The 71,404-nt window shown below is 40.9% G+C and overlaps 2 protein-coding genes across 3 annotated transcripts; both read left to right on the top strand.

Moving 5' to 3' along the window:
* Positions 1 to 10,680: 10,680 nt before the first annotated feature.
* Positions 10,681 to 43,771, top strand: arnt2 (aryl-hydrocarbon receptor nuclear translocator 2). Of its 2 annotated transcripts, XM_034680649.1 has the most exons (20): positions 10,790 to 11,120; positions 16,938 to 17,049; positions 20,443 to 20,490; positions 22,708 to 22,755; positions 24,519 to 24,732; positions 25,798 to 26,011; positions 27,207 to 27,309; positions 28,202 to 28,267; positions 28,396 to 28,481; positions 30,830 to 30,906; positions 32,990 to 33,124; positions 33,672 to 33,746; positions 34,308 to 34,459; positions 34,786 to 34,861; positions 35,026 to 35,149; positions 35,316 to 35,418; positions 35,559 to 35,697; positions 38,532 to 38,682; positions 40,202 to 40,347; positions 40,467 to 43,771. In XM_034680649.1, exons 1-20 carry the CDS (start codon positions 11,090 to 11,092, stop codon positions 40,563 to 40,565), a joined length of 2,199 nt encoding a protein of 732 aa, XP_034536540.1. In that variant the 5' UTR covers positions 10,790 to 11,089; the 3' UTR covers positions 40,566 to 43,771. The 2 variants fall into 2 exon arrangements, with proteins under 2 accessions (XP_034536541.1, XP_034536540.1); XM_034680650.1 differs by lacking the exon at positions 22,708 to 22,755 and having other exon boundaries at positions 10,681 to 11,120; positions 40,467 to 43,765.
* Positions 43,772 to 51,173: 7,402 nt separating this feature from the next.
* Positions 51,174 to 70,265, top strand: abhd17c (abhydrolase domain containing 17C, depalmitoylase). The gene is made up of 3 exons (XM_034679693.1): positions 51,174 to 52,107; positions 60,925 to 61,104; positions 67,351 to 70,265. The coding sequence occupies exons 1-3, from the start codon at positions 51,623 to 51,625 to the stop codon at positions 67,568 to 67,570; spliced, it is 885 nt and encodes a 294-aa protein (XP_034535584.1). The 5' UTR covers positions 51,174 to 51,622; the 3' UTR covers positions 67,571 to 70,265.
* The last annotated feature ends 1,139 nt before the right edge of the window (positions 70,266 to 71,404 follow it).

Below are 71,404 nucleotides of genomic sequence, written 5' to 3'. Positions count from 1 at the left end.
TTTTTCTTTGCTGGTAGAGTCAGCTAAAGTTTGTCGTGATATTTTTTATTTATTGCAGCTGATATCTCCGTGCGTGCTGTATGAATAACCTCAAGTGGCATAAGGAAGCAGGTCAGAGGAGCCATTCCAAAGAGTCTTAAAAAATGGAAAATATTCTATTAAGTTGCATTTAGAGGGCCAAAAATGTGTGTAAAATTTGATATTAATCAAGAGTTAATTATGGACAATCATGCACTTAATCACACTTAAAAGATTAATAGTTTGACAACCCTAATTCATTTATAATCAATCAATCAATCAATCAATCAATCAATCAATCAATCAATCTTTATTTGTAAAGCACAAATTCCCAACACTAATAAAATAATATCTACCAGGTAAATATTACTACAATTACTTTTGTGTAATCCTCATCTCTTCTTATTATATCAACTCCATTGAGGCAGAGAGCCAGTGATCATCTCTTTTTGTGCAGAAGAGTCAAATGGTGCGATAAATGCATGATGGAAGAGCTTACCCTCCAGGAGCCAGAATATTGGTATCCTCTGCAAGTTCTGCATTGTCTCTTGTTTACATCCTGCAAATCTGGTAGCTGCATACCACCTGAGCTCTCTGTGCCCTCAAGAGGTATCCTTCAGTAAGATGTGTAGTGCATAGTCAAGTATGTGTACAGTTATATCCATGCTCCTGCTGTTTGTATTCACCAGTGCAAGGTAAAACATCAAGTATACCTCTAGCCTTAGGCCCTGCACTAACAGGCCTATTTTTACAGCAGAAGTAAACATGTTATCATTATTGTGGCTCAATTTTCTATTCATGACAGCTGTACACTGGGGTGAAGTTTAACCCGTGTAACAGCCACATCTCCTCTGTATATGTGTGAGTAACCACTGATTGTTTTTTGTATGAGTGTGTGTGGCAGTGAGAGATGTGTCTCCAAGGCTGGATGCATGGACCACCTCTACTGCCGAATGAAAGAGCCTAATTGGTTTACGACACAGGGGGTCATCATCTGGATGAGCTACACTTGTGCAAGGTGCACTCTGACTACAGGAGCTCTCCTGATGCCCTCATGCTCTCTCTGACTCTACAGTCATGGCCAAAAGTTTTGAGAATGACACTATTATTAATTTTCACAAAGTCTGCTGTTTCAGTTTTTGTAATGGCAATTTGCATATACTCCAGAATGTTATGAGGAGTGATCAGCTCAACTGCAATTAATTGCAAAGTCCCTCTTTGCCTTGAAAATGAACTTTATCACCAAAAACACATTTCCACTGCATTTCAGCCCTGCCACAAAAGGACCAGCTAACATCATTTCAATGACACACAGGTGTCACACACAGTAACACAGGTGTGGGTGTTGATGAGGACAAGGCTGGCGATCAATCTGTCATGATTGAGTGACTGGACACTTTAAAAGGAAGATGGTGCATGACACCATTGTTCCTCATCTGTTAGCCATGGTTACCTGCAAGGAAACACGTGCAGCCATCATTGCATTGCACAAAAAGGGCCTAACAGGGAAGTTTATAGCAGCGAGTAAGATTGCACCTCAGTCAACCGTCTATCGAATTATCAAGAACTTCAAGGAGAGAGGTTCAATTGTTGCCAAACAGGCTCCAGGGCGCCCAAGAAAGTCCAGCAAGCGCCAGGACCGTCTCCTGAAGGTGTTACAGCTGCGGGATCGGGCCACCACCAGTGCAGAGCTTGCTCAGGAATGGCAGCAGGCAGGTGTGAGTGCATCTGCACGCACAGTGAGGCGAAGACTTTTGGAGGAAGGCCTGGTGTCAAGGAGGGCAGCAAAGAAGCCACTTCTCTCCAGTAAAAACATCAGGGACAGACTGATATTCTGCAGAAGGTACAGGGACTGGACTGCTGAGGACTGGGGTAAAGTCATTTTCTCTGATGAATCCCCTTTCTGATTGTTTGGGGCATCTGGAGGAAGGCTTGTTCGGAGAAGATGAGGTGAGCGCTACCATCAGTCCTGTCTCTTGCCAACAGTGAAGCATCCTGAGACCGTTCATGTGTGGGGTTGCTTTTCGGTCAAGGGAGTGGGCTCTCTCACAATCTTGCCTAAAAACACAGCCATGAATAAAGAATGGTACCAGAACGTCCTCCGAGAGCAACTTCTCCCAACCATCCAAGGGCAGTTTGGTGATGAAGAATGCCTTTTCCAGCATGATGGAGCACCTTGCCATAAAGCAAAAGTCATAAGGGTCGGGGAACAAAACATTAAGATTTTGGGCCCTTGGCCAGGAAACTCCCCAGATCTTAATCCCATTGAGAACTTGTGGTCAATCCTCAAGAGGCGGGTGGACAATCAAAAACCCACAAATTCTGACAAACTCCAAGCATTGATTATGCAAGAATGGACTGCCATCAGTCAGGATTTGGTCCAGAAGTTGATTGACAGCATGCCAGGGAGAATTACAGAGGTCTTGAAAAAGAAGGGTCAACACTGCAAATATTGACTTATTGCATGAATTCTGTGTAATTCTCAATAAAAGCTTTTGATACTTATGAAATGCTTCTAATTGTATTTCATTATACCATAGAAACATCTGACAAAAACACCTAAAAACCCTGAAGCAGCAGACTTTGTGAAAATGTAATATTTGTGTCATTCTCAAAACGTTTGGCCATGACTGTACAGCAGGCTGTGATTCTGGTTCTGGCTCTTCATGGCATGACATGCACATCCTGACGACTGATTTCTTCTGTTCCATTCAGCACAGAAAAAAATGTGTTGAATGAATAAACTGATTTTACCAAATGGCAGGTGATTAATACCTCCTGTTCATTTCTAACTCTACAGCACTCAAACTTTATCAGAGATATACATCATTTCAGTCATAAAGGCAAGAACTACAGTTATTAACTTTCACTTCATAAAAAATGCAGAAATAACTTCAGTATTTGCTCAAAATAGGGTCCAATAAATTAAGGCTATTTATTTGATTAAATCTGTAATAAGTGCTTATAAAGTAATCCATTTGATCATCTGTGTTTATAATGCTGTGTCCTTATCATTGGACAGCTATATGGATGATCTGCTGAAATTTGATTAAATCTGAAGCAAATATGGAAAAAACGTAAGGAGAGAGGCTGTGCGGTGGGGATTAAATTAATCTCTCATGGAGTTAGATTAAATTGAATTAAATGCATGTAGGCTCCTGTGATGTGATGCTAACTCTAACCCAGCTCCTGACTCATGATATTATCCAGGATATTACAACACTGAGGTTCATTTGAAGTTGTGTTTAAAGCAGAGACCTGTAGAGGGTCTTAGCCTTCACAAAGATTGTGTAAGTTCCCTAAAGTATTCAATCTTTAGCTAAAGCACTCATTTCAGTGAACAAGAAAGATTTACCTACATGAGATTTTCACTAACAAAAATAATACTAAGTAACATGGTAAGAAAACAAGCTGTTTTTGCAGAAGTAAGTTTCACTTTTGCAAACCACAACTTAAGTAGAAATACAATTTAAACGTCCAAAGCAATGAAATAATACTGACAATCTATTGAAAAGAAAGAACTATCAGACACTGAGCTATTGCTGACAATCACAATCACACAAACATTCTGTGTTAGTCTAATTATAAATGCAGCCATGTCATGAATACATTGCACAGGGTTTTAGGGAGAACTCATGTTTAATGATGAGGAAGTTTTGTTTGTTTTGTTTTGTTCCTTTTAAAGTATCAAGCAGGCCTTTCAAGAGAAAATAGAAGATCGGCCCTGACTTTCACAAAGTAAGCAGTAAGTCCTCCATAGATTGATTATAAAGCAGTTCCCCCTTCACTCTGCTTTTAAACAGGTAATGCATTTCCATTTCTTTCACTTTGATAATTGATTTAGCTTTGAACTTAGTACTTATGCCTGAATATTCTTACTTCCTTTTAAATGTGGCTGTGGGGAAACAAGAGCCTGTAAGTGAACCTTGCTTAACAGAGTCACAGATAGACTGATGATGAAAGTGTGTGCGAGTCCTCCATGGTTAGTGTATTTTCATGATTTTCAAATCAGCACACCTTTAAGTGTTTGTGTAATATAGAAAGTAAGTAAACTTGATCTATATGTTTGGCTGTAACTAAAGTTGAACTAGTTCCAAAAAGTATATTAAAACATAATTTAAGTCACCATCGTCATCATTTACAGTTTTTCTCAGTCGCTTTGGTACATTTCTTGAATCATCCTCGACATTTGTAAAACAGTAAGTGCATTTCTCAAAACAATTCATACAAATAGTAAAACACCATGGATTACCTGCAAAAGCCAGTATCCTGGTCAAAATCCTTAGTTCATCTCTCAAAAGTAAATACCTGTGTCAATGAACATGTCAGTGCCATCAGCATGACAAGTCCTTGAGTCATTGTGTACGGATAAGACCGTCAAACTGCTGAGTCATGTTGTCAATATAACAGTGTACTCTGGAGGGATGTTCTGATGTAAACTAAAGTTTTGATGACAGTTATTGTGAATTGTAAGTTACACATTAGTGTGTTGTGGCTCTTATCTCATCAGGAACGCGCATATGTCCTCTGCCTCTTCCTCTGTTTTGCTCCTCCACCACGCAGCCTCACTCCTCTTCTTCTTCTTCTCTCTGGCTGTTGACCCAGTCTAATTCCTTGTCCTTCCATTGTCAGACATTGTAACATTGTGTTGTGCTCCAACTATATATACACTTGCCAGTTGATTGTTCATGAGATGCACCTTTGAGCTATGTCAGAAAACTGGTTGATCATTGGTTGATCTAATGCTTCACACATTTCCCTTCATTAGAGAAAGTCAAGATTCACCTGGGAGCAATTTAACAATTCAGGACAGATTTAGAAAAGCAGTCTAATGGAGATGTACAGAAACATGACTGACATAGTCTGACAACATGTTCAATCATTTTGCATGTGAAGACGTATGCTATGAACTAATGCCTAAATGTTGTGGAGGGTGAGACTATTCAACAGAGACCCATTATAATACATTTTGATCAACATGACATAAGCACTTGATAAAGTAGGAAACAGCAGAGAATTGTTCAGAATCATTTGCATGGATGTACCAGAGCATTTACAACTTGTTCAAAGAAATGAGAAACTGCTTTTTGATGTGCACAAGTGACACAATGATGTGAAGATTGAACAAGTAGTTTTGAGAATTTAAAATTCTGATCTGAGAAATGTACCAAAGCCACTGAGAAAAACTGTCCACCCCCCATACAGTGTGTGCTGATCGACACATGAGCGATCCAGACTAAACCCATTTTTTGAACCAGGCTGTAAACATGTTTATTTCTGCTGTAAAGATCGGCTTCTTTGAATTGGTGTGTATGTGGTTTCTGGTACCTCTGGAGCCAGCCTCAAGCGGATCCTCAATGAACTGCAGTTTTTAGCACTTCCGCATTGGACTCATATTTTTAGTCCGGAGTTTGCCGCTTGGTTCAAGCGTAAAAATAGTGCCCTCTGGAGCCCTTTAAATGTTAAAAAATAAATAAAAAAAAACAAAACAAAAAAAGCACTCTTGTTCCCTCCCAAATGTATAAACAGTTTTTCTAAAGGGCCCTCTACAGACACTTTTATTGAACTTAATGTTGAAAAATACTCCTGGATGCATACAGTCAGTAGTTTGTTAAAAGTGCCCTCTCGGTTCCCTCCTCATCAGATTGAATACACAAAAATGCCCTCTGGATGCCCATGTAGTTTATCATGATATTTGATGTTCATTTTTAATGTAATTAATAATATCAAAATATTTCAGTAGAGTTGTGTTTTCCTTTTTCATAACCACAATTGGTCTCAAAAACACTCATCACAATGCAGGGAATTAAGTTTTAGACGCTCAAAATTTTCTTTAGGAGGACCCCGACATACTCTCGTTACCACTGCATCCAGGGGCGTCGTAGTGAGGGGAAATTTGGGACTGACTACCTTGGGCCCAAATGGGGAGGGGGGTCCTGAAATACAATGTGTTTTCTACTACGTTTTTCTTTTGTTTTGTTATAACTGCAATAAGATAACTGAAATTGTCTGAATAAATAAACAAACATTCAGAATTCCTTTCTGGAGTTTCTTTCCAGCTGCGTGAGATGTGCGTCTCATGCGTAAAATTCAGCACAAAGTGGAGAATTGTCATATTTCCACAGCATCAAGTGTGGCTGAACCTGAGTGAAAGTAAACTGTAGGTTGTAAGAGTTATATTTTACTTCATGAGGTTAGATTATACCAAATAATGCCCCCTGGTTTTTATTCAACAAGTCACTTGTCTTCAAATAGTCTTGTTTACAGAGGTGGACAGTCTGAAGGTCAATATTGTGCAGTTACATTTGGAGAAATGGTAAAATAATATTATTGATATGTAGCTTAGATTTGAGTCAGTGAACCAGGATAGCTTTAAGCATCTATTTGTGTTTAATGTAAATAAACCAGTATTATAGCAGCAATGTTATATTTTGTAGGGTTGGCTGTGGTGATGGGGACCACTGAGATGTTAAATTGCAGAACGATGCCAGTATACATTTAAAAGGTTGTGATTCACTTTTGGTTTATAAAAAAATGGTTTCCAAATCAGTTTTTGAAGTCTTTAAGTGTTCAGGATTTACTTGGTTTTGTTTTGTTTGTTGTTTTCCTTACACTTTAGAAGCTGTTAGATTAATTAGATAGAAAATGTAGACTAGGCTTCAATAAGCATTTTGCTTCTTGAGATAACGTTTGTTGTGATTTGGCGCTATACAAATAAAGATTGTTTGATTTATTGATTGATTTTCAGTAAATACATGACTGTTGCTTTGTTGAAAGTGTCTACACTGTGAAAATGACTGTGTTATATAATGACTGAATAAATTCTGCTACTATTACATTATGTATTTTGAAATTATATATTTTTTTCCCTGCTAAATATCACTGTTGTTACCATTTCATTAATGTTCTTTCAGAGGTCATTTTGATTTTAAAATTAAGTAAATCTGTAAAACATGAAGCTGGATGTCAGCTGTCTTATAGTGCATGTGTGATGTGATTGTTGGAGTTAGTTACAGTACAAGGGGCACCAGTTGAAATCTTGCCTAAGGCACCAAGTCGGTTAGGGCCGGTTCTGATCAATACATTTAAATAACCGTAAACTAGGGCTTTGAAATGAGCTGCCCTTTTTTATTTACGCCCCTGCCCCTCAAACAGCCTGAGTACGCCACTGCATAAGACAGCAAAAATACCTACAAAGAATCTTCACCAACAAGCAGGGTCCCTAGCGGCCCTGCATTTGCCTATACTGCCCCCTCTAGGCGGTATAGGCAAATGCTAGGGGACCGGCCGTCCATAGGGGGCGCCGCTTGCACCCTAAATGAGTGAGGAAGAAAATTTGAAGATAATTGGAAAAAGAACATTATTTTATCCAATAAAATTTGGTGTTAAATTGCAGAACGATGCCAGTATACATTTAAAAACTTGTGATTCACTTTTGGTTTATAAAAAAATGGTTTCCAAATCAGTTTTTGAAGTCTTTAAGTGTTCAGGATTTACTTGGTTTTGTTTTGTTTGTTGTTTTCCTTACACTTTAGAAGCTGTTAGCTTAATTAGAGAGAAAATGTAGACTAGGCTTCAATAAGCATTTTGCTTCTGCCTTTTCAGTACATACATGACTGTTGCTTTGTTGAACGTGTCTACACTGTGAAAATGACTGTGTTATATAATGACTGAATCAACTCTGCTACTATTACATTATGTATTTTGAAAATGTATATTTTTTCCCTGCTAAATATCAGTGTTGTTACCATTTCATTAATGTTCTTTTAGAGGTCATTTTTATTTTAAAATAAAGGTAATCTGTAAAACATGAAGCTGGATGTCAGCTGTCTTTAAGTGCATGTGTGATGTGATTGTTGGAGTTAGTTACAATACAAGGGGCACCAGTTTAAGTCTTGCCTAAGGCACCAAGTTGGTTAGGGCCGGTTCTGATCAATACATTTAAATAACCATAAACTAGGGCTTTGAAATGAGCTGCCCCTTTTTTTATTTACGCCCCTGCCCCTCAAACAGCCTGAGTACGCCACTGCATAAGATAGCAAAAATACCTACAAAGAATCTTCACCAACAAGCAGGGTCCCTAGCGGCCCTGCATTTGCCTATACTGCCCCCTCTAGGCAGTATAGGCAAATGCTAGGGGCGCGGGCCGTCCATAGGGGGCGCCGCTTGCACCCTAAATGAGTGAGGAAGAAAATTTGAAGATAATTGGAAAAAGGAAAATTATTTTATCCAATAAAATTTGGTGTTAAATTGCAGAACGATGCCAGTATACATTTAAAAGCTTGTGATTCACTTTTGGTTTTTAAAAAAATGGTTTCCAAATCAGTTTTTGAAGTCTTTAAGTGTTCAGGATTTACTTGGTTTTGTTTTGTTTGTTGTTTTCCTTACACTTTAGAAGCTGTTAGCTTAATTAGAGAGAAAATGTAGACTAGGCTTCAATAAGCATTTTGCTTCTGCCTTTTCAGTTAATACATGACTGTTGCTTTGTTGAACGTGTCTACACTGTGAAAATGACTGTGTTATATAATGACTGAATCAACTCTGCTACTATTACATTATGTATTTTGAAAATGTATATTTTTTTCCTGCTAAATATCAGTGTTGTTACCATTTCATTAATGTTCATTTAGAGGTCATTTTTATTTTAAAATAAAGTAAATCTGTAAAACATGAAGCTGGATGTCAGCTGTCTTATAGTGCATGTGTGATGTGATTGTTGGAGTTAGTTACAGTACAAGGGGCACCAGTTTAAGTCTTGCCTAAGGCACCAAGTTGGTTAGGGCCGGTTCTGATCAATACATTAAAATAACCATAAACTAGGGCTTTGAAATGAGCTGCCCCTTTTTTATTTACGCCCCTGCCCCTCAAACAGCCTGAGTACACCACTGCATAAGACAGCAAAAATACCTACAAAGAATCTTCACCAACAAGCAGGGTTCCCTAACGGCCCTGCATTTGCCTATACTGCCCCCTCTAGGCGGTATAGGCAAATGCTAGGGGCGCGGGCCGTCCATAGGGGGCGCCGCTTGCACCCTAAATGGGTGAGGAAGAAAAATTGAAGATAATTGGAAAAAGAACATTATTTTATCCAATAAAATTTGGTGTTAAATTGCAGAACGATGCCAGTATACATTTAAAAGCTTGTGATTCACTTTTGGTTTTTAAAAAAATGGTTTCCAAATCAGTTTTTGAAGTCTTTAAGTGTTCATGATTTACTTGGTTTTGTTTTGTTTGTTGTTTTCCTTACACTTTAGAAGTTGTTAGCTTAATTAGAGAGAAAATGTAGACTAGGCTTCAATAAGCATTTTGCTTCTGCCTTTTCAGTAAATACATGACTGTTGCTTTGTTGAACGTGTCTACACTGTGAAAATGACTGTGTTATATAATGACTGGATCAACTCTGCTACTATTACATTATGTATTTTGAAAATGTATATTTTTTTCCTGCTAAATATCAGTGTTGTTACCATTTCATTAATGTTCTTTTAGAGGTCATTTTTATTTTAAAATAAAGTAAATCTGTAAAACATGAAGCTGGATGTCAGCTGTCTTATAGTGCATGTGTGATGTGATTGTTGGAGTTAGTTACAATACAAGGGGCACCAGTTTAAGTCTTGCCTAAGTTGGTTAGGGCCGGTTCTGATCAATACATTAAAATAACCATAAACTAGGGCTTTGAAATGAGCTGCCCCTTTTTTTATTTACGCCCCTGCCCCTCAAACAGCCTGAGTACGCCACTGCATAAGACAGCGAAAATATCTACAAAGAATCTTCACCAACAAGCAGGGTCCCTAGCGGCCCTGCATTTGCCTATACTGCCCCCTCTAGGCGGTATAGGCAAATGCTAGGGGCGCGGGCCGTCCATAGGGGGCGCCGCTTGCACCCTAAATGAGTGAGGAAGAAAATTTGAAGATAATTGGAAAAAGGAAAATTATTTTATCCAATAAAATTTGGTGTTAAATTGCAGAACGATGCCAGTATACATTTAAAAGCTTGTGATTCACTTTTGGTTTTTAAAAAAATGGTTTCCAAATCAGTTTTTGAAGTCTTTAAGTGTTCATGATTTACTTGGTTTTGTTTTGTTTGTTGTTTTCCTTACACTTTAGAAGCTGTTAGCTTAATTAGAGAGAAAATGTAGACTAGGCTTCAATAAGCATTTTGCTTCTGCCTTTTCAGTACATACATTACTGTTGCTTTGTTGAACGTGTCTACACTGTGAAAATGACTGTGTTATATAATGACTGAATCAACTCTGCTACTATTACATTATGTATTTTGAAAATGTTTATTTTTTTCCTGCTAAATATCAGTGTTGTTACCATTTCATTAATGTTCTTTTAGAGGTCATTTTTATTTTAAAATAAAGTAAATCTGTAAAACATTAAGCTGGATGTCAGCTGTCTTTAAGTGCATGTGTGATGTGATTGTTGGAGTTGGTTACAGTACAAGGGGCACCAGTTGAAATCTTGCCTAAGGCACCAAGTCGGTTAGGGCCGGTTCTGATCAATACATTAAAATAACCATAAACTAGGGCTTTAAAATGAGCTGCCCCTTTTTTTATTTACGCCCCTGCCCCTCAAACAGCCTGAGTACGCCACTGCATAAGACAGCGTACCTACAAAGAATCTTCACCAACAAGCCAGTCAAACTTCAGTCAGCACCAAGCACTGGACCCACACGTTAACAGCAGGTTAACAGTCATGTGTTTCCATCACTGCAGCAGTCACAGTCTATGGTCACACCATGTAACATTAATCTATTCAGACCCCAGATCTCGCGGTGCTTCCATTCAGACATCTTGCATGTCATTAAGTCTGGTCTTGACGGTTTTTTTTTATACATACATCACACATACACATCACCGTGCTCTATCCCCGGTAGAATAACACTCGTGAAGTCGTTGGTATTAGATCCTTTATTCCGCGGTGCCGGATGTGAGACGGTGTGACCGTGCCTCGCGTGCCAATCCCGCGGAGTCAGACCGTCTGTAACGGGGCTCTGAAGCTCTCAGCTCTCAGCCTGTTCTACTTAATCTCCATCGCTGCTGTTTTTATTTCACATCCGAGGAAACATGGCAACTCCCGCCGCGGTCAACCCGTCCGGTAAGTCCTCCTCATATGAGTGTGTGTTGATACAATGAATCTGAATGTATGAAATAAGAACCACGCAGAGCTTTAATGTGGACTGAAGAGGGCTGAGACTGAGGCAGGCCGCTGAAGCCTGGCTCCAGCATCATCCCCTTCCCCCACCGAGCCGCCGCTCAGAACACAACAAGTCCTCGCTTGTTTCGGGTCAATGTGTCTTTCTGGGTGTTAAAACGACAAAACGATGAGAAAGCAGATGTTTGAAGAGACATTTTGTTTCATATTCATGTTCTGACGTTTCCTGGTGAAGCTAAGAGTCGCTAACGCGTTCATCACGGCGACCCTCTGCTTTCTTTCTCTCATACAAAGGTTCTTAGTTACCCACTGATTCATGCTGTCATGTTCTCTCGGAGGGTATTTACACACACCAGGAGAACAGATCTCACACATCTCTCTGTATATTCACTGTTTTTATACTTGTATGATAAAAAAACAGACTCCATATGTATGAAGTCGTGTTGAACAGCACCGCCTCCACACACAGAGGTAAATACTGAAGCTGTATTAGTCTCTCCGTGTTGACGTTATTTATCTGTGATAGGGAACACGGTGGCTTTGGTTGTTGATGTATCATCAGTGTGTGTCATGCCAGAATTACTCATCTGTTATAGGAAGTAAACTTGTTTCTCAGTCAGCTCTGTGCATGGTGGGCATGCAGGAGGCCTATTTAAAGTTTGAGTTGAAAAACGTGGCCCCCTGTAGTCACATGTTAGCCCATCTACTGGGAATTATTGTTAATAAATAACAAGTGTAATGTGCCAGGTTAAGAATAAAGTTTAAATTGTTAATGTTTAGTGAGTTTGAGAAACACAGATTGAGTACAAGCTCCTTAAATGAAGCACTCAAAGAAGGATCAGCACTCCAAATAATGTAATCCAGTGTAACTAAGTTGTAATAGTATAGGCTACTGTATTCTCATCACTGTGCATCTAATGAAAGTGTTTATAAAGCATTCGGTCACCTGCAGTAAATTGATCACTGTTGAATTTAGCAGCTGTACAAAATGTGCTTCAGTAATCACTTGTTACTGAATGGGAATGTGCCTGAAAATAAAAAAGGTGGACAATAATCCCCTGTTGTTTCAGATGTATGTGAGTCCAACACACAGTAAGGAAGGTTTCTGAAGTGCTTATTCTTGTGAAAACTACAAGGTGCAGGGGGGTCTGAGATATGAGAAACAGGTCAGCCATGCTTTGCCTCACAATCCGTGTCTCTTTGTCAGCAATGAAATGCAAATATATGAAAACACGTCTGCTTCATAGTGCCTTAGTTACCGATTGTCAAGTGTTGAGAGTAGCTGCTGTAACATATGAACATATGAGAAGTGACCCTGCTGAAATCTCTTCTGTTAGTGTTCAAAAGAAAAAGCAAGAACTTCATTTCTCTGTACATAACAGACAAACATCAAGCACCACCAAACCCTGCAGGCAGGGGATCAACCTATTGCATCATTATGTGCATAATGTGCAGTGAGAGCTCCATGATGCAGCTCTACCCTACAACAACGACGACGCCAGAGTCAGAATGAAGTCTTTCTAATGCTGTGGTTTCTGTGTTAGCTGGAGGAGGACAGAGTTAGCCGGCTGATCTGTAATCAGCCTCACTGTTTCCCTTGGCATGACAGTACCGTCAGGTGTATTGACCTCAGACTGGATGTGGGAATGCTGTGTCATCCTGGGATTATCTCCAGCTGGCTGTCACCCAGATCCAATTGCTTTAAGAGGATGTGAAACATGACAAGTGAAATGATCTAGCAAGGGTTGCGTGTGGTCAGCGGGCAAAGGTAGCTTCAGAGCATTAAAGAGCGTTTCCACTGTATACAGAAGCATTCAGGGCTGTGCAGAGTTTATTCCATGTTTGCTCCCAGATACTATTATTATTACAGTACCTTCTAATAGTTGTAAATTAACAATAATAATAATGTGTGCATTATTTGTGTTGTACTCCATAATAAATGATGTTGAATTATTCTTTAAAAAACACAGAATAAACCATATAGTAAAGTCACATAGGAGTCCATCCCTCTGGATGTCCAACCATCAATCAATCAATCAATCAATCAATCAATCAATCAATCAATCAATCAATCTTTATTTGTATAGCGCCAAATCACAACAAACGTTATTTCAAGACGCTTTTACAAACAGAGCAGGTCTAGACCACTCTATGTCAAATTATGAACAGAGACCCAACTTCAAGACAGGGTAAGACTCAGTCTGACCCCACCTTAATCCATCATGAACATTGCACATCAATGTATTTAGCTAGTTACAGTGGCGAGGAAAAACTTCCTTTAACAGGCAGAAACCTCGAGCAGAACCAGGCTCATGTTAGAATAGACAGACATCATGCCTCGACCGAGTTGGGTCTGGAAAGAGGGATAGAGGGGAGTAAGAGAGAGAGGATAATTGTCGCTCCCTGCTGACTCTAACTTTGGAACGGTGACTTCTGTCATGTATTTTGGGGTTTTTATGATGTAGCGTGGTTCCAATGTGTTAGGGATGCAATGATTAATGACACGGTTATAGTCTGAGAAATAATCCTGATTATTTTGCATTCATGAATTTCTCATTTTCTGGGAGTCCTCCCTCAGAAAATTGTGAGTGCCAAGCCCATCATTTATATTCTGGGGTATTTTCATGCACTAATTTGACATGAAATGGTCTTTAAATGGGATTTTTTAAAAAAGGTAAATAAGAAATGTTGGATGTTAGTCTGATGTTTATGAAAGATAAAGGGAAGTGTACTTGTTCAGCTAAGCTGTACTCTCATTTTGCAGAACTATCAGATTTAAAAATAATAGTTCACACCAGGTCTGGAATAAAGTGATTCTAAATACACACATAGTGGTAAAAAAACCTTGATTAAAATATCATTTTATTGATTTAAAATGATTTATGTACACAGTTTTTAAAACTAGTCCCAGTGAATCGAAGGCAGTTAGCGCTCCATTCTGATCTGCCTGTTGTGGTGGATTAAACATGAAACTGTCCTCATTCAGCTCTCCTTCTTCTCTTTGTCGACCTCAGTGGTTCACACCTTTAAACATAAACAAAGTAAAAGTGTGTTTGTAGTGATCGGTAAGTCAAAGTTGCTCTCACCTGCTCCCCTTGCTGCTAAGAATGCTGGTCAGGATCAGAGATGTAAATATCCGTGTTGTTCAGTTAGCCGGTCTGTGGTGTCAACAAGCAGAAGCTAAATGTGTCTGAACTCTTTTCTGCTGATTGATTTGACATGATGTGTGATCAGTTCGTCTCTGGTGTTGATCATGTTAGTGAAAGATAATCACCTTCGTCAAGGGGTTTGGACCAATCAGAATCAAGCTTCTAACAAAACCGGAAGATCAGTAAGGAAGCCGGGTAATAACAGATTTGAACATAATAGTTCACAGCAGGTGTGGAACACAGTTATTAATATGTCTGTTTACATGATGTTACTGTAGCCTATCAGCCTGTTCTGAGCGCTCACCTCTGTGTCTCTCTGACAGAGCTTTTTAATGGTGTGCTAACATGCTGTGATCAAGACGTGAGGGCAGAACATATTTGTTGAACTGAATGTGAACACGGACGTAAGTGCAGACGGGAAATGAAAATGGGATATAAATTGTAGTTTGATGTTGCTCTGTGTAACTATGAGGTCTATTAATGTACAAACTAAAATGCAGTCTGAAGTCTCTGTTAGCAGTAACACACAGTGACAGCTGTATTGAAAGAACCATCCCTTCACAGGTTGTATGTACATCAGTGTGTTACATTTTAATTTGTTGACACAGTTGTTGGTAGAGACTCCCTCACCTGAATAAACATTGAAACATTAACAAGATGCATGCCTCAGAATTTGTACCTGTTTTACTTCAGTTGCAGTTTTGGCGGTGCCTTCTCCCCAGCATTGGACTGATTTGAACACAGCGCCTTCACTACCTCAATGTTATGCAATTGCATTTAAATAGCAATGAATACAGAATTCTTCTAGAACACACCATCAGACTGTGACAGGGGTAGAGGGTGGATAAACAAGCTGCCTGGTACTTTTAAATGCAGTGAAAAACCCTGCACAGGTGTCCCTTTGGCTTTGTTTACAACATAAAGTACTGGCACCTTTTTTAACCGTGAAAACAGAACACTAGAGGAGCCTTTACCATTCATTAACCCATTAATCCAAGGGGCACTAAGTAGTGAAACCGGTTAATCCCTGTGTACTATCTTCCTTAAGCCCTGGTTTTGATGACACTGAGAGGACGTAGGTCCTCACAGACTCTGTTAGCTTCTGTGCGCACTGAGCTTGATGCAGTTTGCAGACAGACAAGGTGTGAAGTAACGTTTGTATGCTTTCTGCGGGTTTAGCCACGGACCCAAATGGTGATTCAGCCCTAGTATCAGTTAGCTGAACAGTCTGTAATCATTCTTCTCTTTTGGACATGGTTTCTTTGGAATCAGAATAATTGTGGATTTTTTCCTGGTAACTATCCAAGTTATTGTTCTGCAAACTATGACAGGAAATATTAGTGGTTTTGAAAACCAAGAGTTTTTAAACTGTGGTATACCTTCTAACAGTAAATGGCTCATTCATAGTTCTTAATACCCAAACCTACACATGACAAGATGATCCCACGATGAAAGGAATAAAAATGACAGCCATTATTGATGTTTAAAATGCAGGTTCTGTAAAAATAAATCCTATGTGGTCATTTAAAACAACAATTTGAGAAATGCATCACCCTCTAAATTAGAACCTTAATTACAAAATTGTTAAATAGCTGTGTAAAGAATTTGATGTTTTGCAAATGATTAAAACTTTACATTTAATTGAAAATAGAGCAAAGACAACATATCAAGTGTTTAAACCTGAAAAAAAAAGATTGTTTTATGAAGGACATGCTCATTTTAAATTTGATGCCTTCAACATGTTTCAAAACAGTTGGGCCAATGACAACAAAGCGCTGAAAAAGTTTGCATTACATTTTAACGTTACAAAGAGAACATTTTTTCAACTACTTGGGTTAATTATCAACAGGTAGGTAACTTGAGGCTGAGTCTCCAAGAAGGAAAGAAGGGAAGAGGTTCACTGCTCTAAGAGACTGTGAGCCAGTTGTTCAACAGTTTCAGAATAATGTCCCTGAGTTTCAAATTTGCAAAGAATTTGGAGACTCTATCACCCACACATAATAATAATAATAATAATAATAATAATAATAATATTTAATAAAAGAAATAATGGTAATAATAACATATATTTTTTTAATAAATCGTAATAATCATAATCATAATAATAATAATTATTATTGTTATACAAATAATAATAATGACACATAAAAACATTGAGATAATCTGGAGAAATCTCTAGAAAAAATAAAAGCCCATAAACCAGTACTGGATGGTCGTGATCTCCAGGCCCTCATGTGGCCCTGCATTAAAAACAGAAAGGACTCTGTAGTAGAAATCACTGCATTGGCTCAAATAATACAGTTGTTCAAAAGTACAGGACTTCTTGATTTATAAAAAACCCTGGCCTGTGGAATAGACGTGGTTTCTTACTTAATAAAAAAAAAAAGATTTAAAAACAAACAAACAATGGAAACATTTTACAAATCTTTTCAGACTCATTTGATGAATTTAAATTAAGGGTTAAGGTTGGAGACAGCCACCCTCCATCTATAAGAGCCCTATAAATAGTGATTACATGTATGTCAAGCTTGCTGTAATATGACGTTTTCATGAGTGTTGACACATGATCTCAAACTGTCTGCTGAGTTTACTGTGGATGTTTCTATAACAGAGATGGGGAGTGAGTTGCCGGGCACAGTCTCAATGCAGGGAGCAGTCGGGGCCAGCCAAGTGAGGATGGGTGGAGCCATGTCAGGCCGCGGGGGCAAGAGGAGATCAGGAGGGTAAGTATATTCACAGCTCCATATTTATTTGATTCAGCAAGGAGTTCTTACTGTGAAGATGATTTCATCATGTGATCTCAAATCCAACAGGCTCCATAACAGGGTAGAGTGCACTTCCCAGCCACCATACACTGACCTTTGATTTAAAGAGCATCTCTCATTATGAACGATTAACAGCATTACACCTAGTCAGTTGGCCAGGGGCCAACCTCAAAGCCCGCCTCTTTACGTCACAATCACTCCACAGCAGCAATATGGCTGCCGCCGATGATTGGCCTCAAAACAGCTCTTCAGAAACAGATGGGTGACGTCACGGATACTACGTCCATATTTTATACAGCCTATGGCATCAGTGCTTACTTTGTGTTGGTCCAACGTCTCACTCTCACTCCACATGTAGAGGTTTCAGACAGCACTCAATGTGGCGGACTCTATGTTGGGTGAAGGGGGCACTTTTGGAAAGGCCTTTCATCTCTGGTTCAGGACTGTCTTGATATCAGGAATGTGACAGTTCAATCAGGAGAGACACAGTTTGAAGATTAAAGGTTATTTGTTACAGCTGAATGAATAATGAAACTTGACAGAGATCTTTGGTGTAAGGACTCTATGGGGATAATGTTGTGAGCATAGGATGTGGGAATTTAGCAGCACAAGAAATCCGCCTAGAGTCCAGACTCTGGTGGTGGTGGTGGTTGATGAATTCTAGGAATTGAAGACTTGCAGAGACCAGGTGGAGAAGGGGAGGTGGAGGGGTGCGCACCATCAATGCAAGAAGGAACTAGCTGGAGAGAGAGACACATTTAAAAAGACAGCAGAAAGTTGATAGGCTGACGAAAAGGGCGTGCCACTGGGCTATTGGATGACAGCCGCCGCTGATTAACCAATGACAGCTCCGGAGCATGCAGCTGGAAGCTGGTGAGCTATTGAACGAGGGAGAGGAGAGTTAAACAACTGCTGTGATTGCTTTATAGTCTTCCTGTCTGAACTTTGGCTAGCACTAAATTTGTGGTCTCTTTCCTGAAGACGTCTTTGTGTGGTGGATCTCTGAGCACACACTTTGGTGAAGCCGCTCAGCAGTAGCAGTTTCTCTTTTCGTACCCACATGCTGCTAATCACACCTTCTCCTCCCTGGGAACAGCTCTGCAGAAAGAGAAACAGACTTACACGTCATCTGAGCTAACCGGGCCTAAAGCTAGTGAGCTAATATTAGCAAGCTAACTATGGCTAAGAGCTAGCTTTAATCCATGGTGATCAAACTGTTAACAGCACATTCAATAACCTGAAACAAATGCACACATGTCACTGGATCCATACACCACACTCCACTCTTTATATTCCCTCATTACTACTTTATCTCAGTTATAATTAAACCCAGTGACTCCAAAACAGTTGCATGAATATTCTTTGGATTCAACTTAATGACCAACACATTTCAAAATAATTATAATATTTCAAACAGTCTCATGCAGACTGTTGTGTAAAACTGTCACGTTTTAGATGAGGCTGTTTTTATGTCTTCCATAAAACACGCGACACTTCAGACTGAGCTGAACCTTTGGCCGTGTACATGTAAACACTCACTGGCTAGATGCGGAGTATGCTGTGCTCATCTGTTTACTTCAGCAGCTGTACTGTATTGTGGATTATAGAGGTACAGCCACTCATGTCAGTTCCTTTGAATTCTGTCACAAAGGACTAACACATTGTTTCACACAGATGCATAAAGCTCCGTCAGAGCAAGACAGTTTAGGTACGGCAGCCTCACTCTCTTTTTGAGCACAGTTTTTCGGCTTTGGCTTGCTAAAAATTCTGCAGGTAACAGTTGGTCTGTTAAATTTTCATGTTGTGTCTTCATGCAAGGTTGGCAGAAAAAGAAATCCACACAAGTTATCACAGGACCTGGAGTCATAAGGGGATTGGATGAACAAATTTGCATTTCCCAACAAGCCTTTTGACTGTAACTTTGGAGAAGAGAGCGGCCAGAGTGAAGTAGAGTACAAAAAGTGTTGTTCAGTATCACTTCAATAAGCAGATAAATATGATTTCAGACTGATTCAAAACCGTCAGTGTACCAGTTGGAGGGGTGGTATAAATAACTCTCACATGCTTGCTTGGAAAGTTCAGGACAGCTCATCCCAACAGCCTGTTACTGTATCACATCAGCAGACGGCCTCTCAGCAGATGACATGAGTGGCCGTTTGTGTGGGCAGCAGTTGCATTGCCATTACTCAGGCCAGTGGGTAATATGTCATAATGAGCTCTTTAAGATGGGATGAAAAAGGAGGATTTCTGTATCTGTTGTAGATTTTGTAGGTGGTTAAAGGTGAATGAACTGTGTTTATTTTTTATGTTTCAATCAATCAATCAATCAATCAATCAATCAATCAATCAATCAATCAATCAAACAATCAAACAAGCAATCTTTATTTGTATAGCGCCAAATCACAACAAACATTATCTCAAGACTCTTTTACAAACAGAGCAGGTCTAGACCACTCTATGTTAAATTATGAACAGAGACCCAACACCAAGACAGGACACAATCCAGTCCCCTCTTACTGACAAGATTGGATCTTATCTCATCTTAATGAGCATCACACCTCGCAGTATTTAGCTAGTTAGAGCGGTGAGGACAAACTTCCTTTAACAGGCAGAAACCTTGAGCAGGACCAGACTCATGTTAGACAGCCATCTGCCTCAACCGAAGCAGATGTTTAAGTGCTTTCACGTCACATGTCACACTCACCAATTCAGAGCCCATCAGTATTAACTAATCCCATTGACTCACACTGAATGCAGAGCCACAGGGGGCAGTTTGAGGGTGAAGTGTCTTGTCTGAGGACATTTTGGGCATGTGGACAGCAGGACCTGGGATGAAACGCCTTTTGAGCCACAGCCTTTTGTTAGTGAAGAGAAGTTAACGAGGAGAGGTTCCAAATCTCTTGTTGAATCCCAACTGCTGCATTTTAGAATATCTGGGGAGTCTGAAGACTTTTATTAGGGCAGCCTGATAAAAGGCTCACAATAACCCAACCTAGAACTGACAAATCATGGACTCCGTTTTTCTGTAAGGGGGAAATTTGTTGAAATATGTGTTTCTTTTCAAAAGCTTCATCCCCACAAAAAACAAAGTAGAGTTGGTGTCACAGGGATTGAAGCTCTGAAAGTGTGGTTGGATAAAGATGGTAATCTGTGAGTTTATTTGAAAGCACAGTTCTGTCTGTGAGCAGCAGCATGAGCTAATGAAGGGTAACCGTGTCACTCACAGCTGCAGACTGCTGCTGTGGTCATATATATGTATATAGATCACATCAGGTGTTTATTTTTAAAAGAACACACACAGACTTCAGACTAACAGACATAGTAATGATGTTTCCCGTGGTTATTCTTCAGGATGGACTTTGATGATGAAGACGGAGAAGGACCGAGCAAATTTTCAAGGTAAGACCACTGAAAGCAGAAAACATCGACCCAGTCAGAGTTTGTTAAAGTCACATAATCTCATTTATGGGTATCAGCAGGCAATAAACATTACATTTAACATAAGTTGGATCTAATTTCTCTGCCCTCTGAACCCACTTAACCAAACTGTGTTGAACACTTCATGACTGATCTTCTATTTTCCACCATCTAAGCAGTCTTTCTCTCTAACTGCATCTCAACCATCCTCTCACAGTTATTTTATCTCTGCCTGCCCTTTTTTCACTCTTTCTGAGTTGTCTACACAAGCAAATATGTATCTGCTGAGTTGAAACAGAAACAAGTTGGCACAGTAGGCAGGAGGAGCTGCTGTTTGCTGAGGAAGAGGAAATGCATCAGTTACAATGAACAGTAGCATGAAACGACAGATTGATTTGATTAAAGAGTATCGCAACAAAAGGCTTTCCCTCTGTGCATACTCTAGAGGAAATGTTCTCTCCATAGAAGAGCCATGTTACAGCCCTCTCCCTCTGCAGAGAGACTGAACATTAAAAGTATGAAGACTTGATCAGATACAGGGGATTTGGAGGGCTTCTAAGAAAACATTTAAGCTGTACCTCAACAAAGTCTGGGCAAGACTTAATAATGACCATCATCTATAAACAGTACATCATGGTTAATTTACTTTAATAAATAATAATTTTACTGTTGACAAACAGATGATAATTATACATCTTTACAAATAATAAGAAATGCTATGTTATTACTAAAATCTTAGGTTTCTATGTTATATTGTATCATAGGTAGTTATAGAGGATAATAACAACAATATAAATAATAATGATAATAATAGCAATGATAATAATGATAATAATAACAATGTTAATAATAATAATAATAATAATAATACAAATAGTTATGATAATAATAGTAATAATCCTACTAATAATAATAATGATTATAATAATGATGATAATAATAATAACATTATTAATAATAATAACAACAACAATAAAAATAATAACAATAATAATAATAGTAGTAATAATAATACAAATAGTTATAATAATAATAATAATGATTATAATAATAATAACATTATTAAAAATAATAATAACAACAACGATAAAATAATAATAGTAATAATAATAGTAATAATAATAATAATAGTAGTAATAATAATAGTAATAGTAATAATAATAATAATAGTAGTAATAATAATAGTAATAGTAATAATAATAGTAATAATAATAATAATAGTAGTAATAATAATAGTAATAATAATAATAATAATAATAATAGTAATAATACTAATTACATTATTAATAATAATAACAACAACAATGAAAATAATAATAATATATGAATGAAATGTCATTCTGGTTGAATTGGTCAACTATTTAAAAACAGTCCATTAATGTACATGTTGTACTTTTTGTACTGCATTCATTATTTGATAATGATTCACAAATTATTTGAAATATTCAATCAATTCTTTGTACATTACATAAATAGATGAGGCAGATTAAGGCTGTTGCAGCAAAGTTGCAAATGATGATTTCATTGTCAAAGAGTTTGTAAACACTTTGTAAAGCACCTTTAAGAAGATGAAGAGTTGGTCGGTTATGTTAACTGTCAACATTATTTGGATGCTATCATAGAAACAGATAGTCTATCACAAATGCTTCATAAAGCATACATGCTTTGAGTTACTGTTAAACATCTGCTACTGATGTTCACCATAGCTATGGTAACATATAAACACAGTTACAATGCATGCACACCACCCCAAATAGATTAAACACAGACCTCAAGTGTGGATTTTCAAAATAAGATACAAATATTGATAGAACCTTGATAGACAATCCTGAGTTTAACAGGAATGTAACTGTAAAGTATCCAACCTTCACTGAAGAGACGCATGAGTAACAGTGCTCATAATGATTAACTTGTTAAGTTATTTTACGATTACTAATCAATAATTAACTTCTCTAAAGTGAATTTTAATGAGTAATCATTTTGTACCTGCACTATACCAGTGAAGCTGTTGGTAGCCTTTCTTTTAAGTTTTGCTCATGTCATTACCATCAAAACCTTGAAACGATCTATTCTCATACATCGATGCGTGACCACCACTACATGTGTTGAATATAGATAGGGAAGCTGCAACATGGTGTTTGTCACTTGTGTGTGTGTGTGTAAGTTGTTTTACATTGCTGTGCCCTCTCTTCTCTGCAGGTATGACGAGAATCAGATTCCGGATGGGGATAACGAGAGATATGCCAGGTAAGGTTAGCCAGCTGAGGCCGCAGAGGATGTTCCATTGACTCAGGAATCAACAGACAGTCCAACCTGAGCATGTTACAGATGATCCAACCAAAACCAAATACCACCCAATCATGTCAGGCTCAACTCTGGTAGAAGAAATCAAAAGAATGATTCATTAGCCAGATAAAGTTAACCATCATGGGTACACAACCATCGCTTGATTAGACTTAAAGGAAGTGTGTAGAAATGGAAATATTTAGTGACATATAAGGGGCTAGACTGAGAGGCTCCCTGCTCAACCCTTAACCCTCCCAGTAGGTGTCCACCTACTGTATCCAAAAACATGTTTGTCCATCTTTGCTGCTGTAGAAACATGGTGGTGAAAGTTACCAAACAGTGTTTATATTCAGATGATTATACGTTCATTAGAAAATATTCTGAATATTATATCCCATTTCTACCAAGTCTGCTCTGATAAATGTCTTTAAATACTACACACTGTACCTTTAAATACTACACACTGTACCTTTAAATACAACACACTGTACCTTTAAATACAACACACTGTACCTTTAAATACTACACACTGTACCTTTAAATACAACACACTGCACCTTTGAATACCACACACTGCCCCTACAAACACTACACACTTTACCTTCAAACACTACACACTGTACCTTTAAATACTACACACTGCACATTTAAATACTACACACTGTACCTTTAAATACAACACACTGTACCTTTAAACACTACACACTGCACCTTCGAATATTACACACTGTACATTTAAATACTACACACTGCACCTTTAAATACTACACACTGCCCCTATAAACAATACACACTGTACCTTTAAATACTACACACTGTACCTTTAAATACTACTTACTGTACCTTTAAATACTACACACTGTACATTTAAATACTACACACTGTACATTTAAATACTACACACTGCCCCTATAAACAATACACACTGTACCTTTAAATACTACTTACTGTACCTTTAAATACTACACACTGTACATTTAAATACTACACACTGTACCTTTAAATACTACACACTGTACCTTTAAACCTGCTTTTCTTCAGTTTGATGTCAGGTAACAGAAAATGATTTCACAAGTGTAAGTAACAGGTTTGAAGATGTCAGGATTGCCAAGGATAGAAACCCTGATTGGTTCATTTTAGTAACAGCAATTTCAATGGCCACAGTTGAGTCCCTTCCAAAGCAGGTAATGATAGTGCTCATTGAGCAAACATTTCAGATGTAGCATGATTAGTTTAGCTTAACTCTTGAGTATCAGTTGATTTTGTATGGACATCTGTCAGAAAAGGAATAAACAGACGGGCTGTCCTTTGAAACCAATTTTTGACTCAAAATGATGGAGATGATACCTACAGGAAAAAAGGTGTGTGATGTTAATGATTAAAAATCTGTGCATGAAACCCTGCTTTACCATCACCTAACAAGTAAATTCATAAACAGTAAACACAAGTGTTATTTGCATTTTGACAACTCAATGTAAAAAAGATCAAATGTTTGGGTGAAGCCTTTATTCAGACAGTTGTCTGTTTGTAAGGTCAGAGCAATTTCAATTCCATTGAGAGTAAAACAAACAATTATTGCAGTTAAACATTGACAAACTTGAGTTGAAAGAAGTGAAATGTATGGGAAAGAATCATCCTCACATGCATGTTTGACCATTTGTTCAAGCAAGGCTAGCTGATGGTTCCTAGGCTGCACCCTCTAAGTGCCCTTTTCCCTGTTCTAGGGAGAACCACAGTGAGATTGAGCGACGCCGGCGCAACAAAATGACCCAGTATATCACTGAGCTGTCAGACATGGTCCCTACCTGCAGCGCCCTGGCACGGAAACCTGACAAGCTGACCATTCTGCGTATGGCTGTCTCCCATATGAAATCCATGAGGGGCACAGGAAACACCTCCACTGATGGGGCCTACAAGCCCTCCTTCCTCACTGAACAGGTACTGTACCGTCAGAGATCCAGACCTTAGTCACAGAGGACATGAAACATACTCACAGCTACCTGAGCCTCGAATGGAGTCCAGTTTATTCCCTCTAAAATTAACCACCTCTGATCCAATACACCATATTTGGTGAAGCACAAGAAGAAAACGTAAAGAAAAAAGTTCATCAGCTGGTGTACAAACCTCAAGAGTGTAGCTTGATTATTTATCTGAAGACCTGACTCTTTTTTTTTTTTACCAATTCCTGCACTCCCACTTGGATTTATTCAGCCTACAGGGTAAACCCAATACACCCCAATTTTCTTTACAATTTTTTCTACTGCAAGAAGACACGTTGAAAATAATTATTCTCTAGACTGTGTACCAAATTTAAAGGGCATGGGTTTTGCAGCTTGTTATAGTTTGAGTTCATAACATACAACAGGAAGTGACTCTAACTCAAACACACAGGCTCCATACCCCCTCAAACTTTCCTGTAATGTTTAAATCCCTTTCTAAAAACACATCATTATGCCATTCATGCATTTTTGTCATACTGCCACCTACTGGTGAGAGGCAGGACACTCGACACACAAACTTCTATAAGGTTGCCTGGTCTCGGTGTATGTGGATCCGGATTTTGCTTTCCATGGAACAGATTAAGTGACTAAATCTGCTCAGTTACTTTTGTGGTATGACCTGGGAATTTCTTATGAAACCATGATACTTGTGTCATAGGAAACATGGAAAAATGACTCACTGGGCAGATTGGTTAGTACTAATTTGGAGAATGCATAAACTTGAAGTTAAATTGTTATGACAAACGATGGACGGCCTGAGCCAGTGCGTATGTAATTCCAAAGCCTGTTTCTACTTTCCTCAACAATCTCTGTTTGTCTGAGGTATTGAGGATTCAGGTTAAAGCTAAAGAAGATACACTGGTAGCTCAGCATGACCGGACTCTTACACTTGTTTGTTTGGTAAATGTAAATGGTATGTAAGGAGCTTATTATAGTTTAAGCTACCTCTTCAATTGTAACTCTTTTTTGGTTTGTCTCCTTCCCACCTTTGTACACCCTGTAGGAGCTGAAGCATCTGATCCTGGAGGCAGCAGACGGCTTCTTGTTTGTGGTTGCTGCAGAAACAGGCCGGGTGATCTATGTGTCAGACTCAGTGACACCTGTGCTCAACCATTCTCATGGCGAGTGGTTTGGCAGCACTCTGTATGAGCAAGTTCACCCTGATGATGTGGACAAACTGAGGGAACAGCTCAGCACTTCAGAAAACTCCATGACAGGTACAGGAAAGACTTTCACAACACTGCCACTGAGTTAATATCGGTTTTCTTACTTGTTCGTTATTTGTTTGTGTAACACTTTACTGAAGCTGATGGGATTTCTTCTATCAGTCTGTCAGATGTCACATACAAAGGAAACTTCAGCTATCACTGAGTTCACCCATTATTTACATTATTTGACTGAGCTTTGTCACTCTGGTGTTATCAAATACTCTCTGTAAATATACATGTAGATACACAATGCAACAATTCTCAAGCAGAATTCCATATTTCTATTTTTTGTATTATTTAACTACTATTTTATAATGTAAAACTACCTCTGCAACTCACCACTGCATCATATCATATTATTTTAGCCTGTACATATTAGTCAAGCCTATTTGTTGTTTCTTTGTATTTATAGCTAAGGTTATTGTTATTATATTTTTATTTTATTTTTTATTGTAGTTCTTATTCTTATTCCTATTCTTATGCCTTGTACAAAGAGAGCACAGTTTACTGAAGTCAAATTCCTTGTGTGTTCAAGCCTACTTGGCGAATGAAGCTGATTCTGATAAAGCTGATTCTGATTCATGCAAAATGTTGATAGAATCAAGTTTTAATGGTTTGCAAATCCTTAGACCTTAAAAACAATTTAAAAAAATGCCTAGACAACATTATAAGTTGATACTGAACAGTTTTAGTATTATATGAAAAATACACGCTCATTTGAAATCTGATGCTAACACGTTTCTAAGACGTTGGGACAGGAACAAACAAAACAGTGAAAAAGTTGTGTAATCCTTCAAATGCTTTGGGTCTGGTGTTTTTCATCTTCCTGTTGACAAATATCCAACAGATTCTCTTTGGGGTTCAGGTCAGATGAGACCAATACTGGATGGCTGTGATATTAAAAACAGACATGACTCTGTAGTGGAAATCACTGCATGGGCTCAAAATGACTTCATAAGCCATTTTCTCTGAGCACAGTTTGTTGCTGCATCCATACATGCAGGTTCAAAATGTCAGGATTAATGTTATTCTCCAGACGCGTGTTATGCTGACCAGTATTACCTGTTGGTAATACACTGACTTTGGTTAAGTACCTAGTAATGCAAACAATGGGAATAATCCCTTTAAGATATCACTGGCCGTGTGTTGTCTTGCTATTATTTTGGCTGATATCATATTTTATTTGCTGTGTGTTTTTCAACAGGACGAATTCTGGACCTGAAGACAGGAACAGTGAAGAAGGAGGGACAGCAGTCGTCCATGAGGATGTGCATGGGCTCCAGACGGTCCTTTATCTGCCGCATGAGGTGTGTGTCAGTGTGCGTCTGAGTGTTACTTCAGTAAAAATGTTTTATGGCGCCCATTTTTGAGTTGTCTAATACTTATTACTTAATATTCTGCAGTCATGACAAATGTTTCACTATCTTGAGTTATTGAATCTAAATTATTTCTTTAGAAAAAAAACTCTAAAACATGAAACTTTTCAACAAGTATGATGGCAGCTTACTTTGAAAAATGTAAATATATTTGAAATACACTTCCTGCATATTATTTTTTAAAGGGATGTTTGAGATCCTGTTTATCAGAACCACATCTACTTCTATCTGTATGTCTTTATCATTCAATCAATCTTTATTTGTATAGCCCCAAATCACACAAACATTATCTTAAGACGCTCTTACAAACAGAGCAGGTCTAGACCCCTCTATGTTAAATTATGAACAGAGACCCAACACCAAGACAGGATAAGATCCAGTCCCCTCTTACTGACAGGACTTGATCTTATCTCATTTTAATCCACCATGAGCATTGCACCTCACAGTATTTAGCTAGAGCGGCAAGGACAAACTTCCTCTAACAGGCAGAAACCTTGTGCAGAACCAGACTCATGTTAGACAGCCAACTGCCTCGACCCAGTTAGGGTTAGAAAGAGGGATAGAGGAGACTAAGAGAGAGAGCTGTCTTATATATTACCAACACAGTTGTTTGAAATGCACAGAAATAGTTCTGTGAGATAAGTGACCTCTGAAGGACATTTGCCATCTGCACATTAACAGTGCACCGTAAGCATACTTGCAGTTACACACTACAGAACACGTGTGCCAATACAGATTACTCTGTGTGAAGTAACATCATGTGATACCAGCAGAATGTTAAATGTTCTCATGTCTGTATTTTGTATGTATTGTCTCTGTGCAGGTGTGGCAGTGCTCCCCTGGATCACATCTCTCTGAACCGTCTGTCTAACATGAGGAAAAGATACAGGTACTGATACCTTTCTTATTATGGTTGTGATCTGTTGTAACACCTGATGTATGCAAGTGGACTGTTTAAGTCAGAAGCTTTACACAGGATCTAACACACTGCTGGGTTTCTGTGTGTCCGATGAACAGGAATGGACTTGGACCATCAAAAGAAGGAGAGGCTCAGTACTCAGTGGTGCACTGCACAGGTTATATCAAAGCCTGGCCCCCTGCAGGTAAACAGAACACACACACCATCATATACAATCTCAAACCACCCTTGTCTCTTGTTCTGCTTTACTCAGACTTAAGCTCACTAGAGCAACCCTTGACAAGGGCAGATGTGGCCAGCTGTGGGCTCTAGGAAACCTGGGCATTAGTCCTGAATACATCCACAGAATAAGAATAGCCTGTGTAGTTCAGAACCCATTCAGGGGTTTGCAGCTTTTCTGAAGTACTTGCCATCTTCTGGTGTAACAATTTGATTCCCAGCACAAGCCTGGTTTCAGATAAAGTACAAAGCGAGCATTTCATGTCTTTGTGTCTGAACGGCTGCTGTGTTTCTCCAGTCTGACTTTGGGCTGATGAACAAAGCAGATGATAACACAAGTGCTTGCTGCAACAAAAAGCCTGTGTGTCAGGTGTGTCTTTCTTAAACTAACGCCTGAGAGCTTTACTTATCTGGGTTCTTCTGTACTTCCTACAATGTGTTGGAAACTTGCAGCAGAAGCAGCATTATCACCACTAGGCCCCATATGAAAATGCCTGAGGCCCTCTGAGGGAAGAACATAGTATTTGAACATCGCCACCTACGCTTCTGATGTTGTGTCTGGGTCAGGAGTCTATTTATATTAAGAATGTGACAGTTGAAGTCTATTTCCTGAAGACGTCTGTGCCTGGTGGCTCTTGAAGCCTAAGTCCACTCCTTGTGAAGCTCTCTCTAGTCCTTGAATCATCTTTTCTTGGCCATCCTCTCCAGGCTGTGGTCATCACTGTTGCTTTGTGCACCTTTTCCAACCACAAGTTTCCCCTACACTCAACTTTCCATAAATATGCTTCAACACAGCACTTAGAAAAAAGCCAGTCTCTTCAGAAATGACCTTTAATGGCTTAACCTTCTTGTGGAGGGCGAAGAGTTATTTAGCATACATCCTCATTTCCTGCTAATGGGCATTTTATAAGGAAACCAAAAGCAGCCTGAATGTTCGTTAAACTAAGTTTAATGTGAGAGAGAAAAGTTGCACAGGGTGTTTTATAGTGATGGACTTTCACTGAATTTGAAGTAGCTTGCTCCGGTCTGTCGTACTTTGATGCATTCAAAACTCAGAGGAATCTGCAGAGCCCCTAAAGTAACGTGGGCAGAGATACTTGATAATTAGATATGTTCCCATGTGCACCAGAAACTAACCAGTGCTCATGATAACATATCTTGTGATCACAAGATACTAGTGAATGCTCATGAGAAAGTTTTCCATGCTCACGAGAAGTTTCCCATGCATACAAGATACCAGGTGTACACCAGAGATAAACCAGCGCATCACTGTCTTCCTGTTTTGATCTAAAAATGACAGGACGGGAGTTAGTTGAGCTTTATTTCAACCTTGGGCTTCATTATTAGGATATTATGACTTTGTTTGCACATGTCACAGCTTTATTGTCTGAGAACAGCACCTAAAACAGATTGCGTGTTCATAAGAAACTTTCTCGTGTGCATGGGAATCTTTCTTGTGAGTACGGGTTGGTTTCTATCTTTTTGTTTTTTTCTGTCCATGTCACCTTAGGGGCTCCATAGTAATCAACAGGATCAGATAAAAAGAATACTGTACTGTCTGAAAATGGGGAACACAAAGAAATGGTGTTTGTTATTGGCAAACATCGTAGCCACTTTGAAACTGAGAAGGATATTTGAACACATTTGAACTCAACATATCAATATTTAAATGCCAAAGTATGTGAGAGACCATCAGAAATGTGATATGCCAGTCATCCAAATTGAGCCACTGACTGCTTTGATAACTACACTGAAGTTAACTCATCTATCTGGGGTTCAATCTGTTGACCAGTCAAAGTCATTTAAAGGTGCTACTTTAGCACTCTTTACTGGTAACTGCACTATGTAGCTGCCAGCAGAATTCCATAGCACTGAGTCCAATTCCAGCTGATGGGTACTGACAATGTCTGAAAGAGAGCAGAAGATGTCATCACAGCATTATCTTTGTCAGACGTACTGTCTTTTATACATGTTGCTAATTCAAGTGAAGCAAATCCTTAAATACATTAATAACTGTGTACATATTCTAGTCAGTTCCAGGGAACATGATCTTAATCAATGTTATGTGTACTTCTTCTTTTGAAACAAAATTCTTTTAAGATGAGCTGATCATCTCGTTTTGTTTTGAAATGAAGAATATTTGTGAAGAGTGAAAATTGATTCCACATGTAAACATAATACTGACAGAAAGATGAATATGTTGTACTATTTAACATTATAATCATTTTCAGTTCAGTTCTGTCTTACAGGCTTGTTAACATTAAATGTGAAATGTGTTTCTTTCTTTCTTTCTTTCTTTCTTTCTTTCTTCAGGCATGACCATACCAGAGGAAGACACAGAGGCAGGACAGACTGGAAAATACTGCCTAGTGGCCATTGGAAGACTTCAGGTTTGTGTGGCTCCACAACTGATCAAACCATTTAGATTAAAACTATTCAACACAATAAAATGTAATAGGGGTGAGTCCGACGACTAAGGATTTGCTTAGTGGAATCTGATTCATCAGATTTTGCCCATAGTCGACGAATAGTGGAATGTTTGTTGTTTTTCCTTATTGACCCAAAGTCTGCATGATGGTGACCGCATGACAATATTACACATAACCCTTTACAATTAAGAGACTCATAGCTTAAAGTAAAAGGGACAACAGAATATTATAAGTATAAAATTGATTTTTTAAATCTATATTTCAAAAACAACGAGGTGATGAAGGAGAGAAAACTCAAATAAGGCCACCATCCGTTAAACATGGAACAACGCTCCACTATAGAATAAGGAATCAGGAGATATTTAAACAGTGTTCACACAGAGGAGAGCAGCACTGTGGAGGGTAGTCTGTCCAACTTAAGGCTAAACATTAGTTTAATGTTCAAAATCAAACCTGAACCAGCTAAAGGGTTTTTAAATCTCTTAACAGAACCTTTTAAAACAGTCTTTCATCTCGTCTTTGTCCGCTTGAGTCTTTTCAAACTGTACGTGATGAAAACCATCGTGTGTACGGGCAGAAGTGCGCTCCTTGCTTTGTTGACTGTAAATCCTGTCTTTGAGAATATCCTCTCTGATGGTGTGGAGGTGGATGGGATGCTGTGGATTGTTTTTGAGGCTTCGGACAGCTTTGGGTATCCCTCCTAGTTCTTTTGGGCCCGTACAGTTTTTGTGTGGTCCGGTAATCCTTGATTTCACAGTCCTCTTCATGAAGCTGCTCCTCATCTTCATCACTAGTTTTTAGGATCAACTGAAGTTTTATCTCCTGACATTTTGAGCTACCATGAACGTAGAAAGATTTAAAGACCAGCTGAGGTACGTCTGCTCCACAGGTCCCGCTAAATGGGAGAGTCCACCTTTAATTACCAGGGGAGATTTAATTACCACTTTAAGGAGATTTAACACTTCAAGAGCTGTTCTCAGAATTACATTAAGTACGTTTATATTTATATAAAAAAAAAGGATATATGAGACACTATTTTTAAGGGAAACAGGAAAATAATGTAAAATGAGACATTGAGCACCCCCATGGTTTGAATGGAATGATCCACGTTTCATATGCAAATATTCCACTATGAGATTGGCAGTCGACTAAGGCTCGTTAGAACGAATCGTCCAATATTCAACTATTTGGGGTCACCCCTAAAATGTAATATTACATTTTCAGAGTAACAAAAAGCACAAGGAGCCTTCTTACACAACATAGGCTCAACACTTGCGTATATTACAACACCAAATGCATAGGATTTAGGATGCTTTGTAAAATGTTGATAAGAAAATCGTTGATCATTCAAAGAGTATATTTAACTGAAAATGGTGCAAAGACAAGATATCAATTATAGATTTCAGCTGCTCAACAGTTCAGGGTCTCCTTTGACGTATTTTTCGATTCATGATGCTCCAAATAAAAAGTTGTGCAGGATGTGGTTTGGTATTGTCTTGCAAATTGTGTTCCATCAGACCAAAGGACATCTTTCCACTTCCCCCAAGTCCATCTGAAATGGGCTAAGGTCCATAGAATTCTCCTGTGGTCTGTGAACACAGAAAAAACATTTTGAAGTGATCTTGAGTCCATGCAGTGAGTTCCACTACATGTCTGTTTTTGATGCAGTGAGGGCCTGAAGATCAAGTTCTTCCAGTCTTGGTTTTGGTCCTTGTCTCTTTTGTACTGAGATGTCTCCAGATTCTGAAACTTTGAATGATGTTATGAACTGTAGATGATGAAATATAATAACTCTTTGTCATTTTACTCTGAGGAACATTATTCTGAAACCGTTGAACTATTTGTACAGCAGTCTCTCACAGAGTGGTGACCCCATCCTATCTTTCCTTCTGAGAGACTCAGGACTGTTAAGAGTGTTAAATACTATAAGTTCAGTCAATTCACCGTTGAAATACTGATTGTTTGTGCTCAAACCCCATGTTTTCTTTATAAGTATCCTCTTCCCTATGTCTGAAATTTGAAATCTGTCTGTGCCTACGCTCAGGTGACCAGCTCTCCAGTTTCTATGGACATGAACGGCCTGTCGGTGCCAACAGAGTTCCTGTCACGTCACAACTCGGATGGTGTCATCACTTTTGTAGACCCACGCTGTATCAATGTGATTGGTTATCAGCCACAGGTAAGAGAAGAGGATATACTTCATGCTGGAGACTGTCGTGCTCATTCAGGAGAAAAACCTGTTGTCCTATAGCTGTATCCTATAGATATGTAGATGAGATATGTAAGTACATTGCATATTACCAGTTGGTTGAGGAAGGACTTGCTTCGGCAGCTTAGTTGGAATCAGGTCTTAGAGGCAGGTTGATGGTTTAGCTGAAGAAATCGTTTAATTCAGTTCAAGAAGGTCAAAAATGAAAACAGTCCAGTTATAAATCAGCATTCAAGGCTGTTTCTTTGATTTCAGAGTTAGAAAGGAGATCAACACCCTTTAAGGTTTTATCATTGTGTTTAGGTGGATCTGCAAATTGCAGAGTACATGCATCCTCTTTCAAATCTGTCCGACAGTGTAGCATTTAAGAATTGTGACATAACATTTGTTCTATTTATGCCATTATAAAATGAGAAAAAGGAATAAACAAAAAAAGCCACTGTCATGTTTTCATCTGTTTATTTGACACTTTTCTTTCTTGACCATGGATTCTTATTAACTTTAAATTGTCTTGTAGGACCTGCTGGGGAAAGATATTCTTGAGTTCTGCCACCCTGAGGACCAGAGTCATCTGAGAGAAAGTTTCCAACAGGTAGGAAAGGTTTGATTCCTGCTTGGGATATATAGAAGAAGAGAAATGGGGGAAAAAATCTAATGTATTTTCTATTTTTTTGAGCAAACAACCCTACATGTAAGTAAAATCAAGTAGCTCTTTTCAGATACATTGGTTAAAAAGACTGGATAGGGTTGTCAAACCAGGCTACAAGATAAATGGGAAGCAATGTGCATTGTTGTTGTTCACAGAGCAGACTTGTCAAAGATGCTCCGGGGTTCCTGCGGATAGAAAGTCTTTGATCTGTTGGAAATTGTCAGAGACCTAGCTTCTATCAAAGAAATGACAATGATAACTAATAACAATAAAATACAAGCAACCAAATCTGTAAAAGCTTATGAGTTTGACATGAATAGAACAGATACTCTCAAGTAAACTACAAATCTAAGACTATAATAGGACTACAACCTTGTACAGCTTTTTTACACCTAGTTTCAATCTCTGCTCATCACTTCCAGACCCATAACTTTCCACTTAAACATATTAGAAACAGAAATCAAATCTGTTTGTTCCTCTCTTCTTTACCTCTCCCCTCTGCAGGTAGTGAAGTTGAAGGGTCAGGTCCTTTCTGTTATGTATCGCTTCCGGATGAAGAACAGGGAATGGATGCTGATCCGGACCAGCAGCTTCACCTTCCAGAACCCATACTCTGATGAGATTGAGTACATCATATGCACCAATACCAACGTCAAGTAGGTTCATGATACTGTGTTATGTTGATTGAAATATGTTAGTAACAATCTCAATGTCAATCTTTATATAGCAACAATTCACAACAAATGTTATCTCAAGACACTTTCCAAACAGAGCAGGTCTAGACCGTACTCTATGTTACAGGATAAGATCCAGTCCCATCTTACAGACAGGACTCAGTCTGATCTCATCTTAATCCACCATGAGCAGAGCACTTTGCAGCATTTAGCAAGTTACAGTGGCAAGGACAAACTTCCTTTAACAGGCAGAAACCTCCAGCAGGACCAGACTCATGCTGCACTCTTGTTGGGTTTTGTCTTTGCAGGCAGCTTCAGCAGCAGCAGCAGGCAGAGCTGGAGGTTCACCAAAGAGATGGACTGACCGCCTATGATCTCTCTCAGGTAACCCTCTCTGACCAGATTCATCTGGTTAGAAGGACGTCTTCTTCAAACTCTGTAGCTTCAATTCCGATCCCAGATGATAAAGTTTGAATTACTTACATTTAGCAACAGTTCATGTGAAGTATTGGACAATAGTTTTTAGATGCTCCCCACCCCGTCCTCAGGTTCCTGTGGCCAGCGTTAACAGCGGAGTGCATGAAGCAGGGAAGAACATCGACAAGACAGAAGCCCTGTTCTCGCAGGAGAGAGATCCACGCTTTACTGAGATGTACACCAGCATCTCTGGCTGTAAGGCACACACACACACACACACACACACACACACCCATGCACCACATATTTACATCCTGACTGTCTATGGGATAGCTTTGCATTTATCTTTAATATTTATCTCTCACTTCTCTCACTCCTCCATGTTAACTTTATATCACTGACTGGGATGTCTGTGGTGCAGCTGGAGATAAGAAGATGATGGTGCCCTCATCTACAGCTGGAGGGCAGCAGCTCTACTCTCAGAGCTCTCCCTTCCAGCAGGGACACTCTGGAAAAAGCTTCAGGTATGTGTCCCCAACAAGTTACATCTGTTACTCATTTGCATAAGTCTCTGATGTGATGATATTGGTGCTCTTTGGAGAAAAGGGAAGTCTGCTCAGAGCTTAGTCATTGACTGTTTTGTTTTTCATGTGTGTGCACAAAGTTCCTCTGTGATCCATGTCCCGGGTGTGAACGATATTCAGCAGTCGGGCTCATCCAGTCAGAACCTGGCACAGATCACCAGACAGCTCAACCCAGGTCAGGTGGCATGGTCCGGCAACCGACCCCCCTTCTCTGGACAGGTAACAGACGTGTGCACACATATAAATGCCATCTACCATACCCAGACTTTCACCTATGTTAATAATCAATACATGGACTTGCCTTCCATGCCATGTTTTATAAGTGTGTGTGGGTATATAAAGTTGTGCTAAGCCTATGTTTGTTGACAGGCTTATTCATCTTTCATAAAATCAATCAATCAATCTTTATTTGTATAGCGCAAAATCACAACAAATGTTATCTCAAGACACTTTTACAAACAGAGCAGCACTAGACCACTCTATGTCAAATTATACCTGGCAGTATTTACCTAGTAGCAGTGGCAAGGGAAAACTTCCTTTAACAGGCAGAAACCTCCAGCAGAACCAGACTCATGTTAAACAGCCATCTGCCTCGACCGTGTTGGGGTTGGCTTGCCATCTACGCCATGTTTTATAACTGTGTTGATATATCACATATGGTGCTAAGCATATGTTTGCTGACAGGCTTATTCATCCTTCACACACACTGCTGCATGACATCGCATGCGACTGAACTTGTTGTTTTTCAGCAATAACATCTAAATATATCACAATAATTGCAGCCAGGTGATATGAGTGGAAGATCCATTTGAGTGTTGTCACTGGCTCCAGTAAGAATGGACCATGTGTCATGCAGAGCATGGGAGAACCCGCTGATCTTGCATTCAGCTCCCTCTTTGACAAAAACAGTTCCTGGTATCAGTGGGTTGTTTTGGAGGAATAGTGGAGGATTGTACCGGAAAGTCATCTTGAAGTCATTTTAAACAAAAACACAACCTTGTGATGTGTTAGGTCTGATATTTTTGACTGCAGGATTGAATCAAAGAAGTGAGGAAATCTCAGTCTAGAAGTAATTGGATTGTTATGTTGTGAATCACTCAGATGCTTTTTTTGATCATTGAAAAATGTACCACAGCCTCCCCCGCAGAATGGTTAAAACTGTTTTTGTTTCCATTTGTTATTTTGCACAAAGTAGAAACAGAGGCTCAACTGGCTGCTACCTTTATCACATGGCTTCTGTCCCAGTTTTAACTGCTACAACGTATTTGTAGAAAATCATGTTTGCACTGTTTTCTTTCTTTTACAGTTTGCTTTGAATGAGACAGTACCTGGCTGTGAGCCTTCTCTGCTTTCCCACATTTGGCCTCAGCCTTAGAATTACAGTTATTAATGTTTCAAAACTGCAAAGTTGAACTTTTCCTTAATAATAGTTATACACATGGAAGAATTTAAACCTCAAAGTAGACTTTCCCATTTTGCTCTGTCACTGATCTAATAAAGCTTAAAAAACTGGGTTAGTTTGCACATAGTTGTGTTGGCACAGAAACCCAGACGAAGTAATCTGATTGGACAAAAGCAGAAACATAGCACATCATCACTGGCACTGTTTGCTTCTATATAACTCCACCACACTCAGGGTTGTTCTGTTCCACTGACTATTAGCACAGCTGTGATTATCTCCAGCACGCAGACCAAATCATAGCAGGGCTTCTTCTCATGCGATGTTGCTCATATAGAGGGTATGCAGCTTTTCATTGCTGGTCATCTCTGTTATGGAAAACCTTGTAAAGCTTCCAGACCATTGGTTAATTGGGATGATTGGACATTTCAGTCCTCACTCACAGTGCTGTTTATTAACCTCTCCTCCCAAAATCAAAGCCACTGCATCAGATATCATCCTACACATTAAAACCACTTAATGCTCATTCTGAAAAAACAAAACACTGCTCTGTTTTTTCAATATTAAGATAAGATAAGATAAGATGATCCTTTATTCGTCCCATAACGGGGAAATTTAAGTGTTACAGCAGCAAAGTAGACAGTGCAAAACAGTATAAAGCAAACAAGAGCTTATCAAATATCAATTATTAAAAAGTTATTAGCAATTAAAGTTAAAGAAGTAGAAATAAACATATCTTACGACGTATAACTAAATAAGAATATTTACAAAACCAATGACGTGGTGAAAATGTGCACAGACTTGTAGCATAGTATAAAACAATGTACAGAACAGAACTGAGAAGATGAGTAGAAAAACGTATTGCACATGTAAGAAAAGAGGGATGGGTAATTATTGCAAGTTAATAAACAGACGGGGGAAATACTGCACTTGAGGTTATTGTCATTGGTTATAAAGTCTGACCACTGCAGGAAGAAAAGACCTATTTCTCATAATCAGAAACCTTTGATGCAGCTCCATCTCTTTACCTCTTACTGCTGCTGTGAAAGATAAAATGACCGTTAGGGATTCTACTGTTCAGAGTTATAAAACTCCTCTCAAAGTTAGAATGAGATGTTGTGGATCTTCTGGTCTCTAACCCTCTATACTTTCCCTTTAAGTATTGTTTTTTTCAAAGCAGGCATGTTTTCACAGTAAGCTTTGAGCTGTAGCTCACCTACACCTAAAAAAAGGCACCATTGGCCACATAAACACATTATTTGTTTTCCTTGAACATCTTTTAAAAACTTTCTCACAGCTGCTTCACACAGGAAGTATATTGGCTGCTAAGACTGTTTACATTTTACATTGCCATGTTTTCTGTTTGTGTGATTCTGTGTCAGTAACTGTCAGGTGAGAAAACACAAGGAAGAGGTCAATTATTTGTACTTTAGCTGACTCATGATCCGTGTGTATGAAATGTATATCACCTCATTTGACTAAATCACGATGATGTTGAAGCCTTCTATGTCTGAGTTGATCATAATTGTTATCATGGTTAGCTAACTGTACTGACCTGTTCATTGTATATCATGTTGGAGTGAAAGTAGAACAGACTGTACAGCCGTGTCCCTCATACGCTCACTTTCTTAATATCTGTGTTTGTGCTCTACAGTCGAGTAAAGCCCAGTCCAGTCCATTTGGGATCGGTTCTGGTCACAGCTACCAGACTGATCCAGCCTCCTACAGTCCACTGTCGTCCCCGACCACTTCTTCTCCAAGCGGAAACGCCTACTCAGGACTGACGAACCGCAGCACAGCTTTTGGTGAGCACGCCTGTTTACATGTTTGTTCCTCAATTATAACTAGATGATCTACTGAGACATTAACCTGCTTGGTACAGGTGTGTATGTGTGTGGGGGGGTAGGGTAGGGTAGGTTGTGTTCATTTAGAATAGTTTGAGACGGAATGAATTCTGCTGCAGAAGCCTCTGAATGTTGGAAACCAGATGATGAAACAGAGGCTGCAGTGCTTCTACTCAGTCATTTCTTCTGATCAGTCATCATTATTTGTGACCGACTCACTGCCCTGTGAGTGTATGCTGGGAAGCAGAGCAGCTGGTCTCCTGCTGTTATCCAACAGCAAATAAAGCTACAGATTACTCCCAAAACCTTCAGACCTATGCTAAATCATACTATGGTTGTGAAGTAACTAAACAGCTGGTTTACACTGTAGGCTCACCAAATTAAAGATTTTTCTCTGTCAGTTTAAAGAAGATGTTTAAAATGTATACATATTTCCTCTGACAGACCACAGGTGATATCAATAACTTAGAATCATAAAAGTTAATTTTTTTGGGGTAAATTAATTCAAAATAATTATATCGGGTGCAGATTTAGCCTAATGGTTAAGTTCTGTGCCCATATATCAGGGGACCCAGGTTCAATTCTAGCCTTTGGCCCCCTTTCTGATGTCAGTATCAATAACATTTGAATTTCAAATGTCCAGAATGCAGTGATGAAATGTGTTAACAGTGGAAGTGATTTTGAGTCCATGCAGTGACTTCTGCTACAGAGTCATGTCTGTAATACTTGCAGGATGTGGTTTGGTATTGTCTTGACAAATTGTGATCCATCAGACCACAGGACAGTTTTCCACTTCCCCCCAGTCCATCTTAAACAGACTTTTGAAGTGATTTTGAGCCCATGCAGTGACTTCCACTACAGAGTCATGTCTGTTTTTAATGCAGGGATGCCTGAGTGCTTAAAGATCAGGTCGATCCAGTCTTGGTTTTGGTCCTTGTCTCTTTTTAGATGTCTTCAGATTCTTTGACTCTTGTAACAATGTGATGAACTGTAGATGATGAAATATAATAACTCTTTGTCCTTTTACTCTGAGGAACACTATTCTGAAACTGTTGAACTATTTGTACAGCAGTCTCTCACAGAGTGATTAACCTCTTACATCGTCCCTGTTATCTTTTAGTGTATCTTTCATATACCCAGTCATGCTACTAACTTGTTGCAAATTGATTCAGTTAGTTGGGAGATATTCATTAGGTGTTTTTTTTTTGTGCATTTCACAACATTTTCAGGGATTTGTTGTCCCTGTCCCAACTTTATTTGAAAGGTAATGCTGGCATCACATTTGATAGGTGCATATATTTTTGGAAATGAAGAGCATCCACTGAAAGATGAAAAGTATCTTTCAAAGATAACAGCCCTGAGGCCATTTCAGTGTTGACAGTGGCAGGGCTATTAAAACAGAGTTGCTTTCATTGCAGACATTAGCTGGCCTTGATCTTTGCAGAGCCGGCCCCATGTTTGATCCTGTTTTTGTTGCCAGATGTGTCTGGTGAGAGCGGTCAGAGTGGAGCCCAGTTCCAGGGTCGTCCTAGTGAGGTCTGGTCCCAGTGGCAGAATCAGCATCACTCTCAGCAGGCTGGAGAACAGCACACACACCCCAACCCCAGTCAGACAGAAGTCTTCCAGGTGACACACACACACACACACACACAGAGAAACATTCATGCCGACATGTGAGCACTCATCTGATGAAAACTGTTTTTCTCCAGCACAATCGTGAGCTCAACCTCTCTTCTCTTTGGCAGGACATGTTACCCATGGCCGGTGATCCCACCCAGGGAACAGCCAACTACAACATTGAAGACTTTGCTGACCTCGGCATGTTCCCGCCCTTCTCTGAGTAACCTCCCCCCGTCCCCCACTTTCATTGATCTCCCGCTCAGAACAGGACTGACGTTCATCTCTCATGTTGTCTCATCTTTGTAAATTGCTAGACAACCCAGACACATCTGATGTGCAGCATGGTCAATGTCTGGGTGCACCTGTCATTTGCACACATACAGAAACACGGTCCATAAACGCTTTGGCTGCAATGCCTTTGGTATGTATCTGTAAACATACACACATCAACACTGCAAGGAGGAACCCTGCTGTCAGAATGAAGGAACATCAGTGTGTGAGCTCTTTAGACTCACGCTCTTTGAACAGAGAGTGTGAGGTTAGACGTTCATGACCAGAGGTGGTCAGTCAGTTGATTATAGATATGTCTACATTCATGTTTGAAGATGACCAAAACTTATGATTGTACCAAGGGCTGGATACACTACACCCCATAATGTACAGAACTGCATGATTGTCCGCTGTTGTCTTTGTCCTTGTCTGTTAGATTATGTTAGGGTCTGTTTTGAGGACGGAGTAATCACATCTGAGCAGAAATATTAAGCTACAAGTAATTACGCTCTCATCAGTTTCTGAACCAATCAGCACTCATCGTCTATCATTTTCTGATGATACAATACGTCTCTGTGGTCGCAGGCCAGCTTTGAGGTAATGCCAGTCTGACACGTCCGCCATGTACACAGTCACTTCTCGGTCAGGGACGTCCACCGGAGTAGTACAGTTCACCTGTTCTCAGGTAGGTCTCAGTTCAGGTCTCAGGTCTCAGTAAGGAGCAACCAGAAGTAGGTTCAGTAACAGTTCATCTGTGGATCTAAAAAGGCTGTATGCAGTGGATTAGGTACGCAGTGGTCCCCTCTAGTGCTTCAGTGTTATGCTGAAGTCTTATACAAATTATACTCACACATACATTACAACCACTGCATATACACTCTTTTCACACACATCACCAAGGCTACTTATGTTAACAATAAGACCACTCCAACAACGATAACACAACCCTACTGCACCTGTAGATACTCTAATCAACCATCATATTCACTCCACCTGTCTCATATCATGTAGGCCCCTCCTCTCAACGTGTAAGGGTAAAACACTGAATGCTGTATATAATCATCAGCAGATTACCACAGGTGAGAGTAGGGATGTCTTCCTCCTGCTTTTGCTCTCCATGCTGACTGTTTTTTCCTGTGGACACAGAAGGCTGCTGATTTGTGATTGGTCGATTCATCTTGGGAGACAAAGTGAAAAGCAGAAAACTTGTCACGTTGACTCGACATTTCGATGTAGAGTCTGTAGATGTTATGCTAACAATCATTGCTTCAGGGCAATGTACATTACCTCTGACATTTGCAGTCCCTCAGCAGGGTTCATGCACAGAGGCATCTTCAGTTAAAGGTCAGGTCGTCTATGACAGCTTCCTGTCTTTTCCTCTTCAACATGTTTTATGCAGACTGTAAGCATACCTCATTTTTCAGACAAACTGGAAATTAAACTGGAATAATTTATAGATACTATAACTATTTTGTTCTTAGTGGAGGTGTTGATATTTAGGTGACAGTGTTGCACTGCACAGTCATCTAAACAATATTAAATGTGAAAAGACATGAAGGTAATTCCAGCTTCTCTTTGAAGACATGAAGGATTCTCATCAGGTGGCAGAAATGGCTTTGTCCCTGAAAGTGACAAAGAAATAAAACGAACATTAACATCATGTATTCTTCATCATTGTAATAGAAGATTATGAAAGTTAGTTTTTTAATTTTAATATTGGTTATTGTTGCATATAGTTATCAGAAAGAAGGTTATTGCTGGCCTTCATGGGCAGCCCAGAAAATATCCCAAAGCTGCAGAATTATTGCCCAAGAAGACACATGCACATGTGTGATGATCCAGGTCAGTTACACTAGGTTTTGGGGGTTTAAGGTTCAAGTTCTCCTTCCTGGTTCAGGAAGAGAGGAACAGAATGACTCTCAGTCTGTGTTGTAGCTGTGCAGGTTCAGAGACTTTAGACACGAGCTGGTCAGTCAGCTGGAAGTGTGACAGAAGTCTCTTGTTAGCGTGCAGGTTTTTGTGAAACGGGTCTTTCTTAGTGCTCCCCTCCACTCTCCAACACTGGCAGAAGGTTAAGAGTGAAAGCTTCTGATGCTGAAAAGTAACTGTCCACAATGAAAATAAAATCTTGTGGCTATTCTTTATTTTTTATGACAAATTCTACATTCTACTGTGTTGGCTTCATAGATGTGTACATATAAGTTTATAAAGACCACGAGTAAACATGGGTCCAAAGTGGATAACCTAGATGTGAGTCAGCTCACTGTATGTATGTGTAGCTTTGAAATCTTCATTCATGCTCAGGCCCTTGGTGTCAGTTCATACAAGATCTAATTTACTCACACTACAGTAAGACCACTATATCGAGCAGTACGAGAGCATCAGCCCACAAACTATTGATGTCCCGGCACTACATGTTCCCACACACACACATGACGATCTGTCTCAGTGTTGTACGTCCTTTCTCGCTGACCCTGACAAACAGCAGCAGGAGAAAAGAAGACGCTGCTGTCCTCACTCTCTCCATCACTCCTGTCATGTAACCTGTACTGTATGTATTGACGTCCAGAGCAAAGTGAGTTCTGAAGTGAGCAACATTTGATGCCAGTAGTGAAGGATTTTCTGTGTAAATGAAGAAAAAGCTCAAAGTGCACTTCATTAAACTAACCGTTCATTTCACCAGCCTGCTTTAAAAGGGAAAAACCGCCATGCCATCCAAGCAAAGCGCAGTATTTACTAGTGTATTTGGTGTTTCTCAGCTCTGGCTGTTTGAGTTATTACCTACTTATCTCTCATTTCTAAAGAGACTGAACAGTACTTTTTAGTGGGGGAGCTTTTACATGATAGATTGTATTATGTCTCTGAAGGATAGATGGGAGAACCTTGAACAGACATTAGAGTCCTTTTGCTAAAGATGTTAAATCAATGTTTTTGTAAATAATGTGATTTTTATGTCACCTTGTATTACTTTCCCACAGTCCATGTTTTGTGTAGGTTTCAATGATATTGTGTGCAATGTGAGAACATATTAAACTATTAGCATTTAGTTAGCCTGTTAATTGTACATTGAGTTTTAGACCTGTATAAATTGTGAAAATGTGACCCATTATTTTTGTGAAATAAGTTGTGCTTGTGACAATAAATTCCAATTGAATACATGTCTTACACTCACAGCTGTGGTTTTTAAATTGTTCAGGCACTTTTTGAAAGCCAACAGAATCATTTTGATCCTCAATGTGTGATGAAAGTAATCAAAACAAGAATCACAGGGTATGGCTCTGGCTTAGGTGAGCATTATCCTACTTTTGCAAGTGAAATTGCTTCTTTTTAATCACTGATCTAATTTAGTTACATAAATACAGTTAGAGTTGAATTTGAATCCAGGGTACTTTGTTCAAGTTTAGTGAGTGAGCAGTTGGAGTCTCTGCAGGGACTACAGAAGCCTTCTCCTTCCTCTGATCAGATCAGAAGAAGAGTCAAATGCATCCAGCGCTCCAGTTTACAAAGGGCAGGAAAAGATGCCACAGGACATTGTACTAAACGCCCCAAACAAAATACGTCCAAGAAGTATTTAAAGCTGCTGTGAGGAACTTTTGATTTATATCAATTTTGGCACCCCATTGTGGACAAAGTGATACCTCTTCTCTCTTGTTCTGTACATGCAAAAGTAGTGTTTTCAACAAAAACCTCACCCTGCTGTCTTTTAACAGGCAGATGTATCACTCAATGTGACTATTTGCCATGAGAACAGCCGAAAAAGGGTGTTTCTAAAGTCAAATGTCAATCATGTGGTCTGACACCTACCCCCACTGAGTGGCATAAGGCATTAAAATGACAACAGAGAAGGTATCGGTGTTGTTGTTTATGGTTTTGTTTGCTTTTGTAGGCCATAAAGAGGCATCAGTGTTGGTTTCAGTCTGTTTCTCAGCTGGTGAAAAACTCCTTATAGTGCCTTTAATAAAACATGCTCTCTGTGGGTGGTATTCTGAAAAGGCCAGGGTGGTCATCTGTATTTCAATCAATCAATCAATCTTTATTTGTATAGCACCAAAAAACAACGAACACTATCTCAAGACTCTTTTACAAACAGAGCAGGTCTAGACCACTCTATGTCAAATTATGAACACAGACCCAACACCAAGACAGGATATGATCCAGTCCCCTCTTACTGACAGGACTCAGTCTGATCTCATATTAATAAATCAGTATTTAGCTAGTCACAGTGGCAAGGACAAACTTCCTTTAACAGGCAGAAACCTCGAGCAGGACCAGACTCATGTTAGACACACATCTGCCTCAACTGAGTTGGGGTTGGAAAGAGGGATAGAGGAGAATAAGAGAGAGAGAGGGAGCGGTGATAGTGATGAGATGGCTCAAGAGGAGAACTAGTACTTCATGACTTTATTAAGCACTTGATTAAAGTCCCTTGTTTGCCTATGTGAAGATGGTTTGGTCAATAATAATGACTCTGGTTGGAGGAGATTTACGGGTTCTCTATAGTTTGATCAAAGTTTTTAGTTTGCATTTAATGTCCTTCCATGCTTGAGGGAGTTTGGAGTCCATGATTTTACATTACTTAATTTTCAGGAGCAGGCAGTTTCAGAAAATGCTGTACTTTCAGACTCCGCCGGGCTTCGGCTACAACAGCTACTACTACTACTACTACTACTACTACTACTACTACTACTACTATTATCCATCACTACTGTTACACCAGCACTGTCCTGAGTATAGGTGTTATGGCTGTAGGTGCTACAGATGGGCGGGCTGCACTTGTCACAGAACCATTTTTTTTCCTCACCGCTTTAACTAGCTAAATACTGCAAGGTGCAATGCTCATGGTGGATTAAGATGAGATAAGACTGATTCCTGTCAGTAAGAGGGGACTGGATCTGATCCCATCTTGGTGTTGGGTCTCTGTTCATAATTTAACATAAAGTGGTCTAGACCTGCTCTGTTTGTAAAAGAGTCTTGAGATAATGTTTGTCTTGATTTTACGCTATACAAATAAAGATTGATTGATTGATTGATTGATTGGTTGATTGATTGATTGATTGATTGATTGATTGATTGATTGATTGATTGAGCTAGTTCTGGAAGATTAGCAGCTATGACTGATAACACACAGTAAACATATAAATAACAATTTGTTATTTTTCACTTCAGTTATATTCTAAAAACAACATAACCCATATACTTCTAAATGTGTTGCTTTATTTCACTCAGCTCCATGACTTCACTAAAGCCTCTTGAGTATGCGTGGAATCCCAGAGCTTAGATCTGATTCTCTGGTAAACATGAACCGGCCGATCCTGGCATTTCTCCTGCTTGGAACTAAAATCACTGCTCTCCAGCCATGGCTCTTGAACAAACTGATAAGTGATTTAAAAAGAAACAGTTTCTCACATTCCTTCCTGACATGACTTGCACTCCAAGTAGCCTCTTGAATTCCCGGCTGACATTTGCTAAGCTCTGCAGCATTTGTGATTGACTGGTAAAGGAGGGAGAAGGACACATTTCTGTCTTGGGATGTCTTCATTTTGCATCAACATGCTGTAGTCGTCTGGATCCACTCCACATGTCCTGCCTGATAACCCTAAGACTGTGTTTATTGGAGAAAAATACACAACCCAAGTGATGTAGATAGCATAGAACATGGAGCACCATCTTGTCTCTGAGATGATCAGCTGTGTGAAGCGTGTGTGCATGTGTGTGTGTGTGTGTGTGTGTGTGTGTGTGTGTGTGTGTTGAATTTGCATTGGCCTGTGAGATGTTGCGCAGTGTGTGAGCTCTGGGGTTATTGGAGCATAGCTGCATATTTGTCAGCAGTCAGCGAGTCTGGATGCTGAGAGGTCTGTCTTAAATCATTCTGATGCAAATCTTTTCCTCACACAGTTACAACAGCTTTCCAACCACAGACAGAAATAAAAACATGTTGAGCCCATCAAGACGGCCGTCTGAAACCTGCAGTTACACACCAGACATTTTATTATTCTGCACCCTGCTCATTCCTGTCTTCATGTTCTCACTGTGATCAGTTACCGCTCATGTTCACATGGGACTTGATATGAAAGCTGAATGTTATCTGTGTAATTACAAGGTGACTGAAGACCAGATGTCCGATCACCCATCTGATCATTGAAACTTCAAACAAACATTGTGCTGGTTGTACTTTGATCACCACCGATCTCCATGAACAACAAAAGCAAAAGCTCCATGTAATCTCTGAGTGAACTCTGTGTAAGGAGGAAGGTGATCTTTGACACAAAGCTGCGTTTGTCAGAGATTTATAATAAATGTGAAAATGTGACACATCAGATGCATTTGAAACAGCACTCACTGTTATTAGAGGATAAGGTGCAATGGTTTCATAGAGTAGTTTTAATACAGAGTAGCAGAAACAAAGAAGTCAGTATCATTAATCAGATAAAATAAAGGATCCTACAATGTCTAGAATAATGCACAGACTTGCCCAGAGGAAAATTTTCTGCTCAAGGCTTTCTCTTCTGAGTCTCCAGAGACAAAATTGAGATTCTGACTTCAGCCTCATTCAAGTTTCAAATTGTTCTCATTTGTTTCTCATTAGTTTCTCCTAAAATTCACTAGGAGAAATAGTTGAGACCATGACATGAGTCTTATGGTGCTATAGGCTTAGACTGCCGGGGGAACTGGCGCACTGACACACTGGGATCCTAGCTCACCCCCTTCCCCCCAACCCCTTCATCACTTACTTTAACTCTCCCTGTCCCATTAAAGTTACTAACCATAGACCTTTCTGGAGTCCCTGAGTTCCACTGTCTCGTAGATTCCTCTGAGCTGCCGTAGACGTCCTCCTGCTGCAGACGTTCTGGACTCCAGCTGATAAGGACGTGCTGGACTCCAGCTGATACGGACCTGCTGGACTCCAGCGGCAACAGCTTCTACTACTCGTCTCATCACTATCACTTCTCTCTCTTACTCCCCTCTATCTGTCTTTCCAGACCCAACTCGGTCGAGGCATGATGGCTGTCTAACATGAGTCTGGTTCTGCTCGAGGTTTCTGCCTGTTAAAGGAAGTTTTTCCTCACCACTGTAACTAGCTAAATACTGCGATGTGCAATGCTCATGGTGGATTAAGGTGGGGTCCGACTGAGTCTTATCCTGTCTTGGTGTTGGGTCTCTGTTCATAATTTGACATAGAGTGGTCAAGACCTGCTCTGTTTGTAAAAGCGTCCTGAAATAACGTTTGTTGTGATTTGGCGTGATACAAATAAAGATTGATTGATTGATTGATTATTTGAGACTTAAATGAGAGATCTCATTATTGGCTAATTTTCTTCTCTTTTTGTAAATTCATTTTTGGCCTTTTTGCCTTTATGTGACAGGACAGCTGAAGAGAGACAGGAAATGTGGGGAGTAGTGAGCGGGGGAAGACATGCAGGAAATGCTCAGCCGGCCGGGAATCGAATCAGCGACCCCTGCGACGAGGACTGTAGCCTCTGTATGTGGGGCTAGGCCACCAGCACCCAAAGGAATCCACCCCTTTAATTGTAATAATCTGGATAAATCTGGTCAGCCCTTTTGCGGTCCATATTTTAAATAAATGGTCGGTCATACCTGGGATGAAATCTCTATCTTTTGCAATTTCTCTCAAATCCACTAAATCTTTGTGAAGTTGTTTTGTTTTCAGACTTGTAAAGGAATGACCAGACTGTGAAGTCAAAGAAGAGATCATTTCACATCTAAATAGCTGATCTTGCAAGTGGTTCAAATGTTTTAATGAGAATTGTAAGTTTGTGGACAATTCCATTGAAATGTTAATTTTGCATGGCACTATAAATGTTGATGAAAAGATGAGCTCAGGCTCTTTCTTTGCTCCATCTGAGCTCAACTTGAGACCCAAAAACTGAGCCTGACAAAAACAAATGGATGAGGTTAGATTGAGACAGTTGAGAGAGCTCCCTGATTTCTCCACCTGAGCTCAAAAGGAGTCACAGCACCTGAGAAATACCTGAGAATCATTTCAGATTTTAACAAGATCTCCCTTTGAACTGAAAGGGAGACTAAGCTGAGACTTTTTGCAACTTTTTTCTTGGGGCAAGAATGAGAATCAGGAGACATAAGCTATAGTCTCATTTTGCTTTCAAACAGATCACATTGTTGTCTAGGAGACAGAAATTAAACACTTCAGATCTCCTCTCTAAATTGATTTTCCTATGGGTGATTAGATCAGTCCGTGTATCTTTTTTTTTTTTTTAAGTGAACAGTGTCCATCACAGCTTTGTCATATTTCCTGTTCTTTTAGACTTTTAAACTTTAGACTTTATTGTCCCCTTGAGGAAATTCTTCCTTCAGTGAGGCCAGGGCCTCTATAGCAGCAGGGATCAGGCTTATCTCCAGGCAAGCACTTCTATACCTCGGTGCCCTGTATCTGCATCCTGGGGGGAGTGTGGTGATGTAGGTGTTTAGTGGATGTGTGATGTCCTGTTCTGTGAGGTTGCAATGCACGTAATGGCCCAAACCTCACAGATTTAAACAGATAACATGCTGTAGAAGTAGGTGGGACAGGACAGGAGGATGGAATGAATCATGCTCTGATACAGCAGCAGGAGACGGGGGTAACCTTGAGAATTCTTCTATAAAACACTGACCCAGAGAGTTGACCTGATCCCTTGTACAGTGGGTGAGTAGTGACAAAGGATGGGGTGCCTGACAGCGAGGTTAAAAGGCAGAAATGTTTTGGGGAGATTCACCATTTCACAAAGTATGCCCCATAACTAAGATTCAATCAGAAGGGATGTTTTTAAAGACAAACTTCAGGCATAGTAAAGGAGTAGTTATAGTCTGAGACACATCATACAGAACTTATCACAATAATTTATCACAGCCAAACTCCAATCATAACATTTTGAGTTCTAACTTCAATATTTTTGGAGCACGTTTGCCTAGCGGTCTAAGTATGCGCCCCATGTACAGAGGCTATAGCCCTAGTGGTAGAAGCCCCAGGTTCAACCATTAACTGCATGTCCTCCCCATCCTCTACTCCCAACTTGTCCTCTCTCTTCAGCTGTCCTATACATTTAAGGCGAAAATGCTCAAAGATATCACTTAATAAAAACAAAACACCAGTATTTTCAGTTTGAAAACACAATACAACTTACATATGATCTCTGTGTTCATTTTAGTTTCAAAAGAAAATTAGGAAATAAACCCCAACTAACTATACTAACAAACCAAACAACAGATCCGCACACCTGAAGCTAGAGTACTCAACAGACAGATCCTCAGGTAAACTGAGTGTGCAGAAAGTCAGATACAAACAGCTTTGAGAGTCCTCAACAGAACAGCAACAAGCAATCAGAGGCACAGTTTCAAGAGGTTTCTGCCAAGCTGTGCTCAGAGCACTGAGCTGGCAGGTGCTCTTTTCTGATTAGCATCATCCTCCAGTAGCACCCCAATCAGGATCCTCCAGCCAGCAGCACAGGTCAAGCCAATACTCAGCCATAACAAAAGGGACAAGGCTGGTAACTGATAGTGGATGGATGTGATCTTCAGGCCCCGAGGCAGCACTGCATTAAAAACAGACATGACTCTGAAGTGGGAATCACTGCATGTGCTCAAAATCACTTCCAAAAACCATGTCAGTGAGCACGGATCCAGAAATGTAGCAATTTCTCTGCTCAGTTAAGAACGACTGAGATGAAGTGGAAAACTTTTGTGTGGCCTGTTGAATCAACATTTGATAATCATGCATCCCTGGTATGGTATGGGGATGCATCAGGGTCAATGGCATGAGTAGTTTACTGTGAAGGCTCCATTAATGCTTAACAATGTAAACGTATGCTGCTGTCCAAACAATGCTCTTTTCAGGAAAGACCTTACATATTTCAGCAAGACAATGTCAAAACACATTCTGCATGTATTACCACATGGTTCCATGATAGTGGAAGAGTCCAGGTGCTAAACTGGCAAGTCAGTCATGTCCTTATTTGGGCAAAAACTTGTAATCTTAATATATTCTGAACCGCTGTGTTAGAAAACAATTCACCCCGTCAATCAATCAATCAATCAATCAATCAATCAATCAATCAATCAATCAATCAGTCAATCAATCTTTATTTGTATAGCGCCAAATCACAACAAACGTTATACCAAGACTCTTTTACAAACAGAGCAGGTCTAGACCACTCTATGTCAAATTATGAACCGAGACCCAACACCAAGACAGGATCAGACTCAGTCTGACCCCACCTTAAACTTCTACCCCGTACAGTGTGTGCTGATAGAGACATTAGCTACGTAGAGCCAAGCTGTTTTTTGAACCAGACTGTAAACATGTTTCTTTCTGCTGTAAAGATGGTCTCTTTGAATGGGTGTGTATGTGGTTTCCTGTGTTTCTGCAGCCAGCCTCAAGTGGACACTTGATGAACTGCAGTTTAAAACACTTCACCATGTGCTTCATGGTTTCAGGGCAGAGGTTTTATACAGTCTATGGTTTGAAGTAATGAGGAGATTGCAGGTTTGCTGAAAACCTGTAGGGCGCGGTCATGTGATATTCTGAATGCAAACCGCCTTTAAAACCACCAGCGAAGAAGAAAAGGAGGAAACACCGGAATTCCAGCTTGTTTCCGGTGCAGTTGTAATGGCCGCTCTCGGTCTCTTTCTGCGCTGACTGCAGGACCTGACATCCAGGAGGAGCTGTGAGACTGACCCAGGATGGTGGTACCGAGTCCAGTCCATGTTCTACTCGGGCTGTAAACTCTTCTGAATGTAGGTCTTTATGTTTCTGCTTGACTTCCATGACCTCTGAGCTAGTTGTCGGCTAACCACCCGGTTAGCGGGTTAGATGCAGAGCCTAGACCCCGAGCCTAGACCCTGAGCCCAGACCCCGAGCCCAGACCCCGATCCACCTGCCGCTAAGACCTAATCAAAGTCTGCACTCGGAAATGAACGGGACCGAACTCCAGAGAGAATCCAGAAGAGTCTCCTTTCTGCTCAGTGTCGATCAGTAACCGGGTAGGCCTGCGCCTCGATGCCTGAAGAAGGACCCAGGATGAATGGCTTTTCTCTCGGTGAGCTGTGCTGGCTGTTCTGTTGCCCCCCATGTCCCAGCCGCATCGCGGCCAAGCTGGCCTTCCTCCCCCCGGAGCCCACGTACTCTCTCCACACCGATGCTAACGGGGCCACTAGCCTCCACCTCACGGAGCGGGCGGACTGGCAGTACTCCCAGAGAGAGCTGGATGCTGTGGAGGTCCTCAGCACCAGGAGCAGCCGGGGTAACCGGGTGGGATGCATGTTTGTCCGCTGCGCCCCAAACAGCCGATACACGCTGCTGTTCTCCCACGGAAACGCCGTGGACCTCGGACAGATGTGCAGCTTCTACATCGGCCTCGGGTCCAGGATCAACTGTAACGTGTTCTCCTACGATTACTCCGGGTACGGAGTCAGCACCGGCAAGCCCTCCGAGAAGAACCTGTATGCGGACATCGAGGCGGCCTGGCAGGTCCTGAGGAACAAGTGAGTGGACCTATTGTTATCACTCATTATAGCTGAGCTGGGACCGGTAGGATTCGATCCCAATCAGATCTGCGGATCAATAAGAAATAATGATCATGGTCTGAATTAAATGTGCTAGTATTGCACCACAGAGGGGCGTCATGCCCAGGGGCGTCACCAGGAGTTCTGGGCCCCCTGAAAAGATATCTCAGTGGTCCCCATCACCACAGCCAACCCTACAAAATATAACATTGCTGCTATAATACTGCTTTATTTACATTAAACACAAATAGATGCTTAAAACTATCCTGGTTCACTGACTCAAATCTAAGCTACATATCAATATTATTGTTTTACCATTTCTCCAAATGTAACTGCACAATATTGACCTTCAGACTGTCCACCTCTGTAAACAAGATTATTTGAAGACAAGTGACTTGTTGAATAACCAGGGGGCATTATTTGGTCTAATCTAACCTCATGAAGTCAAATAAAACTCTTACAACCTACAGTTTACTTTCACTCAGATTCAGCCACACAAGCGTTTTTATGCCTGGACAGCTGTTTAAATCCCACTAATAGCCCATTGTATATGTGTTTTTAACTTATTAATCACACATCCACATTGATTGATCGAGGCTCCCGGTCTGTTCTGCAGCCACTGTCCACTCAGCGCCCCAGGAGCTGTCTGCTGCTGACAGACAGCTGCAGTCCAAATGTTAACAGAGACTAAATGTTTGTTTATTTATTGAGATAATTGTAGTTCTCTTATTTCAGTTATAACAAAAGAAAAGCGTAGCAGAAAACTTTCAGGCCATTAAGGGCCCCCCTCCCCACTTGGGTCCCTTGTAGTCAGTCCCACTTTCCCCCACTACGACGCCCCTGAGTGGACCTATTGTTATTGATGTCACTCTTTATAGCTGAGCTGTGACCGGTATGATTCTCTCCCCCCCGCCCTTTTGATCCCAATGAGATCTGCGGATCAATAAAAAATAATGATCATGGTCTGAAATAAATGTACTACCATTGCACCACCGAGGGGCGTCATGCCAGCCAGACAGGGGGGTGGAGGGGGACAGGGCACAGTGGGAGTGAGGACCCTTCCCTGAATAAAATGATGATGTAATTCTTAGTCATGTAAATAGATATTGAAATCCATGAGGGGTTTCAAGATCTGCTTTTGTCAAGAAAAATCTGAATTAAAATCCTGATATTACTATCACATCAATGTATTTTGTTCCATTTCTACAAAAAGGCTAACATCAGAACTACATCCTATCTGCATCATGTCATGAAATGATCATGAAGACTGGACTGTTTTATTAACCTTCACCTGTGAGACTGTGTTAGTAACACCTGTCAGCAGGCTCACTGTTTATAAAGATATGATATAGTATTGGGTAGGGTTCAAGGTTCATGCTTTACAATTCAAATGTAGATGATAATTGCACTGAAGGCTGGATGTGCCTCGAAACAGAATCTCCTTCATGCTTCTGCTTCATCATGCTAAGTCATGCATGCTGCAAAGAGGCTAAGTCCTGCCTCTGACCAGGCAAACAGCAGGTCAGAGGGTTAGGTTTTTGGGGTGGCACCCGGGTGGTGGGTCAGATTAACAAAGAAATCCGGGGGAAGGGCGATCCTTACCCTCTTGGCTTGACTTCTCTTGATGGTTTTGGTGATTCATCTTTTGTATTTGAATTAGAGCTGTCAAGACTGCTCCAAAATGAGTTAGAATACTCCCTCTAAAAAAAATCATAGGTTCAAACCATTTGAATATCTATATTTGCGCATTATGTAAATAACTTGTAAGACCGTAGACCTCTCGCTCGCTCCCCCCCCCCACCTGCGCAATGTGCTGAGTGAGTGCTGAACAAGACCTGTGCGAGCAATTAAAGGTCCCGACTCTTGTCCCCAATATTGGCAGGCTTCATTCAGTGATTGAAGCAAATGTTATAAACATTAATTGAAGTTAAAGTTAAAAACGAAAAAGTAGTCCACTTACATTCTTGGTGCTAGTATAAAAAAAAGAGGAAAAACTGCATTTTATCCTAGTGTCACTGATTGTCAGGCTCTTTTAGTCCACTGTCAATGTAGGGTCTTAGGCCGGACAGGTTATTTGCCAAAAACACAAGACAGTCCACATGTGAAGAAGACAGTCCACATGTGAAGAAGACAGTCCACATGTGAAGAAGACAGTCCACATGTGAAGAGGCCAGAGCCAATCAGACAGTCCACATGTGAAGAGGCCAGAGCCGATCAGACAGTCCACATGTGAAGAGGCCCGATCTCTTTTTATTCACTATATTCCCAACGAAGGAAAAGATGCGTTCAGAGCACACTGATGATCTGGGGACAGAAAGATTTCTCTCTGCCTTCTGCTTCACGCTGTGCATGTGTGACTCCTGTGACCTGTCCCTGACCCGTCATGCAGGGCGCCCACTCTTAAAGCAGCCGCTGATGTGTTTTTATATTAATTTTCACAATCGAATCTCAGTTTTTTTTAAATATTCGAATATATATTTAAATTTAGAATTTTCGTTAACAGCTCTAATTTGAATGCATGTTTTTTCTACACAGTATCTTTTGGGTCCCCTGATCTCCTTTGTTAGGGTTAGTGCAGCCAGAAAACAGAATCCTCCTCTGTATGATGAACTCACTTGATCATAAAGGACTGTGGTGTTTGCTCATGATAACAATAAGTAGCTTAAAGAGGGGTGTTCTGCTCATTTTCACTCTTTATATCATCCTTCTCATACCTCTGAGAAGCTTCACAGGATTTACAGCTCAAACATCTCTTAATGTTTCTCAGACTGCTGTGTTTCTACACTGAGAAGACAAAACTTTAAGGGACAAGTGAAGTGAGTAACGCTGGTGTTTTGTTACCATGGCACCTGTCGGTGGGTGTGGTGTGTTGGGAAGCAGGTGTTAAAGTAGGAATAATTAACGCGTGTGAGGATGGGGATTTGACAAATGCTAAACTAAGATAGTCAGACAACTGCTGAAGGAAGTGAATGCTTGTCCTCATAGTACAAAGGAGTCAGAACACACATACCCCCTTCAACCGAGGCAGTTTCAGGGCCGGTTCAGAGACAGCGCTCATTTGAGAACTGTTTTTTCGTGTTTCGACTGCGAGTGAACCGGCTCCCGGCCGGGAAAACCAGTTCCAGAGCAGCTCCAACTCTTTGCTGGTCTAGAGCAGCGATCTGCTTACGTCAGGGGCGAGGGGCGGGGTTGCTGTGATCAAAAACACAAACCAAACGTGTTTCCTCCATCGTCCTGCAGTGAAAAAAATAAAGAGACTTATGGATTCCAAGGCAAAGCAGTGGTAGGACGAGGAGACAAGCTGTCATTGTCCACCATCGTTGTTGTTGTGAGGGAAAGTTCACGCTAGGGCTGCTGGGAAAAGCGGTCTTGTAAATCTGACGTCATGACGTGCCTCTTCCACGGGCTCCAGCGGGCAGAAATACAAACGGGTGCCGCGCTGGTTCTCTAGTTCATCCAGCTCCAAACCAGCGTGAGCACCAGCCCCGAAATACAACCTGGTTCACGTTGGTGGAAAAGAGGTCACAGAGTACCCCAGTTTGTTGTGTATGAGACTGCAGCAGAGCCGCAGACCAGTAACAGTGCTCGTGATCTGTCCACCATTGAAAGTTCCCACAGTGAGCACGTGCATCAGAACTGGACCACAGAGCAACGAAAGAAGGTTGTCTTGAGAAACATGAGCGTTGCCTTGGCATCCAAATTCCCCAGATCTAAATTTAATCCAGCATCTGTGGGATGTGCTGGACAAACAAGTACATTCCATGGAGGCCCCTCTTTGCAATGTCCAAGACCTGAAGGATCTGCTGTCAATGTGTGCCACACACTCCAGAGGAGTCCATGTCTCATGAGGTCAGATTGTTTTGGTGCTGACCTGAAGAGAGGAGTGCCTTCACAATAGTAGGCAGGGGGTCTTAGGTTATTGGCTTCATTTTCGATACTGTCTCTTTAAGAACTCCCCACACAGGCTGGCTGTCTTCGGATTGGTCAGCTCGCTGGAGGCCACATTTTTTAGACTCCAAATCTGACTGAAAGTTTGGAAAGGGAACAACAAGGAAATCCCCAGAAACAAACATAGTGAACCTAGAACATGCACTTTTATGGAGATTCACCAATTTGTGATGTCACATTGAGTAACACCTGCGTCCCTCTCGCTTAATTCTTGTGACTTTTTGACCCAGCCAATCAGAGCAACCAGCTGTTGTCCTTCATTGAATTATTCCAGTTGAAGGTTCCCTTCCAGTTTGAAACTTTACCCAATTTGATGTTGTGTTCACGCTAGATGAAAATGGTCACGTTATTCACACGAATACAAACGCAATACTTATTTCGTGTTTACTCTCTTAATTTGACCGCGTCACTCGCTCAATTCGGGTGTCAAAAAGCCGTGTCCATGAGTGCCCGAGACGTGGATTTTTCACACGAGTGGCAGGGGTTCCCACGCCACAGCAGTCTGTTGAGCTCAACACAAAGTTAAGCTTGAGGACATTGAATGGAGAAGCTGGTTATGCAAAAGGGGGCAGTGCTAACTTCCTAGTACAACCGATAGCTTAGCTGGATTCAAGTGACAGACAAGTTTTCACAATTTACCAGATAATCCTCCTCACTCACTTTCCTCAGAGTGAGCTCCTGTTCATTCCTGAGCCCATAAGAAGAAGTAATGGACAGAGATATAATCTATTTATCTTCTATATTCTAGATGAATGAACTGCCACTAGTCCATACATCACACCATACGTCACCAGAGGATCTGCACACTGATTGACTAACGTGGCGCAATACATTCACTGGAGTTCAGATTTTTCCAATTTGGTGAATAATTCATGAACACTTGTCTTCATTTATGAAATCACGTCATTCAAACGATTTGTGACGCCCAATACGCGTCATTCACGCCGCAAGATCAGCACTCACGTCTTTACATTGACTTTACATGTAATTCAATCAGGCAAATGATTTTATTGGTGTTTGGTGTGATTGCCCCATTAGTATCCACATTTCATATTTGTTTTTAGAAAATGAAAAAGCATGATATCACTTTTTTAACCCAACATTATCCCACATTTTCAGAATGTGTAGCTAAAGAGTAAAGAAAGTTAAGGTTAAGTATTCTGTTAAGATGGATTGTGATTCATTGAGAAAAAATGCACACTTACAGCATTGCTAGGTGGGAAGAGGGACGCCTAGGCCTACACTATGATTAAAAAAAGTTTCTGTCATCTGATCCATATTCAAATATTGGATCCACTGCACCTCTAGCAGTGAAAACCAGGGATGCACCGAAATGAAATTTTTTGGCCCAAACCGAAAATGAGGAAACCAAGGCCGAAAACCGAAATAAATTATTGTGCCAATTATTAGTAGGGAGACCGGGGACAGTTGTAGCACTTCACTCCTTGGATTTGAGATTTAGCCATGTATTTTCTGTTTGAGTTACACTAACATTGTCGAGGCTCTTTATCCTCAAATGTGACTTTGAAAAAACATTTTTTGTAAGTCCTTAAAGGTGACATATTACGCTCTTTTTCATCAACATATATTGGTCTAAGAGGTCCCCAAAACATTTCTTTAAAGTTTATGCTCAAAAAAACATTTTGAAATCAGATTCTGGTCTCCCTGTAAACCCCTCTTTTTCAGCCCTGCTGAGAACAGGCTGTTTTCTGTGTCTGTGCCTTTAAATGAGAATGAGCTCTCTGACCACGCCCCCTCAGGAAGTGCATGTGTCCTCGGCTCTCCTGCACGTTGATCTAATGTTTACATGTTGGCTGAATATACACGGCTGCTCACAGACCCGCGTTACTTCAACCCTCTGAATCTGATCCAGAATCTGATCCTGACGGAGAGGCGCCTGCAGCAGGACCTTTCTGAACCATTGGTCACAGATTTAGTGTTTCTTGTTGTTTTATTTGTCAGCATGTCGACGTGTGTCTTGGTACACAGCTACAACATGTAGCTATGTAGCTATGCTAACTAGCGCTAGCACTTATCCATGATAAATAAAAATCATCCACTAGATCTTCAAATCTGCAGACGTGGGGAGTAAAACCGACCTTTGTGTTTATTAAGACAGACTACAACTAGCATGCCTCCCTCCTAAGCTCCTTGTTAGCACACATGTGTGCAGGTAATGAAAAACAGAGGAGGGGTTGAGTTGTATTTTATACAGTCTATGAGCTGATCAAGCTCCGAGCTCTGACTCCGTGACAGACCGGATATTGTTGTTACGTAACAAAAACACTGAAGTCTGAAACGTCTCGTTTCACACACATTTACAGAAAGGTGGAGAAATCAGAACAGGGGCAGAATGGATTCTTTTCATTCTCGGGGGGTTTGAAGACAGGGACACATATTTCAGGTAGAGAACCATTAATAAGTCCATTTTGCATGATATGTCACCTTTAAAGAATTAAACTTAGAAGATGTATGCCACTCTGTCATGTTTTTTTTTTTAAGTCAAAGGGAATATAACATCTGTTCAATACTTTTCTCTTAACTCTTTAATACAGACTCTGAGAGTGTACTTTTCATTGTTTTCACTCTGTGGTCCGTCTCAACCTCTTTGCTTAGAAGACCTTTAGTGCTGCAGTTAAAGGAAGAACGTCTGCTACAGACGCATCAGAGGAGCTGATGTCTTTAGTTAGCTGCTCCAAGGGGGCAAGAAGAGAGGGAATGTTCTCTATTAAGACTAGGGGTGACCAGACGACTAAGGATTTGCTTAGTGGAATCTGATTCATCAGATTTTGCCCATAGTGGATGAATAGTGGAATGTTTGTTGTTTTTCCTTATTGACCCAAAGTCTGCATGATGGTGACCGCATGACAATATTACACATAACCCTTTACAATCAAGAGACTCATAGCTTAAAGTAAAAGGGACAACAGAATATTATAAGTATAAACTTAGATTTTTTAAATCTATATTACAAAAACAACGAGGTGATGAAGGAGAGAAAACTCAAATAAGACCACCATCAGTTAAACATGGAACAACGCTCCACTATAGAATAAGGAATCAGGAGATATTTAAACAGTGTTCACACAGAGGAGAGCAGCACTGCAGAGGGTAGTTTGTCCAACTTAAGACTAAACATTAGTATAATGTTCAAAATCAAACCTGAACCAGCTAAAGGGTTTTTAAATCTCTTAACAGAACCTTTTAAAACAGTCTTTCATCACGTCTTTGTCCGCTTGAGTCTTTTTAAATTGTACGTGAGGAAAACCATCGTGTGTACGGGCAGAAGTGCGCTCCTGTCTTTGTTGACTGTAAATCCTGTCTTTGAGAATATCCTCTCTGATGGTGTGGAGGTGGATGGGATGCTGTGGATTGTTTTTGAGGCTTCAGACAGCTTTGGGTATCCCTCCTCGTTCTTCTGGCCCCGTACAGTTTTTGTGTGGTCCGGTAATCCTTGATCTCACAGTCCTCTTCATGAAGCTGCTCCTCATCTTCATCACTAGTTTTTAGAATCAACTGAAGTTTTATTTCCTGACATTTTGAGCTACCATGAACGTAGAAAGATTTAAAGACCAGCTGAGGTACGTCTGCTCCACAGGTCCCGCTAAATGGGAGAGTCCACCTTTAATTACCAGGGGAGATTTAATTACCACTTTAAGGAGATTTAACACTTCAAGAGCTGTTCTCAGAATTACATTAAATAAGTCTATATTTATATCAAAACAGGATATATGAGACACTATTTTTACAGGAAACAGGAGAATAATGTAACATTAGACATTGAGCACCCCCATGGTTTGAATGGAATGATCCACGTTTCATATGCAAATATTCCACTATGAGATTGGCAGTCGACTAAGACTCGTTAGAACGAATCGTCCAATATTCCACTATTTGGGGTCACCCCTAATTAAGACCCACTGGTGTGAAGTGAATGTCGCCGGGAACACGTGATCTGTGCTGCAGGACTCGCTTTTGCACAAAGCAATCCAGACGCGGTTTTCTGCTTGCGTCATCACAACATTCTGTTTCGGCCGTGTTGTTTCGGTGGAAAAAGTGTTTCGGCCCAAAAGTGCATTTTCTGTGGCCGAATTTTCGGTGCATCCCTAATGAAACCTTCATGTTCAAAACACTGTGCAGACTGAGATCCTAGCAAATACACCTGCAGCTCTTACCTTGCATTCATAGCTGCAAGCTGACTTCCAACATGAGTCGCTTCCTGGACAATGAGGTCAGGATTTCTGCTAGTTGTGGTCATTCCTTCTGTCACAGCTTCTTCCCTGAACTGTGAGATTTCTGACTCCCTGCTGCTCATCACCACAGAAGCACTTTCATGACTTGCACCCTTATAATGTCCTCCACTTCCTACCACATTTATTCCCCTCTCTCCTTCTCTCTCTCACACACACACACACACACACACACACACACACACACACACACACACACACACACACACACACACACACACACACACACACACACACACACACACACACACACACACACACACACACACAGGATGTACAGTGGTCATGCACAAGGACTTTAAAATCAACAGCAGTGGAGTATGTTTGCACCTGCAGGTGTCCCTGTTAGATGAACTCATGCAGTGTGTGCATCAAAGGAGTGTGTGTCCATCTCCATGTTCATATTATTTACCTGCTGAATCTCTATTTCATCATAGATGGTTTATTATCTTCTCTATACCAGCTTTTCCACCTCCCGATGTTAAAATCAGAATGCTTCAATCTTCTCACTATTTGTTTGGATTATTTGACAGTGTTGTGTTTCTCTAATGCGTATGCTCTTTTTGAATGACTCTGGCTTGTCCATTTTGTTTTACAGGTACGGTGTAACACCTGAGAATATCATCCTGTACGGTCAGAGCATCGGCACCGTTCCAACCATCGACCTGGCCGCTCGCTATGAATGTGCTGCTGTGATCCTCCACTCCCCTCTCATGTCGGGGCTTCGCGTGGCCTTCCCTAGTACAAGGAAGACGTACTGCTTCGATGCTTTCCCCAGGTGGGTGTCACACCTGCAGGAACAGACGGACTGTGAGGTGCTGTGAGGATTATCCCCACAGCAAAAACATCCTTCAGCTGTTTTGTGTCTGAAGGAAGAGTTGATGTTACTCATTATCTGTCTACTGAACATAAAGAGGTAGAGTGTGACTAAAACAAAAACTAAAAAGCATGTTAGTCTGAAGACTCTGAACATCACTAAATTCAAAACGGCAGCCAAAATAAACACTGGCTCGAACACAAGCTAATACCCCCGACACCCTGCTAAGACCGAGCAGGGATGTTGGACCTCTGTTGCTCTCTGTTTGTAGTTAGCTCATTAACGCTGTAGTTTCACTCTCCATGCTTACTCTTTCTCTCTGCTGTAGTGACACCTGATCATCCTGCTCTCAGCCTGCCGCTCTGCAGGTGTTTGGGATCATTAGGATTTACTGTGTCATTATTAACAGCCCTTGTTGTGGATCACATGTTGTAACCATGGAGTCATGGGTGAAGTGTTTTAATATGCAGGTTGTTATTTGGGTGATTTTATGAGATAAACTGCTGAAGAGTAATGATAACGGAGTGGACAAAAAGACGCCTCCTACACTGAAGCTCCACAACAAAGACTGCAATCACTACACCTTTATACTAGGGATGCACCGATCCTACTTTTTAGATCCAGATACCGATACTGATACCTGGGCTTCGGTATTTGCCGATGCCGATACTGAACCGATCCAATCCTGGTATTGATTTAACAATCTCTATTCCTTAAAGCTAGGGTTGGCAGTCTCGGAAAACCAGCATGAATTTGAATGTAGCTTTTCCTCAGGACTCCGTCTAACCCCTCCCCTCCTCCCTCAGAGCTCCTCCAAAACGACGCCCCCCCTGATCACATGCATGAGCGTTGCTGATTCTCGACCATATGATGGTGACTGATTCAAAACTGGTCCTCACCAAAACATTCTCATAGTGAAAGTTAAAAACACAAACAAACATGGCTGCTGTTAGTACTCACGACTGTCATTCTAGCATTATCCAGTTGTACTGGTGACACGATATCAGGAGAAAAGTTATAACACATATATAATACTGTAACAGATCTACTGTTTGTTAAACGTGTTCAGTGTAGATGTTCTTAATTCCTACAGTGTTGACAGTCAGTGAAGGCATCAGGAGAGGTGTAGAGTGTGTGAGCTGGAGAGAGGAGAGACAAGAGGAGAAGTTCTTCATTCATTCAAACATTGATTGTTGTTTTGTTGGTTGGTGTGATCACGGCCGACAGTGACCGATTATTAAAGATCAACGTGTTCACGAATCGGCTCGTCATCACTACAGCGTCCGGACGGACGCTACAGTACATCTACATTTCTGTAGGACTTAGTAAATGTCATTAATTCTTCTGCTTGTCAGAGCCCCCGTGGTGAGAGCTTTTTAGACTCTGATCCGGACTACAGTCCTGAACAAAGCACCTCATCGGGTCAGAGGGGACAGGCCTGAGCTCAAGCGAGAGGGGCAGTCAGTAGAGTCAGGGGAAGCAGAGGCAGGAGACGGGGACTCGGAGGAGTGCACGCCGGGGAAATGTACGCGCAGGAGGAGGGCAGAACGGCAGGACGGGATTTGAATGGTTTAAAATTTTGGCACCCAAAAACGGTGATTGGTTGGTGTTTTCTCAGGTTTACTCCGGCTGTAGACAGCAGCTCTTTTCACTCTTTTTTAAGAACACATTATGTATTGATTACCATCAGGACATAAAGATCATTTTAACCAGTATAACAAAAAGTGGATCTAAATCTGATTACCAACCCCAGCTTTAATGTGAGGATAGAATCATGTTTTGGCAACTTCAGGCTTTTCGGACTTTGTAAACCAAAATAAATGAACATTTTTAAAGTGACAGTATCATTATTCAAGAGATTCTAAATGTGTAGTTTGGTGAGTTAAACTTCATAACCAACAGATATTACAATTCAACTGTAAACCTCAGCAGTGGATAAGAGGAATTAAATATTCTGTATAAAACAAACTGCTTCAAATGAGAAAATAAGAAATATGTCAACATAATGTTCCCAGAGTGTTTCCCACAGAGGTACAGTGTACCTGTGACAGGGAGGAGGGCTATTCAAATCATTGAATACATTATTACTCTGCCCAGCTTTGCCCTTCCTGTTTCCCTTCTCTGCGTCTGATATTGTGACAATATTAATCAGCAGCACATTTTATAAAGACGTCCAAATCACACAACTCGTGTTTCTGTGATCTTTCACTCGATACTCCACAGCAACCAGCTGCACCTAACTTCAGAAACAGCGGTATGAGAAGGTTTAGATTTAACATGAAACGTTGCTCCTTCATCAATGCTGTAACAGGTGGGACAGCTCTCTCTCCCACCACTTAGTGTTTGGCTCGGCCCTACTCGTTGGGGGTCCATCGGGGCTGGGTGGGTGGCTGGTGTCCCTGTCACCCTCCGTCCCCCTGTTGCCCCCTCCCCTGTGGGGGCCTGGTCCGCGGCTGCCCTCGGGGCCGGGTTTCCCGGGGTTCCCTCGCGGTCCTCTTGGGGGGGTGGGGTGGTGCGCAGCTGGGGGGGTGTTACTACGGCAGCCATTGGGGTGTCCCTCCATGCCCCCGCGGCCTGGTCCATCGGTCGCAGGGCGTGGTTGGGGGGCGTGGCTGGGGGGAGTGGTCAGGCCGCCTGGGGGGGGCAGGGGGGATTGGCCCTGCCGCCTCCGCCCTCCCCCCGCTCCGGTGCGCCGGTTGGCGGGCTCTGGTCCTGGTCCTGCCCGTCTGCCTGGCTGTCTGCTCCTGGTGCCGGGCCCCCTCGGCCCTGGTGGCTCCTTTGGCTCCGTCTTGGGGGGCTGTGGGGGCGGTGTTGTGGGGGTGTCCCTTGGGGGGGCTGCGGGATCTCTCCCCCCTCGCCCCCCTTTCCTCCTACTGGGTGACCTGGGGGTCGCCCTGGGTGCTCCGGTGGTACCTGCTTGCTTCCGGTCTGGGTCCTTGGCTTGTCCCCTGGCCTGGGTCTCCCGCGGCGGGTTGGGTCCTTCGGTCTGACTGCTCTCGCGGCCCGGGTGCTGGGCCGTACCGCTCGGCTGGTCTGACCCAAGTGGTTTCATCTGCACCAGTGGTGGTCTTGTTACACAAATAGAACACAGCACGGCGGCAACCCTCTGTGACCCAAGCTTCAGTAATGATTGTGGACACTAAGGGTTGATTAATCATTAGTAACACCACACGGAGTTTTTTTGGCATCATGGTGAGATGGTCCCTCTCCATCTAAGTGTGTTAGGTCTCTCTCCTTCTCTCTCCCTGTCCCTTTGTATATCCTTATGTAATCTTTCTTTCACTTTCTCTTATTTTTTTTTTGGCCCACCTAGGTGTGCACGCCCTCTTTTACAGAACATGATATTAGCTGTCAATAAAAGATAGGCCAGAGTTCTAAGAGGGATGGTGATGGTTGCATGCACACAGTCACAAGCACAGAAGAAAAAGGTTTTCTTTCTTTTCTTTTGCTGAAGAATAAATTGCATTAATATTTGACAGTTTGTGACAAACATGACACAAACCAGAAATATATATGCAGACAAGAGAAAAAAAAAAAAAAAAAAAAAAAAAAAAAAAAAAAATCATGACACACAGTAATGCAAACGAGCTGACGTGTTCACATTATTTACATGATGGTGAACTGTACCTGGGTTCCAAGTGCTAAACCAGAGGCTGGAATCCCTTTATTTCAAGGACCCGGAACAATTAACCTGTCTGTTTTTTCACACTTTGAATCCATTAATAGAAGGTTTCTTGATTCTTTGCAGTCGGCTACAGCTGAGGTAGACTTCTTCCTTTGGGTTCCCATTATATTTTTAAGCCCGACTGCGATCCGTTGAAACATTAGCGCTGCACATGTTGCAAGTTTCCAGCAGAGTTGTTAGCAAAAGAAGCGTGACATGCAGCTAAAGTGCAGAGCCTCTGTAGTTCTCCTCCATCATGCTCTGCACACACATGGCTGTTGTAAACACAGAAAAGCATAGAACTGAGAGGAATAGATCTGCCACATGGATCGGCCCCTTGTCACCGATATCCAATCTAGCTTTTGAGTCAGAATCTGTCTGACATCAGATACCAGGATCAGATCAGTGCATCCCTGTTTTATACTTACACACCCTGAAACAGCACAACGTTGGTGTCCCAGTGTGTTTCACATTGAATCACAGCGTTTCAGGTGTGCTAGAGGCACGTCTAGTAAACACACACACTTCCCCCACTGTCGTTATGCCTCACGAGAGACATATCAGGCATAAACATCCCTCATTTAAATGTCAGTGTGTAAGATCCAGAAGAGAGGAGTTGAGTGGCGCAGGCTGTGTGTGTGGGGGGGGGCTTCTGTCTGTGTGTATGTGTGAAGAACTGTAGAGAAGCAAGTTTAGCAGACTCATGTTGAATGTGATAGATATAGAAGTATAATGTGTTTTCTTGATGTAACACTTTCAATCAACAACCAGTTTTCTAGCACAGAGCCCGTATTTTAAATGCAAATACCTGCCGTCAGTCATGTTCCTTTGATCATGGGATGTCCAAAAACAGGACGGGGGTTAGACTTTGACTAACAGCCCTAGTTACAGATAATTCACACACGAGATGAGAAGGTATAACATTAGGGATCTCCGTCAGCTTTTTGGCCCCTGATCTATTTTTTTAATATTGAATATTTGCAGATACCAAATCCTGATCCAATACTTGTGTTTGCCTAGATAATAGTTGCACAAGAGATAAGAGACTTCAACTGCACACTGTTTTTTTTTCCTTTAACAAAAATAAGTAATTAAAAAATGACTTAGATATGTCTAATGTTTATCCATTCAACTTAAACCAGCTAGTATTGTTGTAAAACTCATCTGGTTTAAAAGCTCTGCTATATGAGACCAAGGCTGTTTCTGAAATCGCCTACTATACTAGCAGTACGTACTGATATGTCCAAAATTCAGTATGTAGTAAGTAGTATGTGAACAAGAGCAAAATCTGCAGTAAGCCAAAACTCCCCGGATGTCTACTGATTCGGGAAAATATCTCAGTGTGCATCGGACCAGTCTGCCTCGCGTACTGTTTCCCATAATGCACAGCGCTCGTTCTGCTTTTTCTTTTTCCTCATTTTTTGACGGGAGGAAATCCGTTTTTGGGTGCTGTGAAAGTTATCAAATTACATATAAACCACTTCCTAACTTTTTAAATCATAAATGGATGCTAAATAAGCTTTTTATTTATCGGCTTCGCCGTTGTTTACTTCCGCTTTCCGAAACCGGAAATCCAGCGAAGTCTGGCTCAGCATGCTGCATGACAGATCGAACAGAACAGTCATACTACATACTAAATTCAAACGCAGTATGTAGTAGGCAATACCTACTGCCTCCTACATTAGTAAGTAGTATGTAGCAGGCCGTTTTGGAAACAGCCCAAGAAACTGGTGTGCTTCATTACAGCACTCTTAAAACCCAGGCTGCTCTGAACGCAACTCTCATGAGACAGTGCGTGATTCACAACGGCAGCATCCGGCTGCGTGACACAGAACGTAAATATTGGGAGTGACAGTGAGATCAAAACACGCTTGGTTGCATGCCACCAGCTACAGAGTGACATGCCTGTATAGAGAACAAGAGAACGAGGTTTCTAATGTATCAGACTGTCCTGTGTTTGGTTTATGTTTTCACCTTTTTGAACTGTATGTCCCTGGAGAGTTACCGTAGGGTTCATAGAGCACATGCTTTTTATTCTGCAGTGTGTCTGGTGGTGCACATGCGAGTCATACAGTTATATTCAAATCATGAGTTCTATAATAATGTCTCCATCAGGGAAACAATCTGCCCTGTGTTTCCGTTCACAGACCTCTTACCAGTTCATAGATAAGCTACGTGTCCACATGCTTTAATGACACCATCGGTAGAGATGACTTGTGAGTTTCTCTCTCCCCCTCTTCTCTCATTCATGACAGATTTAATATCTCTCTGCTGTGTCTCGTGAAAATCCTACAAGTTATTTCTTAGTGTTGGTAAAGAAGAGGTGATATAACAGAGTTGTAGGAAACTTTTACTTTCTTCAAGTCCAAAATGAGCAGATCATCTTAAAAAAACATTGAAGCGTCCCAGAGTAGAGACTCCACACGTTGTCTTCAGATTCAGTGTGGGGTTTCAAAGTTTTGCTGCTCTTCATTAAACTGTGTGTTCTGTACAACACAAACACACTGATTACTGAATGTCTTCTCTCTCTTTTCCCTCCACAGTATTGATAAGGTGTCCAAGGTTGCATCCCCGGTGCTGGTGATCCACGGTACAGAGGACGAGGTGATCGACTTCTCCCACGGTCTGGCCATGTACGAGCGCTGCCCCCGTGCCGTGGAGCCCCTGTGGGTGGAGGGAGCGGGCCACAACGACATTGAACTGTACGCCCAGTACCTGGAGAGACTCAAGCAGTTCATCTCCTTTGAGCTTCCTACCTCCTGAGGGGAGCTCCGCACTAAGGCTGGGGTTCATCGTTACGATCCTATGAAGCCATCTCTTAACCCTCATCAAGTTCCTCTCTTAGCATCTGGGCATGACTTGAGTCATACTGGTCATTTCCTCTACCCTGAGCCATTTGAAGGTAAAAGTGAAAGAAGTGATGTAAGGTTGTTGAGGTGCAGCAGAGGGTTAAGGCTTAACGTGTATTGTCCCCCAGAATCCTTCTGGTTCTCTTAAATGTGTCTACAGAACCTCAGCCTGGAGAGTGTTTGCTCTCTCTTCTCAGCCTAGATTGATTTCCTGCTCCAGCCCCTCCCCTCTTTAACTCTTCGGGTCTCAGTGTCTATCACTGTGAACTTCAGCCTGTCACCTGTACCTGTTCCTCTGCCTGTCGTTCCAGCAGACCCTCGTTTTCTTTCGACTCTTTGCAGCGTGCTTCTTCTTCATTCTTTTCTATCAGCTAAAGAAGGATCAATTTTGCTATTCAAGATGCAAATGAAGTTTTTTACTTTTCTGTAATTGTAAGTTAACTTGCAGGGTTGATCAAACGTTGCACTTTGAACGTGCAGATATTTTCAGGTATTTATTTGGATACGTATGTGTTGATTTATTTTATCATTCCATGTTTTTTAATTCAGGTGAAGAAAAAACTGACGTGGATGTTTGTCAAAAAGATGTGAACCCAGGTCTGCACATGTGGACAGTGTGATCTTTGTTGTCCTGATGCTTGTTCCTCTCTTATACAGGAGTCTGACAGTGTCCAAAACTAACAACTATACCTGTTCCTTTTGTATGGCACGAACACAGACAGTTCAGGGGGACAATTCTAAATGTCCTTCAATCACTTCAAACGCATTTAAAACACCACCTTGAGCACTCGCCTCTAAAATGCTCCCAACAAGTGTACAAATCAAACACTGAGTAAGAGCAGTCTTGTTGTGAAAGTGCTGACTGAATGCATTAAGGTGGGTTAATAATCTATGTAAGAATGTAATGATAGACTAGGATTAGGAGGAAAAATGTTCACTATGACACACTACATGAAATAAAAGGATTGTTGATCAGTCTGACGTCTAGAGGTGTTATCCTTTCCATCCTTTACAACACTAATTGGACTGCACATCCAAAGAAAGTAGCTAAGGCGTTCGCCTAAAATATGACGTGCTAAATTCTTCACTTTTAACATCCCTGCAGCAGAGTGAGAGTTAGGTTTGTGTGTCTGAGAGAGGACAGTTGTTGAGCCTTCATATAATAAGGTAATGTGTTTTAATGCATCATAGTGTCATAGATAGAAAGTGTTTATTGGTTCATCTTAACTCTTGTTTAGAAATGTAGAGACATAGTACACCTCAGAAGGTCATAAGTAGGTCATGTGACATCCCAAGTGTCTGCTTGACTCAGTAGTTTTTCTCCACACTACAGTCATCATGATGTGCAGGTTTTGCCTTTGCATTCAAGTCCTCTCGTGCCATACAAATGGAAACAAGAAGACCCTGAATACTGGGTGTGCAGAAGCTTACCTCATAGAAGAGAGAGCAGCAGGTATCAGGGCTGTGCTTTGTGAACTGCAGATCATGTGGTAATAAGACTCTGTGCCGTAGACTGAAGCAGGGACCACAGTTCCTGAACTCACAGTGGAGATGCTGTTTGGTTAGTGTTCATTTCTTAATCATATCTAGAGATAAAGCCTTATGTTTACAGACATTTCCCCCAGCCCTGTGGATTACTGCAGGGCCCTTATGTTCCTCAGGAGGACTGATAACTGCTGCTATTCTTTGGAGGATCAATCAGTCGATCACTGTGATAGCCAGACAGCCTGGAAACTGAAACCACAGCAAGTAACTGAAACCAAATTTACTCTAACCACTGTCATGCCTCCCATCATGCCACGCGCTTCTGCCTGCAGCAGGAGGGGAATCAGCCAATCACACCACAGGTATCTTAAAGAGCCAGGAAGAAGAGAGAGAGCTCTGTGGAAACGGTCCCATATTAATGAATATTTGAAGACATTTCATGTTGACTCGACTGAATCTTTCCCCCTGCAGATCAAAAACACCTTCAACCCCCAAACTGAAGTCAGGTTGAAGTGAAACACAAAGAAACAGACTGAAAGAGTAACTCATAGTAGCTGCTGACGGTGTTTACTGAGATGGACATTTGCTCAGCAACATGTAATGTTGTTGATGAGTGTGTTGCTGTGAGGTGATTTGTCTTTGGGTCTTGATGTTCTCTGATCATAGCTAACGTTGGGCTCATGTCTTTTGGATAACACGCCCTCAGATTCCCCGTTTGGTTTCCTCTGGCTCCTCTTTTTTAAAGGACATGAAGGACTTACTTTAGTCTCGGTTGTTGTTTTGATACTGAAGTTTGTACACAGTTTTCAAGTCTTATTGTTGATAGATTTACACTGTCTGGAGCTGGTTTATATGATAATCCTTTGTAATGCTATAATTCAACATCTTCTGTGTACATGAAAGCCCAGACAGTGGGCGTCTTGTCTCATTGATTATAAACACTGGAATCATAAACTAATAAAGGTAACTGAAGCTTGTAGAGTCATTGTTAATGTGTAAAATGAATTACTGGTAAATAAGCCTTAAACATGCCGTGAAACAGATTGTTATGGTCCTCTGCAAGAAAGCAGCACAATGGATGTTTTAATGCTATCATGATGGAATAAAGAATGCATGGAAACGTATCTGTGACCTGATTGTTTGTGTGTGCTGGAGACAGAAACTCTTACATCCTAAACACTACTGCTGCACTTTTTCTTTTCCTTTACAATTTAAAGAAGTATTTCTTACATGTAGATTTTTGTATACCTGTATAGCTTGAAACCACTGAAGTTAGGTGAGGATATGACATCCAACTAACTGAAATAACACATTCCCTTTCCCTTAAGAATGTGTTGCTGTTTTTTTGTCTTCCCTTTTTTTTATTTGAAAGCCAGAATGTTGATTAAACAATATTACAAGAGGGAGCAAGAACCACCAAGAATGACAGCAGTGCTTATATTTAGAACAATGTCATAATCTCCAGTCAGTAAAGAGGGCTAATTTATCACACATGAATCCACAGTTTCTTTAATAATCACTGGCTTTATTAAATACTTAATTCTAATTGGTCAAACCCCTTGACAACAGTTAATAATTCTACATAACAAGAGGCACGATGGAGACAACCAGATCACATGTCATATCAGACCACATTGAAGGGCTCCAGAACACTTACTTCTGCTTTTGACACTGAGGCATTACAATTAGTAGCAAACTAATGAGGGGGTGCCCTCATGGCTGAAGTAACCGTGCTGATGTGTCCTTTTGGTTACCACTGTAGTGGATAAATCATAAAAAAAATGCCTGCTCTGGAGCCCTTTCAATGGAAAACACAAAGGTTGTTCTTGTAGATGCCTATACAGTGGAAGACCCTTTAAAGGGCCCCCTGGATGCCCCTCCAATTTAAAAATGGGCCCCCTGGATGCTTGTCCAATGTATGAAATGTAAAAAAGCCCCCCCCTGGATGCCCCGTCCAATGTATAAAATGTAAACAAGGCCCCCCTGGATTCCCGTCAAATGTACAAAATGTAAAAAAAAAAAGCCCCCCCCTGGATGCCCGTCCAATGTATAAAATGTAAAAAAGCCCCCCCCCCTGGTGGATGCCCGTCCTATGACTTGAAAAAAAGCCCCCCCCTGGATGCCCCTCCAATGTGTAAAATGTAAAAAAAAAGCCCCCCTGGATGTCCCTTTAAAGCTAGGGTTGGTAGTCACGGAAAACTAGCATGAATTTGAGTGTAGCATGTCCTCAGGACTCCGTCTGACTACAAATCACAGCTTTGAT

The sequence above is a fragment of the Notolabrus celidotus genome, chromosome 3 (assembly GCF_009762535.1).
Source record: "Notolabrus celidotus isolate fNotCel1 chromosome 3, fNotCel1.pri, whole genome shotgun sequence".
In the NCBI taxonomy this organism is placed as follows: domain Eukaryota; kingdom Metazoa; phylum Chordata; class Actinopteri; order Labriformes; family Labridae; genus Notolabrus; species Notolabrus celidotus.
The sequence above is the reverse complement of the archived record's forward strand: the minus strand, read 5'-3'. Positions and strand labels throughout refer to the sequence as shown.

Excerpts from the sequence above, each read along its gene's own strand:
- arnt2 (XM_034680649.1), top strand. The coding sequence starts at position 11,090 with ATGGCAACTCCCGCCGCGGTCAACCCGTCCG. Across the intron at positions 11,121-16,937 it reads CGCCGCGGTCAACCCGTCCG|AGATGGGGAGTGAGTTGCCG; the intron begins GTAAGTCCTCCT and ends TTTCTATAACAG. Across the intron at positions 28,482-30,829 it reads CAAAGCCTGGCCCCCTGCAG|GCATGACCATACCAGAGGAA; the intron begins GTAAACAGAACA and ends TTCTTTCTTCAG.
- abhd17c (XM_034679693.1), top strand. The coding sequence starts at position 51,623 with ATGCCTGAAGAAGGACCCAGGATGAATGGCTTTTCTCTCGGTGAGCTG. Across the intron at positions 52,108-60,924 it reads TGGCAGGTCCTGAGGAACAA|GTACGGTGTAACACCTGAGA; the intron begins GTGAGTGGACCT and ends TTTGTTTTACAG. Across the intron at positions 61,105-67,350 it reads TGCTTCGATGCTTTCCCCAG|TATTGATAAGGTGTCCAAGG; the intron begins GTGGGTGTCACA and ends TTCCCTCCACAG.